Consider the following 72089-nt stretch of genomic DNA (forward strand, 5'->3'; position numbering starts at 1 on the left):
ACACTAAAATGAAAAGGCATCACAAGGACCTTAGTCAAGATAATCACAAAAACCGTATGATATGATGGGCTCCATAGACAGAGAATTAGCAAGATATTTGGTGCAAGTATGTTTTAACTGTTGCTCGTTGCTCAAGCTGGTAAGATAGCTCAGTGAGTTCAGCGCTCACTGCTGTGATATATGTGTGATGTGGAGGTTACAGGATCGATTCCCGGCAAGGCCAATTCAGCCATTCATCCTTCTGAGGTCAATAAATGAGTACCATCCTCGACTGGGATGATGTATGTAAAAAAGTCCTATGTACAGCGCTTAGGCGTACGTGCTGTATAAATGAACAAAACCATCAACACATCATTTGCATGTGCTTGTAGAGATGAAAGAGTGGATAATATGAACTCCCATTGTCCTATATAAGCAAAACCAAATACAATTGACACAGTGGTGATGGGCAGCTGCCAAGGAGCACTGCATGACCTGTAATGAAGATGGGAAGTGACCACTAAGCCCCAAGCAATGGGAGACAAGAGCACCTCCTCTATGTCTTTGGGATTCGGGGATTCGGTTATGAGTGCTGTAGCACTGCCAACTTGTAGCATGGCAGGGTGATTGTGCACCAGCAACTTTTCCATAGAGGGCCTAGAGTTGCAATGGTGATCCATGAGCACCTTGTGCTGGCCCCTTACAAGTCTATTTTGCCCCACTGGCGCCTATCAATACAGGAATCCCTGACGCAATGCCAACAGTTTGTGCTTTTGTGTAGTCACAGGAAAAGAACTTGCCAGGCACTGACATAGTGGTACTAACAAGTCGTTAATGGTTGCAGGTGAGAAAATTGTGTGAGTACCTGGGCATCTAATAGCAGTGCCCGGCAAATATACGTATACACAAGCCAACATTTCAGTGAAGGATACATATAGTGTTTATACAATGAGTGGCTGAAGGCAGACCTGCTTAAGACATTTTTATTATGCCAGTAGTGCGTTGAAAGCTCAAATTGAGTCATGAACTCTCAGAAGAAAGTTTTGAAAAAACACTGGCAGGCACTTTGAGTTCGAAGTTTGATGGTAAGGAGCTCAAAGAGTTCCCATGAGGCAGTATTTTGGGGCGTGGAGGGGAAGAAACTGGGTGGGAGTGGCCATAGGGATAAGTATGGCTATTGGTAGCCAATGGGTGGGAAAATAAGTAAACAACACCTACAAGCATTTTGTCCCTCCTCATATGCTATTTTTCTCTGTACTCTAATGCAATAGTTTTGACTTAACTAATAGCCCAACTAAAAATGTATAAGGCATGTCTCTGTGCTGTGTCGGCCATAGGTTTGTGGCTTCTGAATATACCCAACGCTCTGCAAAACAAGGGCAGCACTATTAAGCTGGGCTATGTTTACCTTGGAGCCGTCGACTATAGGCAATACGGGACATGTTACTGACAAGTAGGATACAGACCTAATCACTATAGATTCTGGGCTGCCAAAGAACAGTTTCTCCTTGAGATATGTAACTGTTTAGCTAATCAGAAGTTCATTTGAGGCTTGCTTCTAAACAGTATGCTTTACTTTGGCTTGCAGCCCGCATTTCATGAGGTAAATGTATTGGCAGAACTTCCTTTCCTTCCAGAAAAGTCGATTTCAAAGAACTTTGCAGTACAGGCATTCTTTGTTATTTTTTTTTTCTTTCCAGTGCCATACATAAGCAGAATTCAAATTTCATAGTTGAAATAAGGATACGTGTTACCTGCTATAGATCTATTTCTGACAGTCTGTCCATCATAGGATTCAAACACAGCCAGAAGCAAGAGGGGTGATTAGCAAAGGAAATGTTCTATTTGCGTATGCAATTGCACACATGCAAAATGGAAAAAATGAAGTATTCGGACATGCTGTATTTATACTGAACTGTCTGAATTAACAAAAATGGGTTCTTACAGGTAGGTTTAAATATTAAGAAATTAAGAGAGGAACAAAACAGATTCCCCTTTTCCCAATGCTGCATAATCTGACTATTGAAATAATGGCCCTCACTTTAACGTGGCTCTGCAGATCTATTGGACTACTACTCCCATAATCCTTCATCATTGGCTATGCTGGCTAGAGCTGATGGGGGCTGTTTTACAAAACAGATAGATGGACTCGTCACCAGTTGTTAAGCCGGCCTGACCTACGGAAAGAAGGATGCGACACCGGAGGTTTTCTGGAACGTCTTACTTTATTCAATTGCAACTGCGTACTGCCTTTCTCCCGCTCAACTCCTCCCCTTCCTTTCCTTTCTCTCCTACGTGGCTGTCTGTCTCTTAAAGAGGCAGAGGCCAGTAACAAGAAGTAAGAGTAAGTTTAAATTGGCACGTTAGACCTACTGCCAGTGTTCCACGGGCTTCCTGTTTTTCAGCTCAGAATTGGTCCTTTTTTTTAAAGCGACAGCTAGAAAGATTAAAATGTGCCACACCTGGAGGGTTTGAGAAACTGGTAGTGGTGAACAGGGGGGTTGCTAAATTTGTAAAAGATCTGAGGCTACACTAATGTGGGGAGTGACGGGACTCAGGGCTAGCTAGCCTTTTGGTTGTAGCCCCTGAGCTTCTATCCAGGGCTACAAACAAAAGACCCATGGCTATAGCCCCCCCAAACCACCCCTAGCAATGCCTCTGATGGTGAATCCCCCCAGGGGTGGCTACAGCAAGAGTAGGATAGCGAGAGAGTGAGAGACAGAAACAAAGAGGCAGAGATGATAAGAACTAGAGAAGAGAAGGAGTCCGGGTGAGCTAGAAAGAGACCGAATGAAGGCAGAGTTCCTGTTTCTGCAGTAAGGAAGACACCTCTGACTGGACAACTCCACCTTTCAGAATACCCTCCCAATGCTAGCTTCAGAGAGGGGTATACTTTAGCCTTCCTGTTGACTGGGGAGCATAGCCTGAGCAATGTGGACATCCACCTAAAAGTGTGAGGTGCATAGAGATCAGCTGTGCCTACGCCTCTGGGGGGATTGGGGTGCCAGAGAGACCCAGGCACAGATGAATGGACAGCAGACAGAAGTTAGAGAAAGAGAAAAGTAATTTCCTGTGTGTTTGCTTCCCCCAGCTGGTCTTCTACCATCCCCTGAGAGCGGAGTGTGTTTTCCTTGTTCAGGACCCATTCGTTGAGATCTTAAACAGAGCTTGTGTATGGGTAGGACACTCATTCTTAAGCTGTACTAAGAGCCAGTTCACCTGTACTTCAACTTTGCTTAATCCAAATGTACATATGCTTGTTTCCCTTTCTAGCAATTAGGGGTAACTCAGATTGTTAAAGGAAGTGGTCCACAACCATTCAACAGTAGAATAGATCTCCAACCAAGGTCCACTCACCATCCAATTTAAGACTAAACAAATGCCTGAGTCTAACATGATGCATTGTTAAATACAAGCTGTGTGTGAAATGCAGTTGGATAAACACTGCACTTATTAATTAAGAGAAATAAAAAAAACATGTTGTAGAGGAGTAGCTGCATGCCTCTGCAAGGAATCCTGCACACCTTCCTCCCATATGTTGGAGACCTGAGATCGTGCCGTGTTTGACACCAGCAGTTGTGCCAATACTGCAGCGTGTGTTCGAGAGAAGATACCCTTTGAGACAACCCTACCGAATGTATCCCTGAAGTGATGACAACCTAAGCGAGGAACTCCCTGAAGGAATATGAGAAAGGGCCAAGAAAAGAAGCTAACAACATCACAAAAAGTATGCACAACGTCCCACGATACTGACCGAAGCAGATGTATTGATCCTAAAGAAACTAACTATGAAGTAAAGAATCAAGCAAACCTTTAAAATACGAAAAAAGATTACACGTGCACAAAGTGCTGCAGAAAATCAGCTGTTAAATAAATGTACAGACGCTGAAATGCAAGGTAGACCAAGTCATCCTAGAAGCTGGCAATATGCAGTGAATAGAACGCAGGCAAAGCCGCCATTATATAGAAGCTGGAAATAGGTATCAGAAATTTAGTAAGTCAGGACCCATGAAGCAGGAAGGCAGCTATCTATTCTGGAAATGAGCGTACGTGTGGAGGATGAATCATCCCTTGTTAAGGTGCAAAGAAAGAACACCAAGAGTGCCAAGTTTAATTCATTTAAAGTATTTAAAAGCTGCAAAATTGACCAAATCGTGGCCTCCAGTCACTTGGAGTCCCAGAGCATGATAGTGAGTGCTCTTACTCCCATGTATTCTAAAAGACAAGGATACTTTGTAAGGCCAAGTTCAAAGACAATCTTCATGGCAGAAGGCATGGGCGATGGAAGATGCTGAGCTAATTGGGTGGTGGGATAGCGTCATGCCCCATCTCCTTGCACCTGGGTCTGGGTTTACGTGCTGCTAAGTGAACCAAATGTTCCAGATTTGGCACAAGTGTGCCAACCTATTATATTAGTCCATATTACAAAGGACCTTATAGTTTGAAGACCAATGAGAAACTGTGTATCTAATGTTTCTGAAGATGACATGTTTTATAGGTAGGCAGATGTTGTCTACCTGATAGCAGGCAGCCAATCACAATACTAGTCCCTATAGAAAGTATACTTAGATGTTCCCCTTAGCCAATCCCAACCCACGATAGGTTTTTCATTATTGCCACGTAGTATGATGTCAACTCTGTCATATTTATGGTATAAAGTCTCTGTTTCGTTGATGTTCATTGTAAACTCCCTGTTTTAGGTAATTGTTAATAAAACAGTGCTTTTCCATCTTCCTGAGTTGGTGTGATTATTTGGACTCAGAATTATTTTGTTTGATCCCATCCATTACATATGCACGTTCCTAAAAGGCCCTAAGCTTAATATAACATAGTTTGGATTTGAGGTAATTATACAGGCAGTAAATGTATGAAACAAGCTATAAAGGGGTGTGTGCATCATTTACATTGAGCTGTTGCACACTACCCTGATTCGCAATATTTGTCCCTGACCACTCCCCTGAGTCATGTGGAGGCACTTTGCTTTTCATAAAGTAGTGAAGGTGGCAAATCGGCATTGGAAATGATCCAGGTGGCAGGTGGGCTGGTGAGCTTGTATAGCAACTCAGGATGACATTAACCACACAGCCCATCATCTGCTGTAGCTCCTAGACACAATGGTACCAGGGATTCCCAGTGGTACATTTGGTCTGTTATGCACCACCCTGAATGCCGGCATTCACTGGTATGACATGAGAGTTTTGAACGTGGAGTCAGTATAAAATACATTGGGAAATGTTCAGGCCCATGACTCTCATCAAAAATGTCCAACAAGCTGACTATGACATTCCCAAGACAGGGGTCTAAAATGGTTTAATTAAACTTTACATTGAGAATATTAAGGAGTATGTTGACGGGTGGTATGTTCTGAATTTGGGTATGTGGGGATAGATTACCCCTCTAACCAAGATTCTACGAACAATATGTCATTGATCACGCCCATCAAATATTACAGAGGGAATGATGACATTTGAGAAGGTCTTTACAACCTTGCTCTGGGGGTCTCAGGACAGCACTGCTTCAAATACAAATCTCTAAAGTGTACTTTGTCTCCTAGATATAAAGAAGCCACCTGATTTCTGTACATTTCCATGGCAACCCGATTCCTTCAGCCTTCCTCTGAAGAGTCTGTCAATTGGACAGGATTGCGCAGGAGGCTCAGCCAAGGTCCCCTTGAAATGGGCTCTCAAGACTACTAACAGCAGGTCATCAGACGCCGATTCGGAGAGTGTTAGAACTACTAAGAGAATGATTTTGTCAATTCTTGCAAAACACAAGAAGGGTCGATGTTGTTCTGGAATGAAACCTTTGGATGCAGAAACGTATCTTGCATGTGGCACAGGTTTTTGCAAATGGAATCAATAACTTGCTTGGGCAAACTCGGGCAACAGTTTGATCTTCCAGTGTGTGAACTGTGGAATTATCTCCATCTGCACTCAATCATGAAAAGTCGATTGACCACTAAGTGTTCTAGGCAACTTTGGAGTATGATTGACTGCTTAACTGTACAAGCTTCCGCCATGTGACATTGTGGTCTTTGATAAATGTAGAACTGAAAGGGACAACAAACTGGGTGGGCATAGATTATTTTGAACCCTGTGCAGCCCAGGCTCTTAGCAGAAATCCTCAGGGTCTACTTCAATCAATGAAGTCTGTTAAGGTTACATAGTCTGAGCCTGCTAAACAACAAGGAAGTGTATGTTAAATGTGGAAAAATCTGGGTCTGGCTGGAAGAGTTGTTCAATAGGATTAACCTCCGTCTTGTAGTTGAAGTTAAGCGAGATCGAATCCCCCATATTCTTAAATGATGTTACTAACAGCAGTGTTGCACTCATAGCTTCTCTGCACAATGGCTGCGATACACACTGATTCCATGTGACAATGTCCCCAGGGAAAAATGTTGCCAGATAGGCGACTTTTTTCTGTGCACCCCTAAAAGCCTTCCCCCACATATTCTAGGACGTATGCAATTTTCTATCCTACCTTCAGTGCTAGAATATTTGGGGAAAGGGCTTGATATTCGTGGGATTGCAAATTTGGGGAATTGTCACCCCTTGGCACCTTTTTTCATAGGCAACATTAATACTGGATGCGTACACACTTGGAATGTGATGTGGAGGGTAATTGCGTTATAAAGTTGGAAATCTACTGTGATGTCCAAATGGAGGAATGGACGGATGGAGTAACTAGCGTTGCCAACATGGAATCATTCACATGCAGACTGGCTGAAGTGGCCAGCTTTTGAAAGAATTTGGAAAGCACACCTGGATATGTGATGTTTCTATCCCTCGGTTCACTATATTATGTTAATGTTACTGTTAAAGGTATATATACAGTGCACCGTCACCAACAGAGTTGGTCCCCAGGTGCTCTGGCAGATCTGTAAACAAAAAGGAGAGTAGGGTTAGTTGGGTGGAGGGGGGGTAAGAGAGTGGCAGAAATGGCGTGCTGTTGGTGGCTTCAGTTCGGTATACACGTGCGCTGAGCTTTTGGTGCGAGTATCGGACCAGACGAGACCTCGTGTGCTGTAGGTGCTGTTTATGTGTTGTTTGTTTGTTGTTGATGCAGTGTGGTAAAGTGCATGTGGTTTGCTGGCCGAGAGATGGTTGTGTGAGTTTTTAGGTGGGTTGGGTATGCAGAGATTTGAAAGTTGGGTTAGTGGGGTCTGTATCCTGGTTCTAATACATCTTCTGTTCCATTTGAGTTGTATTCCTGTGGATGGGGTTGTTGCTGATTTCCTTTAATGGCCGTCTGACTGTGGTGTGTGATGGCGCGGCGCACTCCCAGTTGTACCTTAATGAGCATTGTATAATGTGACTGGTTATGTCTAGTTCTCTCCCTCTGGTGAGGTTGGGTGCTCCCTGTTCTCTTGCTATCTATCGTGACATGGGTCTGTTGGAGCTTGGGGGTGGTTCAGGACCAGAGCGCTATTAGTGAATCTTCCTAGTACTTGCGTCTTGGTCTGTCTATGTATTCAGTCTTTAGTGTTTTCCTATCATGGCTATCTCTCAGTTTGTTGCTCTGTATGTCATGGAGTGTCTTCCTTAAATTCTTTTGTTTAGTTGGTTGCTTGTGTATGATGGTGCAGCGTGCTCCCAGCTGTATCCTAATGAGCTTTGTATAATGTGATTGGGTAGGCCTATTTCTCTCCTTCTGGTGTCGGAGCAGAGGGTTGGGTGTTCCCTATTGCCTTGCAATCTATCATGGCATGGGACTGTTGGAGCGAGGGTGTGGTTTAGGGCCAGGGCGCTATTGATGAATCGTCCTAGTACTTCCGTCTTGGTCTGGCTATGTGTTTGGTCTTTAGTGTCCTATCATGGACATCTCTCGGTCAGTCATTCGGTATGTCATGCACTGTCTTCCTTAGATGCTTTTTCATTATCCCTCTGAGAATGCTAATCTATTTGCTCAATAGCATTTGATTAGGTGGCACCGTGATTTTTATTTGATATACCACGAGCTTATAAAAGTTGTTTTGTCTGCTATAGTGCCTGCTATGTTATTCAAATCTTAATATGCTTTAACATTTTTAAAACTCTGTATTCACACAGGGGCATCAGCATGTGGGCGACTGCGACACGCGGGTTCAGCTGCCCATTTCAGACCTCCTGCTGGGCTTGTGTATTGCCATGGCATCACATTTGTTTGAGCTTCCAATATTGCCAAATGTTGGCAAAGTCTCTGTGTCTGTGTTCAGCAGAGATGCAATGTACCATGCCATCCACTGGCAGGTGGCATTCTTGATATTTCTGTTCATGGGGGCTATTATGGGACAGCAGTGACATGATCTGCTGTCTCACAAACTCATTGTTACCTTTTTGTTTGGGGGTAGAAATTTGTTTTAAAGTTTAGCATGATGGACCTGTCAAGGTGATCTCTGAGGTTTGCAAAAGCAGGGTCGATTGGAGCGAGCAAGAGCGTGAAGCAATGTTTGACCTGAAAAAGGGGGTGAAACATAGCAGTCTCTGAGATGAGCGCACAGACAGGAGCATAACATGTGGTTAGGTGAGCCCAAGTGCAATGAGCAAAAGGTCACATATGTGTTCAAATCCTCCGTCAGAATTGATGATGGTCATGTGTGGGGGGGTTGGAAAGAGTTTTCCTCTCTACGTAGTATTGTCAGCTGTCAAATCCTTTACATGGCACCCCAATGTGGCCCTTAATGTTTTGTCTATGTATAAGAAGGACTGATGTTTTTAGCTCATCCTTCTGCTCAACGTTTTGTTATGCTAAAGGAGGGAGATGTTTTGTACTATATTACTGGTTCCCTTTACAGGTGTAGAACGATAGCATGCCAAAGCGTTCCCTCGCTTGGCATCGTTGTTGGAGCTTCTACCCATCTAAAGAAATTGAAAGCTTCCTTTCGTGGAATAATAGGTTAAGGACATCATGGGAAAGCCGGATTCTGATTGACGATCAACAAACACTCTCTTGAGCTCCTTGTGCAAGGTGCTGAGTAACCTTGATCGTGAGTATGTTTCTTTTCCTTGGGGTTGCCAGATGAGTCCATGTCGGGATGGACGCCATGTCCCAGTCCTGGGCTTTCCACTTTTCCCTCAATTGTCTGCTGGGATGTGTGGCGTTGGGTCACTTCAAATTAATATGAGGGACTACAGATAAACTAAGGTAAAAACAAAGCACAGGAGTGGCGTAAGGTGTCCCCCGTGATATGGAATCACCTAACAAGACACTACATGGCTCCAATGGGAGAAAGGTCCACTTGACTGTGGATAAGTGTGCTATATTGCAAACACATGCTGCATGATTTTGTTTTAGTTTAGTTTATTTGCATTTATAGAGCGCGCAACTGCCATCAGGCATCGCAGCGCTATACAAGAAGGCTTATTTGGTTACATAAGTGCTTGAGAAGACATCCATGCATACATGATACAAAGTCCTATTGTAGTAGGGTGCAGCTTATTTAGTTACAAGGTGCTTGCAAAAACGTACAATTTGCGTAACCCATTTGCAGGTCAGCAACAGCATACAGATGCAAAGTCCGGTTATGTGGCATAGACATGTTGCACAGCCCCTTCTTATAGAGAGGGAGCAGCATACAAATGGAAAAGTCAAATCAGGAGCAAAAGACATGGTGCCAACCCCATGTTGCAGGGTGGCAGCACATATAGGTGTAAAAGTCAATTCAGGAGCAAAAGACATGGTGCCAACCCCATGTTGCAGGGCAGCAGCACACATAGGTGTAAGAGTCAATTCAGAAGCAAAAGACATGGTGCCTACCCCGTGTTGCCGGGCGGCAGCACCCACAGCAGTAAATGGAGTGAAGCAATAGGCAAGTGCAGTATATTAACATGGTACTCGCCCTGGCTCATCCTGGAAGTGGTCAGGGAGTAGACAGGGTCTTTGGTGTGGGCCTTAGGTGATTCGGGCCAGCTCCCGCCTCCCGATTGCTCTCATTGGCTAATAACAGCCAGGGCAACCAATGGGAGGTGGGAGCCAGGTAAGCTGAAGACAAGGCTAGGCAGAGCGGCCATTTTGGAGTGGCCGATGTGCTGAGAAATGCACCAGATCAAACACGAAGTTTCAGAATAAATAGACCCAGCAGTGGGTAATGAAGAGGCAGGATGGGTTTCCAATACCCCTATGTAAGCTGCAAATATCCCTGGATATTCGAGGCCAATGCGGTGAAACAGCGTTGTCTACGCTGAATACTGCACAAACATTACATGCTTACCCCAGGTTCATCGGTAGTCAGGGGAAGAAAAAGCAGGCTGGAGGACTGCAGGAGCGGATGTCATGCTCCGAAGGCAGCAGAAGAAGAATAAGCATGCACTGGGATAACTTCCACTCTACAGGCAGCCAAGAGAATTTCCCACTCTTAAGAGTAGGTGGCCGACATAGAAGCATCAGCAAGATGTGACTTTTGTAAAGTAGTGAAGACGGATGTGGCATAGTGGCTGCAGAACTGACAGCCTGGAATGGAATTGGGGGTAACCAAATAAAGCACACGTGTAATTTTTGCCTTAAACCTCAGGTGTCAATTCATGTCCCTTACTTTCCAAATGTCTTCTATGTTATGCATTTCATGACGAGTGTGAGTGAGAGCACTGTACGGTAGCTCACTGTCAGAAAACAGAGTCCCGCTGATGTGTATAAGAACACCTTTTATTATAGTGCTTAAAATGGGAGGACTCTTTATGTTTTCAAATGTTATTCTTCATGTGGCGCACACATTCTATCCCTACAGTGCATGCAATTCCTCTTGTGTATAACAGATGTGCCACAATTTGTCACGCTGCCAGGGGAAGATATCAGCCCAGTCATTGGAATTCCACATTGCCCAGGCTGACAGTTTGAGTAATGCAATGCCAGCAGTCACAGAAGGGCACATGTGAAGATTTCCTATACAACGATCCGTGGTATTGGTTGATCAATTGTTGTTTGTAGCAGCCATTTTGAGGAAGCCACCATCAAAGTGAGTGTCACTGAGGCACTAAGCATAGCCCAGCTGACAAACGAGCTGCTGTCCGACTTAATGTCTGCTTCTACACGAAACGTGTAATCTTTTCAAAACAAAGGGAGGGGGGGTGGTCTGAGAGTCAATCTACCAGCACGAACACAGCCCATTGATCTGTTCTTGGGTGGATGGCCACTGGGAGAGACTCTACCAAGTCTTTAGCTCACTGTCCCTTTCACAGAGAAGAAATGTCCCGCATATCAGTCTTTGTCCTGTCCAGAGGCAGTCCAGCCTACAGCCTGGGAGGAAGCAAGGCACGGCCCACATATGTTATGCAAGAATGCAGAATAATGGACACCTGATATACCTCGGCTCTGCTGTAGAAAAGTGTAATGACCTTGCCTGCCATTTGTGTTTACTGCGTGTGATTGTGCCTTTAAGACAGGGATGGCTGTGACGTCAATACATCTGTCCAATAAATGGGACATTATGTGGCGTGCTCAAGCAGAGCACAAGCGGACCCCCGAGAAGCAGCAATGGCTCTGTCTCCCTTATTGCTGCACAGCATCCCCACAACATTGGTGACTGTTAGGTAAACTTTCTCTTACTGCTGTTTTACCCCCCAACTTTTTGCTTTTGTTTCAGCCTCCTGACCTGACTTTCTACCAATGGAGCACGCCTTCAGCTGCGCTCCACTGGGCTTTCCCTCATAGTTCTGGAGAAACTGACTTGTCATTCTGACAGTACTGGGAAACATTGTTTTCCTTAGTCTTATAACTTTGTTGCCACTTTTGGCAACTGTAATTCAGTGTGCAATGTACATTACTGTACTGTGCACTGGGTTCCTTGCGTTTTCGTGCCCTAGACATCCCTTAAGGATTCGTTGGTACCTGTACAATGTGCCTAGGAGTAGACTGGTAGCAGCAGAAGCCTTTTGTGTATTTTTATTAACTTTTACTGAGCCAAACCGTGCTTACTGTGTTAGGCTCATGACTGTGGCTAGTGTCCGTCATGGCCGTTCAACTAGATATTTTGTCTTCTCCTTTGGAGCATTACTACATTAAGTTTTGCGACGAGATTTAGGAGAACCTTAGCTCGCACGGTAAGGTAACTTCTTGCCAAATCTCATCCTGCCTACTGCTTTGTGCCGCGAGAGAGAAGGGTATGTCAGTCCGTGAGACTTGAATGGTCCTGCGTCACTATGTAACAGTGGCAGTCGCTGCTGGGGATTTTCCTACCTTTCTTCAAGTAATCCCTTGTGGTCCTTGTCTTGACTTGAGTGGCTCTTGCTTCCTATAGTCGTCCGAAGGTTGGGGACAGCTTTGTTCTTCATAGCAGACCCACCTCTGTCTCTAGAAACTAAATTATTCACACTCTAGTGTCCTCTTCAAACTTTTCCTTCATTGAAGTGTGTCCCTTGTGAGCTTTATGCATTGATGAGCGTTTTTACGGATGAACATAACATTGTGCACACAGCTCCAATCTGCGTAGGGTGGACTTCTTAAATAAGGGATACCCATTTCAGGAGTTGGCCATTGTGTTAATGTTTGTGTGCCTTCCCTCCTTACGGGTTTTGGCGGGAATCTGAACTTTACCGCATTGACCAATTTGACCGAAAAGCGATTGTACATATGTTTTATATAGTGTGTGTTAATTAGTAGTATTACTGTGGTCATCATTATTCACCTGTGTTTCGTAAAGGTCTAATAAATTGTATATTTTCTGATATACTACTGTCTAAGGGTCATTCTTGTGTCCTACTGTGTGTGCTCATCCAAGACCTCAGATCATCCCCACTACTCCTAAGACTTAGCCTTGACTGCTCTCCACGCTACCTTGAATTGTCCTGGCTAACGTTGCAGATGTGTAACCTGTTTCACAAAACAAGGGTGGCCTCCTCAACATCTGTTCACCAGAGCAGTGTTCAGAAATCCATTCTAACAGCGACAAGGACAGCGTCTGTGACTACCTAGCAGCACTGGAGACTAAAGAACCACAGCGCAACATCCACGCTAGGCTCAGCAGATCTAGAGGAAAAAATATATCATAATCGATACAGCGTGGTGCGGCGCAAGGGAGGAGAGTGTTTCTAATCCTGGAGGAACAGAACGGGCGTCGCACAGGTGCGTGCACTTCCCCTTGGGAATTGAAAACATTGAAAGGAGGTTCTGGCTCCATTTGGAGTGCTTGTCGCCCTCGGAGGAAGAAAAGATGCTAATGACACCTATTTGGCACCACACATGAGGCAAGTGGTGGGCCTTACACAGTCTCACTACCAAAGGGGAGGAGAGCACATAAGCCCAAAACCCTCCTGTTAAGATGTTTGCAATAGCAAAAGCTCACACAGAGAGGTCTCCCAAGTGTGTACCACTGACTACCCAAAATATTAATGGCTAACATAGTGGAAGAAGCACAGGAAGGTGGGAGTCCCCCAAGGCAACAAGGATCACTGGCTTCACTGGTGGAATTTGATATTTCAGGAACACCATCCAGTCTGGGCCCAATGTGGGCATTATGGTAGAACGCCTTGAGATGTACTTTGAAGCCAATGGGGAGTTAAATTACATGCAAAATAGCAACACTGCTATATGCAGCTTGGCTCAGAGATGGCAAACAAAAAGAGAGTGAAACGCTTAACGCATTTCATGGCAGGCTCAGCCAATTGACGTTCACGTGCGTGCTGGACAATGAGACAAATAAGGTTTGAGCCCAAATCATACAAGGCTGTTTCTCACTGAAGCTTTGCAAACAAATTTTGCATGAACCAGGCACGTATCCTGGAGTTGGGAAGATTCCATGAATTAAGTGGATGTGAAAGCATCAAGAATTGATGTCACACCGAAAATGATGAAGATTGAGGATGCGTTTGCTGTCGGGAAACAGCCAGAATGCCTAAGAAAGGCGGTACAGAGAAGAGGGTGAGAACTCCTGAAAAGGCGCTGGTTTGTCTAAGTTGCGGGTGCAACCTGCCACACACAGGACAATGTCCAGTGAAAGGGCACACGTGTGGCCGGAGTGGACAAGGGGATCACTTTGCCGAAGTATGCCATGCACAGATGCCGGATCTATAAATCTATAAGAGCGAGGCCATCAAAAGCAAAGACAGCAGTTTAAAAAATGGAAACACAAGGTGGCACAGATTGATCCCACGGAACAAAGTGAAGAGCAAAAAGTTGAAGTTGATGATGGGGGTATTCTTCATTTCAAGTGTCCTAAACATTGAAGGAAAGTGGAAATGGCAACAAAGATGCAATGTTTGCATCAGTGACAAGGACACCCCGGTACTCATGGACACTGGAGCTTCAGTGAATGTGATGGCAGCGTCCCACTATAAGAAGTTACGCAGCTCCCCGCTGTTGACTCCCACGCAAGTGCGCATTTTCACATTTTGGTGCATAAACCTGTTCCCTTAGATGGAGTATTTGTGACAAAAGTACAACATGAAGATAAGTTCATCTAGGCACGGCTCTATGTCACAGCTGTCAGTGAGGACACTCTGTTGGGATGTGCGATGGCAAAGGCACTAAAGAATGCAAACTTTGCGATTGGGGTGTATGTCGAGGACATACAGTTGCTGGTAGAGAGGTTTAGTGCAGTGTTTACAAAAATAGGACGAATGAAAGGGGAACCCATTCAGCTGCACATAGATGAGACGGTTCAACCTGTAGCCCTACAACACAGAAGGGTTCCTTTCATCTCATGAGCAAGACTGAAGAGGAAATTGAGAAGTTGGTGAAGTTGAATATCATGGAACATGTGGAGGGTCCCACTCCTTGGGTTTCGCCACTTGTCGCACGCAAGCCAAATCAACCAAATTCTGTGAGGATCCGTGTAAACATGGTCTACCCAATGAGGCCATCAGGCGGGAAAGGGACATCACCATGATGAATGATTGTCTCTGATCATCAAGGGCGTTCATTCTTTTTCGAAACTGGACTTGCGGGCAGGGTATCATCAACTGGTCTTACACCCAGATTCTAGATACATATCAATGTTTTTGACACACACAGGACTGTACAGGTATACACGTGTCATCCGCGGTGGAGATGTTCAAGAACCCAAGTAGAGGTGCCCTGGCTGACATGCAAGATTCCATTAACATGAGTGATGTCATACTGGTGTACGCCAGAACAGAGGCTGAACATCTGTAATGTTTGGAAAAAGTACTGGAGAGGATCCAAACACTGAGGCTGTCATTACATAGGGAGATGTGTTTTTACAGAAAATAATGGAATTCTTTGGCTACATTTTTCAGGAGAACAACATTTCCCCATATCCCAAAGAGGTGGCTGACATTCACTCTGCCCCGGCCCGGGTGAATGTGTTGGAATTAAGGAGCTTCTTGGCCATGGTCACATATTGTGGGTGTTTTATCAAGAATCTGCTGACACTGTGTGCACCCTTAAGAAACATGACCAAGAAAGGATTACCGTGGCAGTGGACCCCGCTGAAAGAGAACACATTCCTCAATATTAAGGAGGCCCTGACAGCTGTGCACACCATGGCGTTCTTCAACCCCGGTCGCAGTTCTGACCTGGTGGTGGATGCCAACCCTTTTGGATTGGTTGCCGTGCTTTTGCAAGCCAGGGATGGAGGAAGCATATGGCCTGTGTCATATGCAAGCAGGGTGCTTTCTACCACAGAGCAGAGATATTCACAGACAGAGGGTGAGGCTCTGGCGGTGCTATGGCATTGCTGCCACTACCACCTCTTCACTTATGGAAAACCTATTTTGGTAATAATGGACCACATGCCTCTTCCACCCATTATGTTGGGGTCGTCCATGTGGTCCCAAAGGAGAATTGAAAAGTGTCTCTTGGTGCTGCAAGAGTATGATGTGACGCTAATATATCGACTAGGAGGCGATAATACTGTGGAGTATCTGTCCAAACATCCCTCCTCGCCTGGTCAGGAATCGGTGAGGAAAGAGAGCATGACCGAAGATTATATGTGCATGGTTACAGAAGTGGCTATTCGAAGGGCGATGATGGTGAAAGAGATCACGGTTAAGTCAGGTGATGATGAGTGATTCAGGATAATGAGAGAAGCTATTTCAAATGGAGACAAGGAGCAAGTCTGCGCCAACCTAGACAAGGCACTCAGCAGGCAAAAGTTACCCTTGAGAAACTGTGTAGGGTCAAGCATGAGTTGACATTTGCGTCCGATCGTCTTTTGCTGAGGAAGTGGCGAATGGTGATGCTGAGTAAATTGTTGCCTAACGGGAACAGCCTGGCTCATCGTGGACATCAAGGCAATGCAAAAACAAAAGGGCAAGTTTGTCAGAAAGTATGGTTCCCAACCCTCGAAAAACAGGTGGATGAGTATGTGAAGAGCTGTGTGTGGTGTCAGGCTGCATCTCCGGAAGGTAAAGCGCCACCAGTTCAGTCAATGGAAAGGAGCTGTAAGCTGTAGGACAGAGTTCATATTGATTTTGGGTCGACCAGTAGAGATGATAATTTTCTAGTGCTAATAGATCAGTGGTCACGTTACCCGGAGGTGGAGTTCATATAGTCTACGTCATTGGTGGATGTGATACCCATGATGGAGAAGAAGTTTGCCACATCTGGATACCCGACAGACATTTGGTTCGAATAACGGTCCACGATTCCAGGGTAAGGGTTTTCACTCATGTATGCAGAAATGTGGATTAGCCAAAGGAAGATCACTGCATTGTGGCTGAGAGCAAGTAGTGAAGCGGAACACTTCATGCAGACCTTGAATAAAACATTTTGAATTGCTCAGGGTCAAGGGTTTATTTATTTTTTTGTTTATTTGTATATTTGTAAAGCGCCCAGACCCTGAGGTACCAGGGCGCTGTTGCAACCAGTTACATGAAACAAGCTAAGATGAAGAGGTGTTCCAACAAGTTAACAGGTGTTACATGAAACAAAGCTTAGATGAAGGGATGTACATATTGACAAAGGTGTTAAGAAGAATGCTGTTGCACTCAGTTACGTAGCAGACACGCTTAGCTGTTACTCACCGGCAGGAGATCATTTTGTGGAGACTATGACAGGGATTACTGGACTTCTGACTTGTCCTAATTGATTGAAGAGCCTGGGTTAATCCCTAACCCAAGCCTCCTCACTTGAAGGAACTATTTCCCTTGATGCACCCCTCTTCTATATGATGACAAGGGACAGGACAGAAGATCAAAAGAAAGAGCGGGGAGAGCACACCACCGCGCTACCAGGCTGCAGAGACAAAAGCACACAGGTTAATGGTAGTTGGTGAGGAAAATATCTAAACACCCTACTGAACAAATAAATAACCTGTTTGGTTTATCTTGGGCATTCAGAGAATTGCAAGGAGGTTGTTTTCTTCCAGGACCCTGGTACCTGGTAATAGGTTTTACACTGGTGGTCAAGGATACTATGATGTAATGTAGGGTTACTGATAGGAAGACTACTATCTCACCGGTGCTCAGGGAGGGTGGTGGGGGTTGTTCAAGGAAGTAAAGTCCACTTGTTCCAAAAAAACGAGGTAAGAGCAAAATAATAAAAGGGGAAGGTTAGTAGGTACCTGAGCCAGATCGGCACGGGAGACGCACTAGTTCCGAGGTGGTGCACGGGTGATGACTGCAGAGCGTCCTGAATAGTGCACAAAGATCCTGAAAATGGAATATAAATGTTCTCAACAGGAAGTGGTCGGAGTTCAGAAGCGCAATAGCACACTGCGGGGAATGGGTCCTTACCCATTCCGAAAGCGGACCGTGGAGGAGTTGCCAAACAAGAGTCCAATGAGAGCGATAACAGAATGGTTGCGGTACGCAGGTTCCCAAGCGGAAGGCAGAATAAGGTCCGTACTGCAGGCACGAGTCTGCCACGGCGTGGCATGCAAACTACAAATTCAGCAGGCGATAAGAGTCCTTGAGGCAGGCAGGAGTCAGCAATGGCGTGGCTAGTGAAGTACAAATTCAGCAGGTGATAGGAGTCCATGAGGCAGGCAGGAGTCAGGAGGCTGTAAGCAGTAATTCCGGATAGCGAAGAGTCACAAATGAGGTAAGCTAGCTGCAATCAGAAGCAGTGAGTGCCGTGCTTGAGAGGCTCTTAAGCAAACGCAGGAGGCTGAGCCTATTGCGCTGACCTGTGGATCCAATCACATGACCCACTGATGACGTGTGAGGTGCTGTGATGGAACTCTGCTTGCGGAAAGGAGCGCGGCCACTGTCCGTCTCCAGGGCAACTGCCACCAATGGTAGAATGGGGCAGCAGGCGTTGCACACGTCGAGAAGCAGGCATTCACACTCGGGAATGCAAGGCCCGAAAACAGGGAAGGGACCTTGGAATCATGACATTAGCAGATACAAAGCATATATTGGCATAGGTAACAACGAGATTGCTGATGATCTGTTTTAGGCAAAGAGCCAAGTTTTGAATGCCTTACGGAAGGTAGAGTAGGAGGTTTCTGCTCTCAGGGAGGTGGGTAGGGCATTCCACTGGTGAGCTGCTATTGAGGGAACGCTTACCCCATTGCCCTTGGCTCTCTTGATTTTAGGGCAGATGAGTCTATGCTGGTAGGTGGATCTGACTGGTCGAGCAGAGTTTGTTTTCTAAATTTTGTGGACTAAGTAGGGTGGGGTGTAGTTACCCAAGCATTTGTGTGTAATCCATAGTGTCTTGAAGGTGATCCATTCTTTGATTGGGAGCCAGTGGGCATGTGTGCCGTTGTGCCGGTTGTGCCGTTGCAGGGCCTTGTAACAGTTTCTTCTTGATTATCGGCTAAGACCGCACTGTTCTACCAAGGTCGCTCCAGCAGAAGCGTTGTTTCAGTGGTACCCGAGTGGTTTACTCCCCAATCATGACTCTCGAAACACGGTGGCAATTGACAATGTTGCGGTACAAATGGCCAGGCAGAAGGTGAATGAGAAAGAGAATGCAAGAAGAAAACTATTGGAAAGCAAGTTGCTAATAGGGGATTCCGCGCTGCTGCAGTCACGACACCTGACAGGGAATCTGTCCCTCCCGTATGAGCCTCACCCATTCCATGTGGTGGACAAAAAAGGGTAGATGGTAACAGTATTGGACGGCCGAGAGATTGTGACAAGTAACTCAAGTTATTTTCAAAAGTAAGAAAATGGTATGGGAGATTCAGCAGGTGGAGTGGAAGAGGAAGGTGAGGTTGACATGTCCAAGGGTGGTCCATGTCAGGACAACGTTGAGGAGCATCTTGTGGAGGTGTTGGACTACAGTACTGCAGGAGAAGCAGAATGTAAGAGTGAACCGCAGGATAGTCAAGGAATAGATGTGTCTGACGGTCAGGAGGGTGGCAGGAGGTACCCCATGAGAAGTTCCCGGTGTCGGCTGAGTCATCCAAGCGACTATATTGTGGATGTATAAGTGGACGCTCATGTAAAAGATTTACTAATGTCGTAATGTTGATTATGTTCCTTTGTTCATTGTTATGACAAAGGAGGAGTGTGATGGTGCCTTTAGGACAGGGAGTGCTGTGACGTCAGCACGCCTGTCCAATAAATGTGACGTTAGACAACGCCCTCACGCAGATCATGAGTGGACTCCTCAGAACCAGCAGCAAAGGCTATGTGTACCTTATTGCCATGCAGTGTCCCCACAAAATTATGTTACCCTGGCCCAGCTACTTTCAGCTCTGCCCACATCCAGCACTTCACCCACTCTTTCTTATGAATGCCAGAGCCTGCCATTATGGCAGTTTTGTGGCATACCACAAACCTGGAAAATAGTGTCATTCCATCATTACTTTAATGTGTGGAAGCAAACCGATATCAAAAGATGAGTTCTCAGGTTTCAGAGTTAGTTTATTTCTTTGCAGCTACAGAGAAACAGAGAGGGAAACTGGCAGAGTATCCCGGCCCTAAAAAAACAAAACACACACATTCAGACGGGGGACTTTTCATCGGGTTTTAGAGAATGAAAACAGACACTGATGTGATGCATTCAGTTTTTTACATTTGGGCATCATACCCCCTAACATCCTTGAGCCTTCAGCACTACAAGAGCCATATCTCCTGCTTAAACATCTCCACCTATCCTACCCATGTGACATATGCCTTTGGCCTCTGGTGGGTCGCACCGTGAGCATTAGCTGCCTGGTAACCATCAACCCAAATGACATTCCTACCACTCTTTGAGCGAGGCTGAGCCTCCTTTTGATGCCTGACCTTCCGTTATCCGTTATCCCTGTACGAGGCACAACCTTATTGTGAATAGGGTCTTTCTTTGTAGCCACACAGCCTTATGGTCTTTGTAATATCTGTGCCATAGGCACTAGCGAATCTGGACGTTTTATACAGTCATAATCATGGCTGTGGGGCGGTGTTGTTGTGGGGACTCATCACGTGAGATCTCGGGTCAGCGAGATCTCACGAGACTTCGTGGGAATTTGTGCGCGAAGTGCGCAACAGGAGGAAAAGGCAGAGAGTCGGAGCGAGGCACCAGCAGATGACAGCCGGGCTTTGGCGCTCCTCCTGAGTGAGGGAAATCAGCCCTCTTACACAAGTCTGCCTGGCCAGCAGATCCCTGTTAAAGTTGAGCGCAATACCAAGGCTGAGGGCAGCCGCAGGGGAGCTCCAGCTGACAGGGCATATTAATACCCCCGTCACATGCTGTGCAATGGAACCAACTGCATGGGACAAGGAACTGAACAGTGAGTACTGCCCCCCAGCTCCGGATACTTACCCCTTACCCTGTTTGTGTTAGGTGTCAAATTAAACACCTCTTTCTACTATGTAAATGTCCTGTTTTCCTTCAGGGCCACTACAGCTGTTCAGGGTACACATCCAAAAATATTCACCCATTTCTCACTGTTCCTCCTTTTGTAATTCGAAGTACAACTCATGTTTTTGGTTACATAGATTAAAAGAGCTGTCCCTAAAAGGGCTCTTAAAATGTGGCCTTTATTAGTGTGACCCTGCATGGACAGAGTGTACTAATGCAGATGAAAACATAGCTCTGTCCTCATGGATAGATCCTTTCCATGATGATAAGGATCGCATTGATAACATTTTCTTTTTCATCCTCACTCTGATCCATTTAAAGATTGTCTGCTAAACTAGCCAGATGTTCTGTTCGTGTGAACTTGTGCACTTTCGGGGCTCCTTCCGCAGCAATAACAGCATCAGAAAAACATGGTCACCATAAGGATTACATAAACGGCGTGCAGCAGTTTTATGAAGATGAGCAAATATGAATTAATCTTGCACACATGTTCCATTAAAATAGTGCAGAACATGAAATGAACTCAGAAACCCCACTCCTCTACAAGCATATTGCTGAAGGACAATCAGAACCGGGGTCTTAGCCGGCAAGGACTTCCTGATCTTTGGGTCCCGTCTTCAGGTTCATGGTGATAGCCTGATGCACCTTCTGCTGGTAGGCAGGCAATCCTCTGGAACATGTGACTGGAGAATGCACTACCTGGTGCAGCTATGGCTATGAGCCAATCACAAGGCCGGTCTGCAACTGCATTGATGTGGCGACATATTTGCAATACGAAGAACAAAAGTCCACATCAGTATGCGTTGGCCTATCAGTCAATGTAGCCAGAAGCATTTTGTTCAAGTGGCCATTGCAGTCCTAAACTACCTCCTTAGCATAACACCAGAGATATTTGCACTATTGCCAGAGCAGCTCCGATGACACACATCAAAATGCTCCTTTTACCTAAAGTCGAAAATGTAAAGTTTATAAACATGAATTAACACCACTTCCCAGCATGCTACGGGAATAATGACTGTACACCAGCCACAATGGCAAACCAAGACTATGCATAGGAGCCTTGTCTCAGGCAATGCCTTGTGTTATCATTTCCTAGAGTATTTGAAGGTGTGGGTGGTGCTGGCAGGCAATGAGGGGGTTGACACTAAAATCAGTACTTCTGGTGATCCCAGACTTGTGATTATGGTTGCTTTTTATTTTGACATTCACACAAAACGTACACGAAACACTTGTGCATAGGCGCGTTATAAATGCCATATCATACCTCTTGGCACTTGAAGAGAGGTACAAAAAAAACCCAGAGAATTTGAAGAAAGCAAAAAGAACACAATAAATAAGGAACAAATGAACAAGTGAATACAGTCCAACACATAAGGATAGCATTACAAACAATACCATCCAGGGGTTGCTAAAAGAGTGGAATGTGGCAGGAACGCAACAGCAGCAGTCTTAATTATTTGCATAGTCCATGTGGATGCTGTCTTACCCATTAGTCTTGAATGATGGGTACTAACAAGCAAGTCTCCTCTCTATGGCTACTTAATCCACATGAACCACCTACCGACCAGGTTGATAATCAAAGTTGAATTTGGTTCCTGTACAAGGAGGCCCTGCATTCTGATGGGTGCAGCCAGAGCAAGTCAGGATCTCGACAAGTGGATGACATCCACCCACCTACTTCCCAAAAAGCTGGTGGCCATGCTTATATAGGGTTTGCGGGCAGAAGAAAAAAACTCTGTGGCTGCAAACTGTACAGTCAGATGGACGCAGGCAGCACGCCTCCAGTGAGTGTCGCACGTCTGACGCCGACATCAATCCCCTGCGTCCAACAAATGTCATGGTCAAAAAGGAGCAGATCATGTTGCTCCAGTGGCACCTTATGCGCGTGAACCCGTAGACCCTTTAAGCGAGGTAGCGCTATATGGGATGGATGGGGATGCAGATTTTACTCTTACACCAATAATAAGACCGACTCAGGAAGTTGGCAAATCTGTAGCTTTTTATTAACAATTATCTAAAACAGGGAGTACAACGGAACATCTAGGTATACTTTCTACAGGGGATAGGATTGTGATTGGGTCTCTAAGGTCAGGTGGACAGCTATGCCCACCCCTAGTGCAAGTCATCTTCACTATCATGAAATACACAGCATTTCATTGGCTTTCAAACTATATGGCTCTTTGCTATGTGGCCGTCTACAATTGGTTGGCACGCTTGTACCCTTCTGGAATATTCCACTAGCTAGCAGCACGCAAGCTGGTACCCCAGGTGCAGGAGGTTTTGGCATGGTCATACCTCCCCACCCAATTAGCCCATCATCCATCATCATTCCTGCTGTCTGCTATTATAATTGTCTTTGAACTCGGCCTTGCAAAGTATCACTGTACCTGAGAATAGTAGAGCATAGTTTTATCTTCAAGTCTCAGTGTAGCTTGCCCAAAGTCTATTTTCATCTCGACCATGTGATAGGAGACAGTGTTTGAGCTCTTTCTTTAGTATTTAACACTATTAAATGAATAAAACCTGGCGATTCTATTGTTTTTCCATTACACCTGAACAGGAGCTCGCCTCGCTTCTCTCTTTCATTGTATCTTCTTGAATAGATAACCAGTTTGTTGGCTGCTCCAACCCTTGACGCTGGGCCAGACAAGCTTTCTCGAATCTTCCCTCATCATCAGCTGTTTTCTTCTACTGCGCCACACATTCAGCCCTTCTGTTCATGGGGTCTTGGTTTGCTAAAACACGACGTGGAACATCCAGATTCTATACATATATATATATATTGGCGGCACCGCCTGTAGTCTATTCACTACATATAGTCAGCCTTTATGATTACTTAGTGTACTTGCATTTCAGCATCTGTACATTTATAAAACGGCTTGCATTTTCTTCAGTGCTCTCTGCACATGCAATCTTCATTCCGTACATAAAATGTTGCTAAATTCTTCACTTTGCCATCAATCCTCTGCGTCCAACAAATGTAATGGTCGAAAAGGAGCTGATCAGGTTGCTCCCGTGGCTCCTTATGCTTGTGAACCCGCAGGCCCTTTAAGCGAGGTTGCGCTATATGGGATGGATGGGGATGCATTTTTTACTCTTACACCAATGATAAGACCGACTCAGGAAGTTGGCCAATCTGTAGCTGTTTTATTAACAATTATCTAAAACGGGGAGTACAACAGACATCAACGGACATTCGTTCAAGTCTCTCAATGATTTACATGAAAAAACACAGTTATATAGTAAAAACACATCATCATTGACGTCATACTATGTGGCAAAATAAGAAAACCTCCTTGATGTTGTGATAGGCTTAAGGGGAACATCTGGGTATACTTTCTACGGGGGATAGGATTGTGATTAAGTCTCTAAGGTCAGGTGGACAGTTATGCCTACACCTAGTGCAAGTCATCTTCGCTGCCATGAAATACACATTTAATTGGCTTTCAAACTATAGGGTTCTTTGCTATGTGGCCCTCTATGACTGGTTGGCACGCTTGTACCCTTCTGCAATATTCCACTCGCTAGTAGCACGCAAGCTGGTACCCCAGGTGCTGGTGGTTTTGGTTTGGTCATACCTCCCCACCCTATTAGACCACTATTCATCATCACTCCTGCTGTCTGCCATTTGAATTGTCTTTGAACTCGGCCTTGCAAAGTATCACTGCGCCTGAGAATAGAAGGGAGTGTGAGCATGGTCTTATCTTCAAGTCTCCGTATAGCTTGCCCAAAGTCTATTTTCATCTCGACCCTGTGACAGGAGACAGATATTGAGCTCTTTCTTTCATATTTAACACTAATAAATGAATAAAACCCGGCGCTTCTAGTGTTTTTCCATTACACCTGAACAGGAGCTCGCCTCGCTTCTCTCTTTCATTGTATCTTCTTGAATAGATAATCAGTTTCTTGGCTGCCCCAACCCTTGACTCTGGGCCAGACAAGCTTTCTCGAATCTTCCCTCATCGCCAGTTGTTTTATTCCACTGCGCCACACTTTGAGCCCTTCTGTTCATGGGGTCCTGGTTTGCTAAAACATGATGTGCAACATCCAGATTCTATACATATATATATATGTATATATATGTGGCCGTGTAGTTATGGTTAAGTTGCTAATCCCATAGGAAGCATGCTTTTTGGGCAGCTTATAACTTCGCTCCCCCTGGACGAATCCTCACCAAACTTTGCAAAAACATTATATTGCCCATTCTGAATTGTATTCCACAGTTTGGTGAGGTTTGGTCCAGGGTGGGAAAAGTTATAGGGGGGCTCCCAAATATTTTTTTATTCCATAGACTGAATGGGGGAAACATTTTGGCGCACGGCTACAGATCAAACCGTTGGACAGATTTTCACCAAATTTGCGGCAGGAGCAGCGGTTTGGTTCCAAAAGCGTGCTTTTGTAAATTTGGTGAAACTCGCTCCAGTAGTTTTTTTTTAAACAATCAAAAAGTAGGTCTAAAAAAATTAGTGATATCTGTGTCCGCTCCACGGACACACTTGCCTATTCGCTCCGCGGACAAGATAACGTTTGGCTAATCGGTCGCGTCATTGGATGGTGAAGAGCGTGAAGTGCGTCAGATTGTTCCGATGCTCCTGCCATCTTTGATCCATGTTTTGGTGTCCGCGGACATCGCCGCAAAAACATATGTGTGGTTGTCTTTTTTTACGTGGTTATGGGGAGTGCAGAATCTAGGTGTATGTAGACTATCACTAGGTTCACCCAGGTTCAACGCTAATATTTTTTTAAAATGTCATGTATGACCATATCGAATTGTGTATCAGTTTCCACATTCTTGTTGTCTTTTTTTAGATTGTTTGATGTGTGTGATAATCGTTAGTTTAAATTCTATGCCGAATTAAGAAATCAATAGATATATTGTAATAAAGGTCAGGTATTGATACGTATTTTCTGTTATTTTTTCCAAATAGCAACATGCTGCCTTACTGCGATTGCCATGGATTCCAGATGTCAACTTATGGCTTCTTCATTCGCTAGGTGCGCGTACTCGTCAACGGCTGGATCACCGTGACTGTTTTGTGGGACGCTCGCCCAGGGCCCATGTGCCCGTACGCTGCACTAGCGATTAGGAGTAACATTACATCTTTTATGGTGGTCTAGGCACAAGTTGATGCAGACACCCTGGAATTCACTGTGCGACCCAAGCAGTTCCTTTATCGAAAACGAACACTTTGTGTATGGAAAAAGAACAACGTGTGCCTCACGATTAACATTTTCGATCACGAGCAAAAAAACAATTTTGCAATTTGATTGAGTATGGGAATAGTCGGATGTTCTCGGAGAGTTTATTGTGAAATAAAAGTACTTTACAAATTGTACAGTGTTAGTGTTTTCTTTTAAAGACCGGTTTAATATTTTGAATTGTGACGTGCTATGTTGTTAATCGATGTGTGTTGATTTTCGTGTTCTGCGTCACATCACGTAGGTGATTATGGGTGCATTTGGCTACGCTGAAGAGGAACGTCACCGAGAAAGGTGTTGAATATCACTAGGGTTGGTTATGTGAGGGTCAGGGGCGGGGCATTTGACTTAGTGACGTCAGGGCAGTTTACCTTAGGCAGATGCAGCAATGGATAAGAATCGCACAAGATGGACACGCCTTGCTGCCAGATTTCGTATGTTTCTAAAAGAGGAAAAATGAGGTAAGGTGCAGTGGAAATGTTTGCGATAGATCAATGTATGTACAAAAATACATGGTCAAACCCTCTGAAAGGGGCCCCTAGGGGTCCCTCGCGTTATGGAAACAAGGTAAGTCACCACACACGATAGATACGCCAGACACGAGGTTGTATTCCAAAAGCTAGGGTTTATTGCAAAGCAAATAGTCTCAGTTGGCCAACTCAGTCTCACGCCCCGCGACGTGTATCTCTAGACCTCGAGGGACGCAAGAGAGTGAATTACGTACATCAGTTACATATATACAAAATGCATATCATACAATCAGCTGTGACATGTTTAACACCCCCCTTTATTGGGTTTCTTTGAACTCGGTTTGATGATGGACACTTCTGACGAATATGACACCTTCAAATATCTATTCTAGTAACAATATGCAACCGTGCAAGTGCAGAGACATCTTTTCTTTGTTGAACAGAACACAGTGCTTCTGTTCTTGTAAGCGGGCTACATACGGGGGAAGAGTCACATTCCAGACCTTGCTATCTATGAGGTGCTATTCGTGTCCTGGGAGCCAACACGCTCTACATGGCTCGGAAAAGGGGGGCAGTAAGAAGAGCATAATTCAAGCCTTTAGCTGCTTTATTCTAACATATTCTACCATATAACGAGACTGGCTGGCAGCTGTGAAATGATTAAATGCCCTGCGGCTCTGCTTCAAGGCTTCATTCGGGAGGGCGCTGGGCATTCCTCTCCAGAGCTGCCTACGTTGTGTTTCAACAAACTCTTATTAGCTTCGCGGCCTTGCGGCCTTGTCCTTTCACATTCAGACAACAATGTTAACAGTCGAGCAGTGTACGCAGAAATTTGAACAGAAAGCAATGAGCAATCGTTAGAAAACAAAATGGCGATCCTTGCTACATCAAAATGGCCCTTCATTGGTCAAACTCGGAAACCTGTATTTCTATCGTTACGTACATGAGACGGTTGGCCTTCAGCCACCAAAAAGCGTTTGCCGTCCATCGTGAGAGGTGTCCATTTTTCCTAGACCGACACCTCGGGACAATAATATTTTCTGAGCATTGCACTTGTGAAACTTATGAAATAATGTTTGGGGAGGTGAAGGGTTATGATGATGGGTGGAATATTTCTTACGTGATTTCGAATGAGTTTACAAAGTTTGTTGGGATTTTGTGCACTGCTTATATGACAAATGATTTGTGCATTCTTTTGACCGTTTTGAAAAAATAAAACGTGGTTCAATTTCCAGCAAATTTGCGTAAGGCTTATTGGCAAGGATCGAAAAAGCAGGGTTTTGCTAATGTGGTTGTGTTTTCTAAAAGAAATAGCGGTATAGCTTTAGTGTCTGAGGGGTAGGCTCTAGCCATGGGCAGTAGCCAGAATGTCAGGGTCATGCTATAAGGTCATGATCCGGACAATGTGGCTACTGGCCATGACCAGAAGGGACAAAACATAGGATTAAAGTGGTCATGTCCACTTGGGACTGGCTTTGTGGTGAAGTTATTTGCAATTAGGATACATTTGAAAGGGAAGAAAGATGTGCATGTGGTAATATGGTCACAGGGATTTTTTTTGTTGCCTTTTGCAGGCTGTCATGGAAAGCAAAGAGGGGCCCTGTATGGAACCGCCGCTTTCCCTTTCCATGGTGGCCATCTTGGAAAAGGATTTTCCTTCCTAAACCGGGACGCTTAATGCATCCCGGTATAGGACGAAAAATCCTCTTTTTTAGTAGCACGGGTTGCCGCTTTGGAAACCTAGGCTGCTAATGACCTTCATCCCCCGTTTCAGGGGCTGTAATAGAGGGTAATGGTCCAGAGACCTCGTTATCCACCCTTGCTTCCCTTGGGCTGATAACTTGGGCTGCTGGACCGTTATCCACCGTTGCAGTCCCTGGAACGGCACATGAACGCCACTATATTCCCATTAGTATAACGCAAAGTGCAAATGGAAATGTTGGAAAATCTTATTGCGTCTATGTAGTTTACTGAGAAAGACAAAGTGGATGGAGTGTATGCATTTTTTTGTTTTACTTATATTTTTTAACTGTGAAAGGTGGTTCCTAAAGGAACATTTATTTTGTTTTTGGATGGATTTTTTTTGGCAGGAGAGCTAAGAACGAAAGGTGGGGAAGGAAATGAGGGAAGAGGCACCAAACACTAACATGGAGGGGCAGGTGGGCAGGGGAAAATGTTGCGCGTGTGTTATTTTCAAGGTAGGGGGAGTGTTTCTCATGCTCCTTGATTACAGCAGTGGTGGTGTCTCTTGGGGAGGAAGATGGCTTTAGCTGATGTCATTTTAAGATGAATAGCAGTTTTGCTAAAAGTCTGTACTGTGTACTAGATTGTTAATGGATGAGTACGAATACGTGTTGGAGCTGTGCAAGGGAAATGTTGAAGTTGCAAGTTCCTACATCATTAGAAAATGTAGTTCCAAACTGTCCACTAAGCACAGATCTTATTGTGAAGTGCGTACGGGTTCTCGGACACATCATCATGCTGTGCGCCAGCATATGGTCATGTGGCACTCTCTGGAAGGTCTGCAATGAAGTCAGATGTTTGTAGACATTATGGTTAAGTTGCACTAATAAAAACCTATGAAATTCAGTAGAAAAAGTGTGTTAAGGGGACGTTATGGTTAAATTGCGCTACTAAAAACGTATGAAATTCAGTGAAAAAACTTTGTTAAAGGGACGTTATGGTGCCAAGGTAAACCGAAAAACCCCTGAAATTAGCCAGTTATGTTAAGCTAAGCAACCGTAACTCGCGCCACCACCGTGCTCTGCTAAGACACCCAGGACATCAAAGATGACATCACAAATGTCATTGATGACATCACATATGCATTTACTTTTCATGAAAACTCTGTACAAGGGATTCTTTTAATGTTGACAGAAAAAGTGTCAAGGATCATTGGAATAGATATATTGAGCTATGTAGTGCATTAGGCAATGTATTAATATAAGTAGCATTCTATTATGAAGTTCTTTACAGTATACTAAGCTACTCATGTATAAATATAAGCATTGTGTGCAGCATACATGATGGAGGTGCAATATTCATAATCTTACCATGTTGAATAGTGAAATGATCAATGCTTTCTTATTAGAGTTTTGTGTACTGTGCAACATGTAATAAGTAGGTAATAAAACCAATTACTACATAATTTCACTTTGACATACAAAACACAGAGACAACAACATATACAAATATGAGTATATATAGAGAAAGTGAAGTATTCAAAAAAGCAGCAGTAAAAGCAGAAAGTGTTCACAACCTAACTGATTATCTTTATGCACAGAATGGCTTGCTCTGCTTCAAACCTACTACTTCCCTATGAAGAAATATCAAATGATGTGAATGCACCCTAAAGAACGTAATGCAAATACAAATATGAGCACATCCAGAGAAAGTATCGTAATACAAAAACAGCAGACCAATACGAAAGTGTTGATAACCTTACTGATTGTCTTCATACACAGAAAGCATTGCTATCTTTTAAGTGTGTATTTTTCCTATGTATATGTTTCATATGCTGTGAGTGAACCCTTAGTGAATTATTGAAAAAACATATTTGAAGTATAAGTCTACAAATATAGGACTGTTTGATTTCTCTGTCCCTAACTATTACTGTCTAAGATATATCACTAAAGGAGGAAACAGCGAGTCAGACATGTCATGTCATCAGTGATGTCATCAATGACATTTGTGATGTCATCTTTGATGACCTGGGTGTTAGTCTTAGCAGAGCACGGTGGTGGCGCGAGTTATGGTTACTTAGCTTACCATAACTGCAAATTTCAGGGGGTTTTCGGTTTTACTTGGCATCATAACATCCCTTTAACAAAGTTTTTTCACTGAATTTCATAGGTTTACAGCAGCTCAACTTAACCATAATGTCCCTTTAACAAAGTTTTTTTTACTGAACATATATATATATATATATATATGTATATATATATATATACATATATATATATATATATATATATATATATATATATAAATATATATATATTTGAAGCAAAAAACAAACAGCGAAGCAGCGGCTCACAGCGGCACTCCTCCATCCAGCGTTCCTCCAAACAAGTACGCCTCTCACGCATATTCCATTTGTAAAAAATGTCCTTTATTTTTGGTATGGACTACAAAGAGCACACCCGTGAAAAATTGCAATGATGCGTTCCACCCCAAACTGGGCTTCGTCAGATTATGACTAATACCATGTTTACATCAATTTATATTATGTTTCCTGTTTGGCTACGTTTCCATTTCCTGTGTTGTAACCACTAGACCGCTATTTTTGTCTTTGTTATTCGTCTGTTGGAAGCGGACATGTTGGATAGGTATATTTTGCCGCTGACTTTTAAAGTTGCAGAGAAGATAAATATTATAAAATACAAGTGCAAACAATCACATTGAAGACATGTAGCATTGTGTGATTAAATATGACAAGATATAGCAAAACTTCATATAAATGACGACATATTTATACTTTTAATTATGCAGGCGGAATGAGAGTGTGCATGTATATGTATATATACACATGTGTACATTCATTATCATTCTATGTTATCAAACCTTATGCTTGAGATCTTAAGGTGACTGGTACTTAACTTGGATTTAATCTCAATTAGTCTCTTGGGAGAAATCGCATGATTTTATATCTTTGTCGAATATTATTACTCACTGAATAATTAGTTAAATCTTTATTAAAAAATGTTATTATTATTTGATTAAAAATTCAATACAAACTATGATAAAGTGCCTAGTGCATAGTGGAATATCAACTGATTGTAATATCCTGTGCAAATATGCTGCATATGCTTGAAGAGATTGAATGTCTCCTCAAATAAAGTGCCTAGTGCTTTATGCAATATTGGCTGATTATAATACCGGGCAGGGATATACTATATACATCAAAAAGTATTCCTTATTTTATCTTATAAAGTGCATAGTGCCTTACGATACAGCATTAGTACTATGTACAATATGTGTAAAATTGAGTATTTCATTAGATTGTAATTTGCCATTCAAATGTGTCCACACTTGTATATTAATTTGGTTCAACTGAGTAAATTCACCTGCTTTGTATAGTCGCCACCTGTCAAGTGAGTATATCCATATTCCCATTTATAAAACCACATTCTAATGTCTCATCATGTCTAAAGTGACTTGATTTATCTTTTTCTCCTTTGGTCGCCTAACTTTGTTTAAATCTACGTCGCATGGTGTTAGTAAAAACATCTTAAGCAATTATGCTAAAAGCTAGGATGTCTAAAAGTGCTAATGTGAACTAAAATTAAAACCTTTATAAACCACAGTTGAACATACATTTAAGAAAAAAGGTCACACTTTAGAAAATCACACTTAAAAAAACACTTAATCAGTGAGAGGACTCAATTGCAATTCAGTTCCAACATCAACATCTTTTTGATTAATACTAACTATAGACTTCTTATTGTCATTTATGCTAAATGTAGCTTATCATTCAAATTGCTTTTTCCCATGTGTGTATCTTTCCATTTCAGGATATTGGACTTTTTTCTTAGTCATCTTACTCCCCTATAAACGTGTACATTTCTTCATCCTTATTATGTCCACCGGGGGATTTAATGTTATAGTTGATTATATATCGACTTTCCAATTGTCGCAATTTGCGCTCCCTATTGCCCCCTCTAATTAGAGGCTGTACATGATCAATGCCAAAATACTTAAGGGACTGGGTATCTCCTCCATGGACATCAGAGAAATGTTTGGCTAGGAGGTAAGTTGGGTCCAAGTTTTTAATCGCTCTGAGATGTTGTAGAATTCTAACCTTGACTTCCAGCTTCGTACTTCCTATGTACCAGAGATTGCAACTGCAGGTTATAACATATATTACAAATTTGGTACTACAATATATCGTTTTAGTAATCTTAACATCACGCCCTGTTCGAGGGTGGATGTATTGCTTTGTATTTTGTCCAAATTTGCACGCTTTGCATTTTGCACATCTTTGAAACCCTGCTGGTTTTTCTAGCCAATTTGTTTTCGATTTAGACTGGAACATACTGGGAGAGACTTTAGATTGTAGAGACTTAGCTTTTCTGAATGTGACACTTGGATTAACAGTTATTACTGGTCTGATGTCTTGATCTTTTCTCAGGATATACCAATTTTTGGCCAGCATTCTCTTGATTTATTATGCTCCATTGTCAAAGGTTGTAATAAACCTTATGTTTTTTCCTTCCTCTTTGCTGTTATAGTCCGCCTTTGTTTCTGCATTTTTTGCTGTTATTTTAGTCAGTAGTTCTAGCCTGGTCTGTTTGTTGCATTCATTATAGGCTTTCTTGATAAATTATGTTTTATAGCCTCGAGTTTGAAATCTCCTTGCTGTTATTTTGGCATTTTGAATAAAAGTAGAAGTTTCACTGCAATTTCTTTTCATTCGAAGACATTCTCCGTATGGGATGCTGTTCTTGAGATTCATTGGATGAGCACCTTTGGCATGTAACACTGTGTTGGTACTGGTTGGTTTTCTATACACCTCTGTTGTTATTTTATTATTTGCAATTTTCACTTTAATGTCTAGGAAGATCACTTCAATGTTACTGTGGTATTCTGTAAATTTTAGACTTCTGCTACGGGTGTTTATGATATGAAAGAAATCTTTCCTCTCTGGTTCTGATCCTTCCCATAAAATGAACAAATCGTCAATATATCGACGCCATAAAATCACTGTATTGGTGTATATGTCCATTGATTCTTGTGCAAATAACTTCTCTTCCCATGCTCCCATGAATACATTTGCAAATGTGGGGGCTACCGTTGTGCCCATCGCTGTGCCACATATTTGGGTATAACATTGGTTATCAAACATAAAAGAGTTATGTGTCAAACAGAATGCTAACATTTCAAGTAACATTAGAGAGTGTTCTCTGTAACTTAAAGATCTTGTGGATAGGAACCTCTTTATTGCCTCCATACCTTCCTCATGTCCAATATATGTATACAGCGAGACTACATCTAATGTGATCAGCAAATAGCTGTATTTCCACGGTATTTGATCTATTTGCATCAAAAGGCAGGTTGTGTCCCGTGTATAGGATAGTAAAGTTTCAAAAAAAGGAAACAGGAATCTGTCCAGATATTTGGAGGTATTTTCTAAAAGAGAGTCAATTGATGCAACAATTGGCCTGCCTGGTGGCCTGGTAGCAGATTTGTGTAATTTGGGAATTAAATGTATAATAGGAGTAGTTGGAAAATCCTTACTCAAATATTTTTTATCATTCCACGAGATTAGACCTGCTTCAAACCACTTGTGAAGTTTCATATCATATTCAATCTTGTAATCTTTGTATGGATCTTTTGCAAGTTTCTGATAGTTTTCATTATTTCTCAATTGGCGTAAAGCTTCTTTTGTGTAGTCTTCTGAATTTAAAACGACCACATTGCCTCCTTTATCCGCCGTTCTTATTACTATCGAATTGTCCATTTGTAAACTTTGTATAGCTTGTTGTTCTTCTTGTGTTACATTGTGGTTCATTCTATTTGGGTGGGAAGCAAGTTGTTTCATTTCTTCTATAATCAAATATTCAAATAGATCAATGTTCGGTGTATTCTGAGCTTGAGGATGAAACTTCGATTTCTTTTTGAGATCACAGAATGGTCTTACAGCTGTTGTTAAATTGGTTGCAATTCCGGTAGTCCATTGATCTTGTTCGGGAATACTATCATTAGTCCAGTGTCATTTTCCATATACAGAGCGTCAAGGGTGTTTAACATTGGAATATCGTTGATTGTTAGTTCCGACGGTATTTCTTGGTTCTCTGATCTGACTTTTGTTTTATCACTGTTTGCAAAATATTTCACCAATCTTAATTTTCGAATAAAGCAGTGTAAATCAATTTGTGATTGTGTGTAGTCATAATTGGACATTAGACAAAAAGATAATCCCTTTCAAGTACCGTTTCTTCAGTACTACTTAGTTCTTTTTTTGACAAATTGACAACTTGAAGTTTCTGGTCTGTCGGTATTACTTCCTGTTTTTCCCTGAGCGCATCTGATGGCCTATCGATTGACTTCTCTTTTTGGTTTTTCCTTTGTCTTCTTCTCCCTCGTCTCCTTTTCCTCTTATTTGGATAGCGAGATTTGATTTGTTCTTGTTTTGTCCTCTTCCTTGTGTTGTTTTGCCCACTTGATGTAACAACCTCATTTCTTCAATTTAACCTTGGAGGTGTTTCATCATTGTTGCTTGATATGGAGGAATCTGTCGAGGAGCCTGCACTGTTTTCTATTTCTGAGTTACCCTCTGAAATTTCTGGTGTTTGCAACTGCTTCTGTGTTTGAATACCTTTCCTTATTGTGTCATATTTCTTCGCAAAAGTATATATACGTCCTGTTGCGTAATCTTCTTTATCTCTTTAGAATTTTCTTTGTTTTCTTTCTTTGATTTCTTCCTCATATTTAGAGATATTTTTGTCCATATATACTTTTAAATCTTTAGCAGTGCTTGCATCTCCTCCTATAAAGACAACTGTTTCCAATTCTTTTATGTCCTTTAGGGCTTTTGCTCACTTTTAGCGTATTTAACTAATGTGTCGAGCATTTTAAATGAGCACTCATTGGTAGCTTCTCTCCACTCTTGCAACATTTCGGGGTCTGGATCTTCATAGGTGGGAATGGTTAAAATTCTCAAACCTCTTGGAATCCTTTGATTGTCTATATAATTTTGAAGAGACTTAATTTCCCAGCATTTGTTAGTTTCTTTTTTATGTAGTTTCACTAATGTGAACATCGTTTGTTGAATAGTTTTAGATTGTCCATATTGTGTTGGTTTCTTAGTTTTGGGTCCTATAGCCTCACTGAATAAGGCAGAAGCTTCCGCATCCCGGCTACTTTCTTTGTCCACCATATTAAACCTGTATTCGTATTTTGGACAATATATGCACTAGTGGAGCACTTTAGGAGGGGGAACTTGCACACGTGTTTGTTGGATGGGCTGATTGGGCGTGCTTATCATTTGGAATTTCTTTTATTCTTGTGTCAGCATAGACAATGTATTATGCATTGTTTAGTAATACGTGTGTTATACTTTCAGCAGGAAAGTTTGGTTTAGAACTTACCGTATATCCTCCACTCATGGGTCCTCCGACTTAAAAGACGGAGAAAACAGCAGTTTTCGTCCGCCTCACTTCCCACGAAATGAACCGTCACGTTATTCCTTCATTTGCTGGCACTTATACAAACAGGTGGCTGCGTAGCCTTAGAACCTCTGGCGTCTGAAAAATTTGTTTCCCAAAGTTTTAGGCGTCGCGCTCTACCTCTGTGTCAACTTTTTAATAAAGTCTGCATGGGTGCCTGCTGTAAACGTGTTGGGCACACGTTAAATAATTGAGGCAAAAAACGAACCGCGAAGGAGCGGCTCACAGCGGCACTCCTCCATCCAGCGTTCCTCCAAACAAAGTACGCCTCTCACGCATATTCCATTTGTAAAAAATGTCCTTTCTTTTTGGTATGGACTACAAAGAGCACACCCGTGAAAAATTGTAATAATGTGTTTCACCCCAAACTGGGCTTCGTCAGATTATGACTAACACCATGTTTACATCAACTTATATTATGTTTCCTGTTTGGCTACGTTTCCATTTCCTGTGTTGTAACCACTAGACCGCTATTTTTGTCTTTGTTATTCGTCTGTTGGAAGCGGCCATGTTGGATAGGTATATTTTTCCGCTGACTATTAAAGTTGCAGAGAAGATAAATATTATAAAATACAAGTGCAAACAATCACATTGAAGACATGTAGCATTATGTGTGATTAAATATGACAAGATATAGCCAAACTTCATATAAATGACAACATATTTATACTTTTAATTATGCAGGCGGAATGAGAGTGCGCATGTATATGTATATATACACATGTGTACATTCATTATCATTCTACGTTATTAAACCTTATGCTTGAGATCTTAAGGTGACTGGTACTTAACTTGGATTTAATCTCAATTAGTCTCTTGGGAGAAATCTCATGATCTTATATCTTTGGCAAATATTATTACTCACTGAATAATTAGTTAAATCTTTATTAAAATATGTTATTATTATTTGATTAAAAATTCAATACAAACTATGATAAAGTGCCTAATGCATAGTGCAATATCAACTGATTGTAATATCCTGTGCAAATATGCTGCATATGCTTGAAGAGATTGAATGTCTCCTCAAATAAAGTGCCTAGTGCTTTATGCAATATTGGCTGATTATAATACCGGACAGGGATATACTATATACATCAAAAAGTATTCCTTATTTTATCTTATAAAGTGCATAGTGCCTTACGATACAGCATTAGTACTATGTACAATATGTGTAAAATTGAGTATTTCATTAGATTGTAATTTGCCATTCAAATGTGTCCACACCTGTATATTAATTTGGTTCAACTGAGTAAATTCACCTGCTTTGTATAGTCGCCACCTGTCAAGTGAGTATACACATATTCCCATTTATAAAACCACATTCTAATGTCTCATCATGTCTAAAGTGACTTGATTTATCTTTTTCTCTTTTGTTCGCCTAACTTTGTTTAAATCTAAGTCGCATGGTGTTAGTAAAAACATCTTAAGCAATTATGCTAAAAGCTAAGATGTCTAAAAGTGCTAATGTGAACTAAAATTAAAACCTTTATAAACCACAGTTGAATATACATTTAAGAAAAAAGGTCACACTTTAGAAAATCACACTTAAAAAACACTTAATCAGTGAGAGGACTCGATTGCAATTCAGTTCCAACATCAACATCTTTTTGATTAATACTAACTATAGACTTCTTATTGTCATTTAAGCTAAATGTAGCTTATCATTCAAATTGCTTTTTCCCATGTGTGTATCTTTCCATTTCAGGATATTTGACTTTTTTCTTAGTCATCTTACTCCCCTATAAACGTGTACATTTCTTCATCCTTATTATGTCCACCGGGGGATTTAATGTTATAGTTGATTATATATCGACTTTCCAATTGTCGCAATTTGCGCTCCCTATTGCCCCCTCTAATTAGAGGCTGTACATGATCAATGCCAAAATACTTAAGGGACTGGGTATCTCCTCCATGGACATCAGAGAAATGTTTGGCTAGGGGGTAAGTTGGGTCCAAGTTTTTAATCGCTCTGAGATGTTGTAGAATTCTAACCTTGACTTCCAGCTTCGTACTTCCTATGTACCAGAGATTGCAACTGCAGGTTATCACATATATTACAAATTTGGTACTACAATATATCGTTTTAGTTATCTTAACATCACGCCCTGTTCGAGGGTGGATGTATTGCTTTGTATTTTGTCCAAATTTGCACGCTTTGCATTTTGCACATCTTTGAAACCCTGCTGGTTTTTCTAGCCAATTTGTTTTCGATTTAGACTGGAACATACTGGGAGACACTTTAGATTGTAGAGACTTAGCTTTTCTGAATGTGACACTTGGATTAACAGTTATTACTGGTCTGATGTCATGATCTTTTCTCAGGATATACCAATGTTTGGCCAGCATTCTCTTGATTTATTATGCTCCATTGTCAAAGGTTGTTATAAACCTTATGTTTTTTCCTTCCTCTTTGCTGTTATGGTCCGACTTTGTTTCTGCATTTTTTGCTGTTATTTTAGTCAGTAGTCCTAGCCTGGTCTGTTTGTTGCATTCATTATAGGCTTTCTTGATACATTATTTTTTATAGCCTCGAGTTTGAAATCTCCTTGGTGGTATTTTGGCATTTTGAATAAAAGTAGAAGTTTCACTGCAATTTCTTTTCATTCGAAGAAATTCTCCGTATGGGATGCTGTTCTTGAGATTCATTGGATGAGCACTTTTGGCATGTAACACTGTGTTGGTACTGGTTGGTTTTCTATACACCTCTGTTGTTATTTTATTATTTGCAATTTTCACTTTAATATCTAGGAAGATCACTTCAATTTTACTGTGGTAGTCTGTAAATTTTAGACTTCTGCTTCGGGTGTTTATGATATGAAAGAAATCTTTCCACTCTTTTTCTGATCCTTCCCATAAAATGAACAAATCGTCAATATATCGACGCCATAAAATCACTTTATTGGTGTATATGTCCATTGATTCTTGTGCAAATAACTTCTCTTCCCATGCTCCCCATGAATAAATTTTCAAATGTGGGGGCTACCGTTGTGCCCATCGCTGTGCCACATATTTGGGTATAACATTGGTTATCAAACATAAAAGATTTATGTGTCAAACAGAATGCTAACATTTCAAGTAACATTAGAGAGTGTTCTCTGTAACTTAAAGATCTTGTGGATAGGAATCTCTTTATTGCCTCCATACCTTCCTCATGTCCAATACATGTATACAGCAAGACTACATCTAATGTGATCAGCAAATAGCTGGATTTCCACGGTATTTGATCTATTTGCATAAAAAAATCGGTTGTGTCCGGTGCAGAGGATGGTAAAGTTTCAACAAAAGGAAACAGTAATCTGTCCAGATATTTGGAGATATTTTCTAAAAGAGAGTAAATTGATGCAACATATTGTTTTTTTTTGTCGGCACCGCCTGCCGTGTATGTACTACACATAGTCAGCCTTCATGATTACTTAGTCTACTTGCGTTTCAGCATCTGTACAATTATAAAACTGCTTGCATTTTCTTCAGTGCTCTCCGCACGTGCAATCTTCATTCCGTACATGAAATGTTGCCTAATTCTTCACTTCGCCATCAGATTCCAAACGGTCTATTCACCTTCTTCATTGGCATCTGTTCTGGGTGTGTCATTTCTGCTTCATGTGACGTCACCAGTCATCTCTTTCATTCATCTTCACACTTCTTCCGGAACCTCCTTAAGGTCTCTGCGGTTACATCATTTTGGACTTTCTCAATCGATACCTTGTTTCGAGGATTCTTCACGGTATAGGGATCATTATTGGCATTCTGGCTTCCAACATATAGGAAGAATGGGGGCAGGACTTCCGGTAGAGGCATTTGGCTCCTACCCTACACTCCCAAAGACTGAAGGCACAGCCCACTATGCCACCGCCTCTACTCCAGGGTCAGCCACATCATGGTCCAACAGGAACCACCAGCAAATGGGAATTTGTTTGATGCTCCCAAGCAATGCATATTTTGTGCCAATGCTCAGCCCCATAGGTATGGTACACCATCATCATTACATTAGTCGACCACAGAGTAAGCCAAATGAACACATTTTAAAGAGGCGCAAGTGAGTCTGCCTCCCATGCTTAAAGGCTTTCCCACAGATATGAACCACACCTGCAATTTGTAGCAGGTCTTACACAAAGAGTGACATACATATTGTGCAATGTCCCAGACACAGACGCGAGACCTATATTGGTAAGTAGTTTCCCACAGAAGAGACACATCTACTATTTGTGAAATATGTCAACTACAGGTTTTGATAACTGTCAGGATACACAAACCAGAGTAGAGAACGTAGTTGTGCATTGCACTAACTCTCAAGTCTGAGACGAGTTCCTTAATCAGATGGCATTTACCTTTAGTGTTGAAAATGTTATCTAATTGCATCAAAACATTTAGAAACGTCTACAACTCATACAGTATCTAAATATGCACAATAAAACATTTGAGACGTGTGATTTTGTATGGGACGTCACTGATCTGAAGTATTTATATATTGCAAACCGTCTTATAAGGAGGGGCAGAACTTCATATGTGAACACCTCTTTGGCAAAAGTGTTGACTTTGAGAAAAAATACAAACAAGCCAACAGAACTCCTTATTAATCAGGGCGAAGCCGCAAGCGTTAACAGTTCTTTTATTAAAGGAGCAAATATGGAGATTTTTTGGAAAAGCAATAACGGGTGCTGTGGTGGAGTGGGGCGTTAGACAACCCATTTCATGACTTGTCTCCTAAAAGTATAGGCATTTGAATATTGTGTACAATATAACTTCATTATAAAGGACAATATGATCATTATCATAAACAAATTTGCACAAAAAGATGTCATTTTTTTCAAATGTGTTTTCTCTGTTCTGTATATTTGTAATCAATGTTTGGTTTTGTGGGTTTATTTACATAATATATATGTTTTCATTTTCTTTTTTCCCAAAAACAGGAAGCAGAAGATTCTGCAATGTAACCCCATTCGATTGCCAAAATCCGACATTAATCTCCAAGATGGGCAAAGTCAATTATCTGGTTGAAATTGGAGTTTCTGGGGTAGCCCCTCAAGTATTCCACGTCAACAGGCTCAAGCCTTTCCATAGGCGTGTGGAAGTCTCATGTCTCTTGCTAGCTTCAGAGTAAGAAGAGGATCAGAGTGAGCCCCCTCCTGATTTGCTGCATAGCAACCCTCAGGGTGGCTCAGTGGAGGGAGTAAATCTCTCTCCCGATCTGACGGCACAGCAGCAGAGGGCTTGCAGGGCTTTGCTCCGGCAGTTTGCCTCTCTGTTCTCACTGACAACAGGCCTTACACCATGGTGTAGGCACAAAATTGACACTGGTGACAGTGTGCCTGTCAAAAGCAGGTGCTACCGTATGTCAGATAAAGTTACGAACAACATGCAGGTTGAGGTCACCAAGATGTTGGATCTGGGTGTTATTGAACCCTCAATCAGTCCTTGGTCCAGTCCCATGGTCCTTGTCCCCAAGGCAAGTTCCCAGGCAGATACCAAGGATTGGAGGTTCTTTGTGGACTGCCGAGGAGTCAATGCTGTCATCAAAACTGATGCGCACCCATTGCCCAGGGCTGATGAGCTCGTGGACACTATAGGTGCTGCCAAATTCGTGAGTACCTTTGACCTTACCTCAGGCTATTGGCAAATAGCTCTGATGGACCATGCCAAGGAAAAGACGGCGTTCTCAACACCTGAGGGGCTCTACCAGTTTAGGGTTATGCCTTTTGGGTTGAAGAATGCCTCTGCCACCTTCCAGAGATTGGTCAATCATGTGCTCAGCTGGCTGGAGGCCTTTTGTGTGGCCTAGTTAGACAACACAGTTCCACCTGGGAAGGGCATTTGACACATCTGGATAAGGTGTTACAGGACTTGAAAAGGCCTAACCTCACTATCAAGGCCACAAAGTGCCAGATAGCTCAGGGGAAAGTCACGTATCTTGGTCATGAGGTAGGAGGGGGTGAAATCCAACCTCTCCCCAGGATGTACATGACTGGGAGACTCCCACTACTCAAACCCAGGTGGGAGCGTTTTTGGGCCTCACTTGGTATTATCGCAATTTCATGGCGGACTATGGAACCATAGCTGCCGCACTGACAGCACTGATTTCACCCTAACAGCCTAGCTAGGTTAATTGGATGGAAGACTGTCAGAGGGTCTTTGATGGCTTGAAAGAAAGTCTGTGTAGGGCACCTGTGTTGTGTGCGCCTGTCTACAGCAAACCCTTTATCGTCCAGTCGGATGCCTGCGACACCGGAATTGGAGCTGTTGTGTCCCAGTTAGACGACAAAGGAAGGGAACATCCGATCATATTCATCTGTAGACAACTCAAGGGAAGAGAATTTAGGTGGGCTACTGTTGAAAAGGAATGTTTTAGCATAGTTTGGAGCCTTAGGTGTTTTATGCCCTACCTTACCGGGTCTACCTTCAAGGTTCAAACAGATCATAAGCCCCTGAAGTGACTTATGCAGATGAAGGGTGAGAACCCGAAACTGCTCAGGTGGTCCATTAGCCTGCAAGGGCTAGACTTCACCATAGAGCAAAGACCAGGGAAGAGTCACGATAATGCAGATGGCCTTTCCAGAAGGTATGTTGACCGTCTGGATGAGGGTGTCTATCTCGTGGGAGATTAGGCACCCTAACCTCACTCTGGGGCGGGAGACTGTGATGCTGGAAATACATTGGAGGGACAGGGCCTCCCTGTCCTTGTCCTGTAGTCCTTTTTCATTTGTGTTCTGTATTGTTTTCTGCTCAGGAGTCCATGTGGGACTCCTAGCAATGCAGCTCTTCCTGTTTTTGGTTTGGTGTACAGACCCATGGGATACCATTATGGCACCCATAGGTGGGGGTACAACCCTGTGCCCCTAGTGTATGTTTTTGGGCACCTGTGTGTGGCACACAGAGCAGGGTATGGGCTGGTGGCAGCTCCATGCTGAATTTGACAAGTGCTCTGAGTATCCAACATTTTGGGATACCCAGGCCCTGCCATTAGAATCAGTTGATTTCTGATAGGAAACAAGGTGGCCCCTATGGCCTCTTGCTTTCTATTGCCTGTTACCTTGTTTTACCAAAGTCCTGGGAAGCCCTGACTCTGTCCCTTCCCCCTGACTGGCTGTTGGGTGGAAGTTACATAAATGGTGTTGTTGTGAAGTTCAGGCCAGACTGGCTGGAGCCTTCCCAGTGACTGTATGTTGTGGGTAAACCCTGTGGGTTGGACCTGGGTGAATAGCTTGTGTGACCAATATGCACTTCTTGTTGTGGATGTCTGGTATCTGGTGTTTGACACAATGACTGAGACAGCCCTGCCCGAAACTGGTATGAATGCAGTGTGTATTGTTGAATGGTTGGGTACTTGTCCCAATACACATTCCTTGTTGTGAGTGTCTGAGAGGGAGGAGAATTGCTTGAATGCACTGTATGCCTGATTGGCTGACTGACTGCTGAATGCCCTTCTGAGTGATTGGTTGCCTGAGTGTGACCCAGCAGAATGAATGGGAGATCAACTGGTATATCTGGGGGCCTCTCACTGCTAGAAATCGTTCAGAAGCTGAAGTTGAAACTGACGCTTGATCTCAACAACTGAGCCTGAAGAAGAAGGTTGACTGCTGTCCCCCTTTGCCGAAATCTGAAAGCCGCCATGACATCGAGACTGATCCAAGAGAGGACCTGGTTAGGCGCCCTCTTCCCATGCTCCGAGGGACCATCGAGCACCGCTAACCTTTGTCGAAGCTCCCTGGAAGTCAGACCCTCAACAGGCTGCCGACCGGGGACGGGGACCACCGAGGAGAACGAAGATAAGCACCGGACATTCCGCCCACCATCATCGACCTGGGTACGCAGGTTTGCTATAAACGCTGGAGGCCCGTCGAAGCCATGTTGCCCAGAACCGGGACCGCTTGGCGCCGTGCCATCGACGACCGGAGCCGCAACGCTCCTTTGCCTAAGACTTTTGATTCACGGACGTGCTCGTCTGCACCACTGCTCGTCTTATCCCCCCGGAGAAGGCTAGTCCGTTGACGCGCCGAGGAGCATCCGCCGGTGGGTTTCCCGCCACCCAACGACCGTAGAGATGCCAGACGACTCGACGCCCTTGCTGGGCCACAGTTCTTCACAAACTCTTTGCGGTCTTGAACTATTGACATCGAGGTGCCCCGCACGCCTCTTCCTTGCAGGACGTCTTTGCTCTGTCGTCCACGAGCACCGCTGTGACCGAAGCTGCCGACTCGACGCCAAGTTCACTTTCTTCGAGGGATCCCAACGATCCGTGGCTCCTGCTTTAAAGGGAGTCGCTCAAGAAGGATCCATTTACGACCTATCATTGAACTCTGCTATTCCAGGTACATTGGGGTGGTACAAACATTTCAGAAGGGAGTAAGACTAATTGAACAATATATGGACTGGACTTGTTATAGATCTTTATTTTACAAGTTGCCCAGGTGGGGAATCTCCACACAGAGTTGTGACTTAGTAGCTAAAGTACTATTCTGCCAATTGTTCTAACCAACTGCTTTCCCTCCTATGTCTATTATTGGTTACCCTTATTAAGTGATTTGTGTGACATTTAACCAGAGTACAGTTGATGCACTTTAATGAAATCTGATAATAAATGTGATACCAGTTAGAACTGTATATATTTGCCATTGTAGATTAACTAATCACAAAGTGAGTTATTGTGATTGTGTATATAACCTTGAACCTTAATTATTTAAAGACTGTGTTTTAACTAATACAGTGTGTGTACATTCCTTTGTGGGGGCTTGGGGCCCACACTGTAATTAAGAACCAGCCTGCATCACTTCCTGAGAAGCTAGGCCTTGATTGCCGTGGCGCCCCCAGACATTTATTATAGGGGTGGCCTGATGAGGCCACAGGAAATCTTGGGGGGGCACACCAAAACAAAAACATAACTGAATTTCTGGGGAATGGGTCCAAAATACCTTCCACTTTCCCTCCATAAATACCTTCCCACTCAAGCTCTTCGCTCCTCCGCCTCCAACTCCCTCAGGGTCTGTCACTTCTCCAAGCAACGTTTTGGTGGCAGATCTCTTTCCTCAGCAGGGGCCTCCCTCTGGAACAGCCTCCCTGCCACTCTGAAACTTGAGGAGAACCATCTCCGGTTCCAGAAGCACCTCAAGACCTTCCTCTTTGCTTCTACCTTCGCTCCCCCTCTCCCCTGCTGATCTGTCTGCTTTGGCACAATGCACCTGGTTTTCCCACTGCTTTCGGGCCCATGTCCATGCCCACCCAGCCACTCACCCGCACTGCCCCTGGCAGCACCTGCACTTGGGTCCGTATCTGTTGCCTTACAGTCCCCTTACCTGCACTTACCAGAAACCCCTTGTCTGCGCTCACGACCTGCACTTGCCACCTTGCTGGCTGCACTACCTTTTGTTGTGTTGTACCCCTTGCTCAGCACTTTCCACTTTTCCCCTCTCCCTTGCACTTTCCAGCCTTCCCTCCCCCCTGCACTTGCACTTTCTCAATGTCACTGGGCCTAGTAAAATCGTTGTTTTGTCTTCCCTTATTCCCCTCCCTTGCCTCGTCGCGCTCTGAAATATTTGTGTTTGAGCACGATACAAATAAATATTACATCATATCATAGCGAGAGAATCCTCCAAATCCTCACTCAGTTTTTAATTGCCAACATGTCTATCGAATATGGTGCAATCAGCAGGGTTTGACTTATGTAGGACTAGAATACTAGATGTATCTTGCCATTGGACTGCATTTACAATGTAAATGCACCCAGTGGTACATTTTACGCATTGGTCTCCAGAAAAGAATCTTAGGGAAGTCAGGTTGATGGTAAGATGAGGGTCTACCAAAAGGCTTATTTTCAGTTTCTGAAATGGCAGCTCTTCTGCTATCCCCAATTTAGTTTCAGAATGTTACTTGTAAGTTTGAGCAACACATCTTTCCTTTACTATTTTCTGTTTTGCTGAGAACACAACCCAGGTAAAGTCACCACCTGCCAGTGTGTATAAAAAAACCCAGGCAGTTCAAAAGTTAGACTTTCTTAGGAATATTCTTACTCTTCACGTAGGGTGTGGGATTGGCCATATGAATTAGCATGGCCATGGGCAGTCTGTGGGCTGGTAAATAAAACACCCTCAAGAGTCCCTCCTCACAAGTCCTGTCCTTCCTAATTTTACTCCAGTTCAATAGTTTCATCTTACAGCAAAAACTTAAACTAGACTGAAGTAAAACTGAGGTAAAAGTGAACCTCTCTGGTCAGTTGGCCATCTGGTCCTTGGCTGCTCTGTTGAACTCTCCTCTGATCCTTGGCTCCCTTGCAGGTGAACCTTTGGTCCATCCCCCCTTTGGTCTTTGGCTCCCTGGTGAGTTGGTGGCAAAAACAAGAAGCAAAACGCTTCTATTTTCTGTCAATCATACAAACAACTACCTTAGCTACCTGAAGCACTCATAACCACTGCTCCACACAGCTGACAAAATATCTAAAACGTTCACCGTACAGAGCCATATCTTTTAAGATCTGCAAACATCAATGTTGTAACAAAGCAATTTTGGCCTGATCCCTCTGCTACTGCATTCGTCCACCAACCCTATTACTTGCAGATTCTGAAGCTCCTAGAAAGTGTGAAAATGGCAGAATGTGTGCAATGAAAGACTCAATATCATAGCTTAACAGGACATTGCAGAGTGTGAGGCAGTACTCTGGACAGCACTAGCAACTTCAGTGGTTGGGAGCAACAGGGGAGAAAATGTAATGTTGGTTTATCCAAAGTTAGTCTGCTATACTAGAAACTCTGGTGCACTGACTGGCTGGTGAGACTGATCCTCGTTACGACTTTGGGGGTACGGTATGGGGACGGTGCCAGTAAGTCACCGGCACCGTCCATACCGTACCACCAAATTACGAGTTTTACTCGCGGGTGCCTGACAGCCCACCAGGTTTGACCTGGCTGGCTGTGCGGCACCCGTGACTGAAACGTGCGGATGCACCGGCACCGTTGTAAACAGTGCCGGTGCATCCATGCTCCTCATCCCCACTCTGCCCTATGGGGCAGAATGGGATTGAGGAGCCCGGTAATACCACCACCCGCGAATGGGCAATTACCAGCCCATTCAACTCGTAATGGGCCGGTTAGCGCCCATTCGCGGGTGGCGGTGCCGGTAGCGAGGTAGGCGGTAGCCGTGCCTGCCATACAGGCACGGCTACCGCCAACCTCGTAATGAGGCCCACTATCTGCCTGTCAAATCAAGTGATTGGAGATTGGGGGGAGGACAGTGCAGCAATCATGCAATGATACGTGACAGTATTGGAACCACTAGCAGAGGAGCACCAGGGTACACCCATGTGTCCCTACACTTATTAAAACTGTTCTATTGTAAGGGCGAAACATAATCACTGATAAGCACTCCAATTTTTGCAGTTGAAGTCAGGGTAAGATTGCATTATTTGCCCAGGATCACACGCTTATGCTAAACAGCAAAGCAGGGATGTTAACCCACTCTCCAATTTAGGCACAGCCACCTTCTTCCATGCTTTACTTGGAAGAAATAATAAAGTTTTGGGAGTTGAGGCCTACAATAATACTGTCTTAGAGTTTACTTGCAACATACACAAATTGCATAATAAAGCATCATGACAACATGTATATCTTCTATAGCCGGTGAAGTGGCACAGCAAGTAGAGCGCTCGCTTTGACATCCATGCAGAGCCTGCTAACAGAGATTCGAATCCCGGCAGGGCCAAACTCAGCCTTTCATCCTTCCGAGGTCATTCGTAGCTATATAAATGGCATATTATTATTATTATCCTTATAGCAGCATGTTGAGATAAAATAATATCAGAGTACCTTTATTTTCCACATCCTGAATGTTAAACTATAAGATGCAAAAGGCAAACTATCTATTTATTACGTATTTTATTTTCAGCGCTTTAAGACGCACAATAAAATACATTATGTAGTAAACTCACTTAGGTTTGGAGATTCGTCACAAACCTCCAGCGTGTTATGTATGGTTTTAAGAACATTCAACTAAGGACATTAACGCAAACTTTACTTTAATTTTATGCTTTCAATTAAATGAAACGTGGGGCTTGCCTTCCTTGCAGCAGAGCTCCTCTTAAGCCCTGTGACTGTCATCCCCTCGTGATGATGAGCCAGCGGCTTTGCAAGCAATTGCATGGGTACATCTGATCGGCATTTTGCAAATCGGAAAACGAGCTGTGTATTGATCTGATCTGTAGAGATAAGATCAGATCAGTTCGTTTTCCAATAGCACTTGCTTAAGGCCTCCAGGCAGTCACTGGACTGGAGAGGATTGCTGCAAGGCAAGCCCACGTTTTGTTCTACTGAAAGAATACTGAACACCAGCATTTTTTTCAGTAGGATAAAACATTAGGAGAGGCACCCAGGCACTTATGCAGGCTGCCCATGGGAAGCTATGTAAATAAATTAGCTTCTAACTTGGTCGGGTAAAAAAAACAAAAAATAAACACATACCTTTCTTTCTGTGCTGTGCTGCATCACAACAGCACCAGACATGGCCAGTGTGACAACACTACACATGTAATTATCCCGATCCTCTGAGCCAACAAAACCCTCCTGTCTTCAGATTTCTGTTCTTCCTCACAGAAAGATCTTCAGTAATAATCTTCTGCACTCAGGAGTCCGCACTGGGCCGTGATGGCTCAGGCTGGCTGGGACGCTTTAATTAAATTAGAGGTTTTATTATGTGTGTAGCAGTAGCCCTACATGGAGGACTGCGCTGCCGACACCTGTAACTCTCTCTTTCTGACTTTCTATGCGTTGGGCACATCTAAGCAGCCCCGGGCAAACTATGCCTCCAGTCCCAGGCACAGTGGAGAATGCAAAACAGAAGCAACTCCTACAGCCCTGCAAGCATTGTTTGTGCACTGCACACGTGCACAACTTCAATCGATATACCATTGCAAACGAGATAACGGTTATTTCATGAGAATGACCTTTATAACGGTATGCTGTTACAACCCTACACTGAGCTGTGCATGTTATTGTCTGTGCACAGTTCAGTGCGAGAAAAAAAAAAATGTGTTGCTTGCTTTTTCGCAGAGTGGCCGATGGGGGGGGGGGCAGCATTTCTATAAGGATGGCCGTGGCCACCCTGCCCACCCCTTGGCGGCGCCCCTGCTTGATTGCTCGTCCATTGCTACCGTAATACAGAATCTTGGCTGGGATTCTCTGTGCCTCTCCTCTACCATATAGAGAGCAGAAGTACTGACACCCCCCTCCAGTCTTTACACTGCTTGAGCCAGGAAACATCAAAATTCCAGTTGTCGCTGCAGTAGTTAATTAAAGCCTTTACAGGTTTTTTAAATTCCTTGCTTGTTTAATTGTTTTCTGTGACACGTTACAGCGATTAATTGCCAAGGAATTGTTTATGGTAGGATGTTTAGTGTGTGCACTGCAGAAGTGTAACACAAGTGGTCAAGAAGCTGCATGTTAGTACTTATCTTAAAGTACAGAATACAAACGTTTTTTCAATGCATCTTATTAAAAGGTAGAAAGTATTTTTCTAAAACACATTCAAAGCTGCATTTTTGCTTTTTTAAGTCCAAACAGATTGTATATTGATTATATGAATCAGCAACTGGAAGATCTCTTACATTAGATTAAGCAAGAGGCCATGTATCAAAGGGGATGACATGTGTGGCCATGTATTATAATAATAAAATACCCTGCTAACGTATGTAAAAAGGATATTTCAAGACACCTCAGAGTTCTGTGGCCTTCGGCCTCGTTCCTCTATTTGGTCATGGATCTCCTTAGTGATTTGCAATATCCGTATAATGTGCGGTAGGGAGTACTTAATGCCATATAATATAGGCTAAAAGGAGGGTACCTTGCGAAGAAGTAGGATGTGAATCCATGGAAACACCACATTGCATGCTGGGCGACAGAAGCTGCATGGGAGATCATAAGGATTTTGAAATGTGAGATCAAGTGAGTGCCACACATGCTAACATGCCACATTCCATTCAGGAGGTGTGTGCCTGTCCTGTTTTGTCTTGTCCTATGCCTTTGCAGTCCTGGATATCACTTGACAAATTACAGTATGCAACAGCAAAAAATAGGAGTGGACAAGCACATCCTGAATTTAATGGGTCCTTTTGGTATCTATGGTTCGAGCAACCCCAACAATGGGGTCATTAGATGCTAGTTACAACCGCTTTGAGTACATGGTTTAATTGACGGTAACATGTACACAAGGGTTCTGCAATCTTCGTCTCTTCAGATATTTTGGACTACAACTCCCTTTGACCTTTACCAGCAGTGTGAATGGTGATGGATCATGGGAGTCGCAGCCTGCAACCTCTGGAGAGCCATTGAGAGAGGTGATCCTTGACATCAACGCCTTTTACCAGTCACAACAGAACAGCAGTAACAAAGAATTTGCACAGATTCACCCAACATGAGCCATAATGAACTAAAGTGTTTCAGGATTTTAGCCTGCAAGGGCTCTTTGATGCGTTCCTGGCGGATTTCCAAGACAAGGGGCCTCATTACGACCTCGGCGGTAGCCATGCCGCTATTAGCGGCATGGCTGCCGCCAAAATCGTGTCCGGGTCCGGGTTCCCAGAATGAGGAATTACCGGGCCATTCCGAGTTCGGAGGGCCCGGTAATTCCTCCCTCCAAGGACCCGGACCTTCCCCATTCCCATTTCAGCCCCCATAGGGCTGAATGGGAATGGGAGAGGGAGAAAACAACGGGCCGATTATGAGTGGCCCGTTGTTTGCTCCCTCTTCCCCTCGCGGGACTGGGTAAGCACGCCTGGTTTTACCAGGCGTGCTTACCGGGTCCCGCTAGGGGATCTCGTAATGTGGCGGAACGGGTTTAACGGGTCCGCATCCTTTGGCGGCACCTGTTAACCCGTTCCGCCAGGGTCGTAATGAGGCCCAAGCAGTCTGCAAATCCCAGTGTGAACTGGGTTTCCGGCAAGATCTTATTGCAATTACAAAAAGAGCTCAATATTCATATTTGAAAACGCAAAGGAAAGTAGGTAATGTGTTAACCAGCATAATGCAAGACTTGCTTCTCATTTAGAGTAACAAAGATGGCACATTTATATTAAGAACGAAGCTGGATGTTTCAATTAAAATGCATTGATTTTAATTACACGGAAAGAGATTATATAGCGAGGAACTGCTGTGCAGGAAAGGAAGCCTTTAAGCATGCTTGGCCATCACGCAGTATATACTGCATATTAATATGCACTGCATTGGAAGAGTGTATGCAAAATGCCTGCAGTGGACACCATGTCCTGAATCCTGGTCATCTGAGGTGGCCTCCGTCTCATCAGGCACGCTATGTGCCAGTTCTTGGCTTTCCTTCTCTGCCCAATTATAATCTGATACTTTAGTCCCATTTGTTTAATTCACGCGACACAAGACTGTAACTCCCAGAATGCAATAGATTGCAGAACAAAAATCTGGGTATGGAACATGGTTGCCCGGTGACCTGGAGTCATCTGGTAACTAACTCTACTTGCACTGTTTTGGGGGAAAGAACTGAAAATCGTACCTCATCCGTGCCCCCCGTTCTATGGGAACAGGGACATACAATTTACCAGTGCCTGACTTCCCATACCACCAGGGTTGGAATCCCCCTGTGTTAACGGGAAGTCGGGCGCCGGTCAATCATTCCGAATCTGGCAGCAACCTGCAGGTAGCACCGGCAGAGTTACCGCTGGACGCCGAATGAGGCCCTATGTTTGGTTGGTTGTTTTGGGGAGGGGCTGTTTCTGTTGTGTATTGGTTTGCTTAAATTGTAGATCTCAATGCGCCTTTGGTTATGGAATTTATAAAACAGAATAACGCAACCGAGCCGGACACACAAGAGTTGGAAAAAGATGGACATTTACACATATGTTTAATTGCTCAACAATGACAATACACATTTTGGTGAACGACAAGTGCATGCAAACATATTGATTCTGTCCTATGGTATGGAACACAAAACAGGCCCCCAAGTGTTGCAAATGTCTTCCAGGTCACTTGTGCCACGTTTTGTGGTGGAATGCAGGGATGTTCATGGAATGCTTGCTGTGCATCACAAGACATTTTCATATTTTATTGATTCTTATTAGGCACACCTTTCTTTACATACAAATTAGGAAACCATTAGGTTCAGGTGTCAGTACCCAGACACTTGAAATGAAATGTAACATTGTAAATGCTGAATATGTGAAGGATTCTTACCGGGCGTCACACAACGGATCAGGACTCTTGCCCTTAGCCTAGGATGTAGCGCTCAATTAGAATGCTTTTTCTTTATTTTCAATGAATCTGAATTGAGCCGATACCCAACCCGTCTCACACCCCCTTTCACAAATACCACAGGTCACAACGGACCATGAACCAGGCCCATGGGTGGTAACACAATATTTATGTATTTTAATTTCAAAGAAAATCACACAATTCTTATTTGGGGCAGCAATCACCAATGGGGTGATAATTACAGTGAAAACTACTGAAATACACTTTGGTAACCTTTTACAGGAACATATCCAAAGCACAAATGAATAGGAGCACTTTTTCAATTAGGATAGATAGCACCTGATTTAAGGTTTCCCCCGGCAATGTTCCCTCAACCCAAATTTAGAAGCAGCAGGTATTCAGGGATATGTCAGGGATATGAGGCAGCAAACAGTATCAAAATATGAACTTCCCTCACAAACTAAGAGGCATAAACGGATTTCAAACCCTTTGCAATGGCCTAAAATGACACTCGGATTTTAACAAATAATGAATTATATGTGTAATTAAATAATGATGTACATATGTTTGATCACGGTATCAGGGATGTTATATTACTAGAAACTATAAGGGAAGGTATCACAAAAGGCATACAGTTCACAGAGCAGGTTGAAATTGAAAACACAGTGCAGTCAAATCACACATGGAAAAGTTGAATTTTTCTCTTTTTCCGCTTTAAATGTCAAAAACGTTTTTTTTTTTAAATGGGTGAAAATCACAGAATCGGAATGCAGTCTTTAGGTTCAGTGATAGATGCACATCACAGGGACAATATAGAAGTGAAAGAGTGACTACAGCTGAAGAATTGAATGAGATTTTCGAGGTGGAATGAGGTTCAATTTTAGGAAAATAGAACAGTTAAAAAGAGCAAATTGGTTTTGAAAGAAAGGAAAAGTTTTACTTAAGCTAGATTATCAATAAGATAACGCTGCCCATTAAACAGGTTAAGTGGCCACATTAACTCCCTCATGCCGCGTGTCTTTTTGTGTGAAAATTAATTAAATTATGCAAAATATGACTAAGGATCTATGCAAGACAGAAAGAAATTGAAGAATTGCGCTAACACTAGAAAATCAAGGACAGGGTGCACAGAGAATTCTAACAGTCTTAAACAAGTTATCAAGGCAAGACTAGGATTACTTAGAGAGTAAAACAAAGACAAAGTATCAAGATGGGGTAGACTATGTGTGTCTATGGGATGGGGAAATACTCACAATCTGCACTTAAGTTTGGTGATTTGGGCAACCAACTAGATTCTGGACTGAAAAGATTTGGTCACAGGAAGGCAGCCCTCCTCACAGCAAACAGCTGGGCAAGTCTGGTCACTGGATGATGGCAAACTTACAGCAGGCATGCAGGGAGTGGGCAAAAAGCAGCCGGTCTGGTCACAGGATGCTTCACAAAGGGTACCACAGCATTTCCCCTTTGTTATTGGGATTTTAGTGGAATTTTTGGATCAATGGCCTTGCTGGGATAGGATCAGCTATACTTTGGCCTTGCTGGGATAGGATCAGCTATGCTTTGGCCTTGCAGTAGGGTCTGGAATATTGCATAGGTGGATCTTTGTATGTCAGGATAACCAGGCGCTGGAAATTCAGGAGAGAGTCTCTTGTCCCTGTGAGCTCCCACCCTTTATATAAAAGCGGGTGACATCACCAGGTTATTGTTGGTCAGAACTGAGCTAGACGTACACCCAAGAACTGGATAGATCAGTTGGTTGCCTCATCTAGGGGAGGAGTTGATGGGGTTGTGTTTTTTATGAGGTGCTAAAGCCTTCCCACAGTCCTTTTTGCCCAAAATCATTCTTAAAATAAATTACAATTTTTTACAGTTGTGGGACTTTAACAAATGACATAGGCAGATTACATATTGTATACAGAGCATAGTGTTCCCACCCCCAGGTCTGTATGCCATTGTTCCGCCCTTCTAATAGTTTTTTGTGATTTTAGCGAGAACAGCTTCATCCAAAATCCCACAATTTTAGATGTGTGTGCATGTTATCATAGGGTATATTTCTATTAATTCTTAACGTTCCACCATATGTACTTTCCTCAGGATTTACATCCTCCTGGCGTTTGTGTCCCATACATGCTATGGATCGCTGCAATATCTTGTTTAGAAGCCATGAAAATCATATTTAAACTGTACAACTTTTACATTTCTGTGCTGTCCGGTTACAGAATTAACAGTCTTAAAAGTGTATTCATCAAATAGCATTTTGAGACAGATGGTCAGCCTTTGTCCTTCAACTGGGACCATTTTTTTCTTCAGCTACCACCAACCGTCATTTCAGCCCAGTGTGGCCATGGGGTTTTCCTAGTTTGATTGAATGTTGATTGTCACTACCCCCACTTCACACGTAAGTGTCCCAGATCTATGGTCTCAAGCTGAAGCCCAGACAAATGTCTGAAGAGCGTGTGACATTTCTTTCTCTTGGTCCATTCAAAGTTACCAAAGGTAGCAATTAACATGCATATCTCCCAGAAGGTTTATGGTGACTCCTTTTGGGGGAGGGCCTCAGTTTAGCCAGCAGAAAACAGTTCTAGAGCTTCCTCAGTCAAACCAATGCATTTAATTCTTTATTTTATTTTATTTTGTTCTGAATCAGAAGCAAGCCTTTTGAAATAAAACATCCCATACATGTTTCCCAGAAAAAAAACCTTTACATTGCTAGGCCAGGACAGGTACCTATTAAAACAGGTATTTTTCTTATTTTGCAAAAACACATTTAAACATGGGGTGAAGCCTGCTGGTATGGCCCTTTCAAAAGGTTTTCTCCTCCATCTGAATTTCCCACATGGTTTTGCAGCCGTAGTCAGTTTCTCTCATACAGCTCCACTGAAATTGATATAGGCCCAGAGAGCCAGGGTTTCTTTTGAAACAGTGATTTTTGACATTTTGTAGCCAAAAAGTCAAGTGTTTTTCCATGCAGCTTTAAGTAAAGCTTCTGTTGATTTCCCAGAATTGGTCTGACACAACATGCCATTCAGGAATAATGATCTATTTTTCTGGAGCACAATCTGAATAAGGATGGGCATGGCAGGGCCTCACCAATAAAAGCAGAGTAATGTATAACAGATTAAAAGAACATCAGAGTGGCATCATTTTAAATGTAAAATATTTCCCTTTTTCAATGGTAAACTTTGGGCTAGCAGCAAAGCAGCGCAACTTTTCACTTCGCTTCTTCAGTACCCACAAGAACACACCTTGGCAGCCTTTCTCGGGGTGTTTTCTGTTCCAACTTGCCCAATGGTGCTTGGCAAAACAGTGCAGTCATCCTTTTGTAGCTGCAAAACATGGTTTTGATGCGAGGCAGTGGTGCTCAAATGAGCCAGCGCAGCCATTTTGCTTTTAACTGCTGAAGTGCAGCTTGGTAATGTGGGGAAGTACTGCTGAGTGTGTAAATATATCCCACAAATAGGTATGTGAGCAAGGAAATGATAAAACAGACCACTACAGTCACAGCATTGCATTGCATAGTTGTTCTACACATGACTTATAATTAAAATAGTAATACAATTTTTGTTTATTTAGAACCTATTATTGAGCTTTTACCATTTTGTAGGTCCAAAAACAGCAGGTGGTACTATTACCCAATACAACCTTCTAAGTTTATTTATCTTGGATGAAATAAGAGCAAGCTAGTTGCTGTCAAGATCCAAACATACGGCCTGCGGTTTGAGCACAGATCACAGCAGCAGCCCATAATGACTTGCATGCCAAGGCAAAACATTGTGCAGTGAAATGGCTGCTTTTAAAAATAGTACTGCTAGGATATGGAGGTCCAGGCCCATGGCATCACAATAAGCTAGCACTAATCATGGGGTCTGCGATACATTGGGCATTGAATGGATCAACTCAATTAATGGTCAGCCTGAATCAGTCACAAGTGATGGGCATTGTCTGTTCTGTGCTAGAGTCATTGGCTGCAAATACCACCAACCTCAGGAGAGCTGTGGGATTCAGAGAGGCACAACTGTTAGTATACCTGCTGAACAGGAACATGTCCAAAGGGGAGATGAAAGATGATGACTTCCTATTCAACACAGACATAAAAGGGCTGGCTACAGGATTTCTTACTATCTTTCCTGCAGCTTTTTGTTTTGCATATTTACTAGGAATATAATTATTCAATATCCCTTGGAGTCCTTCTTGGCAAGCACTTTAAGTCTAAGTTGCCACATTCCAGGTTGCAGGGATGTGTCAGATGAATGCACACTTCCACTGTAGGTGGGAGGTTCTTGTGTGAGCAGGTGTCTTAAGAGCACAGGTGGAAACGGAAATGCAACACCTAATCATCAATATACTCACATTGTAAAGCTTTATCACACGTTGGTCCCCTCTTCTCTCCTCAATCTCTGTGTCAGGGTGAGGTACCTAGACCCTTGTTGCACATACTCCTGCCAGCAGGATAAACTTCTCGGGCATGCAATTAGAGTACGGACTGCACCGTGTAGCCATAGGCGTCCCTAGAGGGAGGGAAAAGGGGGCAATTTCCCCCGCACAATTTGCTGCTTTGCCCCCTAATTTTTGGCCTACCCCCAGCCCCCAAACCTCCTCTGGCAAATAACTCTTTGCAGGGGTCTCAAACGTGGCTCCTTCACCCAGGCCTCATATGCGCATTTGCAGGCTCTGAATGCTCAGCCTGAATACTTTCTTCGGGCCTGAAAGGGACACCATGGGAATCAATGGGCCTTGAATATCACTGGGGTGGGGGCCAATGCTGTTAAAAGCAGGCTTCCTGCATGCTGGGCACACTATTGTTTTCCAAATGTGCATCTTACACTTGCATAGAAAAAATAAAAAAGACATTTCCAAACTGAAAAATGATTCTTAAACCTGCATTCACTAGTTTTCTTTAAAGTGTTTCTTTTTTGCCCGACTACCAAATACCCTGTGATTATATGCCCCTTTCCTTGTGTTTCATCACAGGATATATTTATAAAGATGTTATATGTTTGTCAAACTGCCTAATCAAAGATAAATGTGTCTATTGAGCTGACAGCAGTAACTAGGAAAATAAACCATGGGCTCATGGATGCCAAATTTAGATTTTCACTAAAGGGGCAGACATCCCTGCCCTGAATATAAGCAAGCGACCAGACCAGCCCTTGGTTTTTATAAAGAACTGCAAAAGTCATAATATTAATAACCAGTTTTAAATATATAATATCTCACCAACTGTCCCTTAACCTGTCACTCAACCTGCTTAGCTACCCTGATAGCCTTCTACTGTAGAGGGTGGCTATGGGTCCCTTTTTGTACTAAAAATCACTGCAGTACCAACAGTATAACTCATGTGCATGACTTCAAAATCAACATTATTTCATTTCCAGCCACACTGACCCATGTGCATAGATTAATTGAGGGTGTACTAGTGGCGGCTCATCCTTAACGGGCGAGGGAGCCTGACCCACCAAGCACCCTCTCACATTATAGACATCCCGAGCAGCTAGCTGAGTTAGTGTTCATAGGCTGACTTGAACTTTCAAAGGGAAACATAGTTTCCATTTGACAGCTCTAATCCCCAGCCGCACATGTCCTATGGGCCAGGAAAAGCCAGGGGCCTTTTGCTTACCCAAACTTGCATGGCTCATTGGGGATTGTGGCTGTGGAACTGCTTGTTTATAGAGGCGAGGGGGCACTCTTGAGCCTCCTCGCACAAACAAATGGAACAGGCGCTTTGTCATCAGCGCTTTGACTCTTGAACACATGTGCAGGAACCAGGAAGTGCTCATTGCTTCGTGGTTCCTGTTCGTGTTATGCGGGAGCTGGAGCACTTGGAGGAAACGTATGGATCTGGGCAGAAGGTACATTAATTATAAATAGGTGTATGTATGTTGGTGTTGTATTTAATGAGTTAGTGCATGGTGATGGGTGTGTGTGTGAATGAGAGAAAGCATGCTATGAATGTGTGTGCCTGTGTGTTTGTGCTGGGCTTTGGAGCTGAATTTGGCACAAAGGGGTTTGTTGCACATGGTGGCTCAAACAAACATAAAAGTTCCCAGTCTCTTGGGCAAAAAAGTGGTGAAAATAATAATGTTCATAAATGTAAGAATTCAAAGCTAGGGTTAGGGGTAGTGGCCTATCCCCTAGATTTCTCCTTATCTCACTTTCCTTGGCTTGTGAGTCTCTTTATCCTTTTAGGTAAATGCCACAGGGCAATTCATAGAGATATGTATATTGGATTCACAGTTCTTTATCCTACCAACTTGATACAGTCTGTTATCAAGTGGAGGATTTTTTTTATTTAGTTCCAGGTTTAGTTCTTCTTATTTTAGGCACACTTACCTTTCACATGCATACAGGTCCCAGACCCGCCACATAGCTTGGTTCACTCTCCTGTCAAACTAATATCCTCTCAGGGCTCATGTGGGTGCGAGTCCCAGACTCGAAATATAGCTTGGTTCACTCTCCTGATAAACTAATATCCTCTTAAGGCTCACGCGTTCTTCCTTATTCTTGTAATACCATATGTGTTTGGCTCACTCTCCTGTCAAACATATTCTTTTCACATGGGTGTGGGTCCCAGTCTTGCAATATAGTTTGGTTCACTCTCCTGGCAAACTAATATCCTCTTATGGCTCATATGTTCTTCCTTATTCTTGTCGTATCACATGTGTTTGCTTCACTCTCCTGGCAAACACATTGTTTTCACATGGGTTCGGGCACCGGACCCTTCTTTTATTTGACTCACCCCTTCTCTTCCCTGGACCTCCAGAGCTTCCTGGGTAACCCACGCACCCGGTTCCTTTGTCTAGGTAGGTACTGGTGTTTCCCCAGTAGCTGCGTTGTTTCTCGAGGCTCTGGTCACATTTGGCTCAATGACAGGGTCTGCAGAGGTTCTTCAGGTGTTTGTTTCTGTCCGACTGTGCGTCCTTCCTCTCAAGCGGTTTGACAGAGCCTGGGATCCCCAGAGGTACCTCTCAGCAGCAGCCCTAGCAGTCCTTCCAGTATGGACCACGCTGGAGCTCTTCTTCCACTCGGTTTGTGGCTCTCATTATGGCTTCTCTCTGACCACCCGGTCCATGGCTCCCGCTGTTCCTCCATGGAGGATCGTTCTCTCTGTCTCCCAGCTGAGCTCCTTTGGTACTCCTGCGCTGGTCTGTTGTATTTGTTTGGGAAAATGACATCTCGTGAGAAGCTAGGCTGCTCACTCTGCTTCTCACAAATGATTCTCAGACTCTCCATCATTGTCTTCTTCACAATACTCACTTTAACTTCAGAGGCAAGATTCTTATTATTCTCTTGCATGTTAGGTTTGTCAAGTATATTAAAGTGACTGATCTGGCAACACAGCAAATGTGCACTACTTAGAGAGGGGAGGAGGATTTGGTATTTGGGAAGGGGTTGGATGTACTAAGGTGGGGGTATACCCCATTCCCTGAGAATAGTCGTCCTCAATCCCATAGTGGGCTTCCCTTCCCATGTGATCCTCCCTCGTTGCACCACCCACAGGTGGCATATTGTACTTTGGATGCACCGCCCTGGCCCCTTGGGAAAGGTACCCCTTAGGGGAGAAGGGACGACATCCTCTGATGTATCACCGGATACTGCCATATATTGGTAGAACAAGCGTGGGCATACTTTCTTATAGTATCATTACTGGCATTATGCTCAAGTAAACATGAGTGTGTTTTTCTATATGGGAATACTGGCAGATATCGTTGCAGCTAGTATGGAACTGTATGGGCACAGCCAGCATGACATTTTTTTTTATACTGGCATATAATGTGGGCAAAGGTATCAGGAAAATGTGCTGGGGAAATACTCCTGTGTACTGTTGGTGAGTTGTATCTATTGGATTTATTTTGTGAGTTACCCTAGAAAATCAATTGCAAACGGTCTGGCTTTTTTACCCACAGACTGTCCTTGACTATCATTTGAAACTGAGTTATGAGTGACATCTCTTCTGTTCAACTCACTCTTTTGATTGGCTATTATTTAATATTTAAAGCTGAGCTAGAAGCAATGTCTTTTCTGCTAAATACCACCTTTAACCACACATGTTTTAATTGTTTGAGGCTCTGATGGGAGTGATGACTGCTTAAGTTAAAAGAATGCAGTCTCTTGCTGAGTGCATCGGGCATTTTTGCAACTGTTGAACATTAGTTATCTTTTTAAGATGCATATCAACTTGATGCAAAACTTGTATTGTCTTAAACCTACTCTGAACATGCTTTATGTCACATATGTTTAACTAGTTTGGTAAAATATAGGTATGCATAAGCCAATTTGGCCTTTTGACCCTTATTTGATGTACCACCACCCCGGCCCTTGCTGTATTTGTGCCCTCTGCTTTGCCAACCCCCCACCCCAATACTAATTTAAGTACATTATAAGCAAGGCTCCTGGTATAATGACATTTTTTCCTAATTTCCGTTCGGGTTTATCCATATTTATTTTTCAGTATTTTCATCAGTATTTATCGAAATGTATTTTTTTGAGTCAGTGAAAAACTGAAGTTTTTGTAATATTTTTGCAGAATGTTTTCAAATAAAATGCTGCATTAAAACGTGGATGCCGTAATGGTACCTGCCATGCCTACGCACGTGCAAGTTAAGGCAAGTTCTATTTTCACTTTTAATACAAATTGGGGTGCTATTTGGGGTAGCATTTGCTAATAAAAACACATGGGGCACTGATGCCAGGCTCTACTTAGACCTTTACTGAAAGAGATAGCATTTAGAATTAAATACTTTGTAAAATTATCATTGGTGTTTTATAAAGCGCTTCATGCCAGACTACTCCAGCTTCTACATGATCAACTGGGGATCAAACCCATTTTGCACAGCTTCCTCCCGTGCTGACTTAAGTCGAGCACAGGAGGAAGCTGTGCAAAATGGGTTTGATCCCCAGTTGAGCGTGCAGAAGCTGGAGTAGTCTGGCATGAAGCGCTATATAAAACACCAATGATGATAACAAAGGAAACTCATATGGGTCTTCATAGAGATGGCAGCCAGAAGAGCATGGAAACCCTCCATTGTTTCCTCTCTAGTGCAAATAGTGATCTCTTTGGTAAACCCAACTGCCACCCACCCATACAAAGCAATACAGACCACAGTCTTGCCCGCTCCCAATCTCGGCAGCCTTCGGAACAGTTTAAAAGATAATCCCCCTCCCTTAGCATTCCTTATTCTGGCAGTCTGAGCAGTCATTGGTCCGCTGGGCATGACGTACAGCGTCTGACCAGCTTTCTGGAGATTGACAGCTTTTTCTTTTTTTTAACAAATAATCATAAGTAACAGATTTCCATCTGTATTTATGACAAAAAATCAATAGACATGGAAGCAGGGAGCATGCCTTTAGCTGCACTGGCGGATTTATTAGGTCTCCACCATTTTTTTATGTTGAATGGCACTTAGCCAAAATTTCTACCACTTTTCTCCACAAAAAGCAGGGGGACGGGGGAGTCCTCCTGCTCTGGCCCTTGCCCCGCCAACCTCCACCCCTTTATATACCATACTCAAACTTCCGACATATAGATTTGGGGTAAAAAAGGTTGCTACAAAAACGGTGGGAAAAAAATCAGCAAATTGCCACTCAGTAAAAGTGAAGTATATGGCATGGACTGTTGCTGGAACTTTGCACGAGACATGCCAGCTTGGAAAAGACAATGATGCCCGTGAAGTCGTTAACATGCGATTGGGTCGAAGTTCACCTCTTACCAATACCCATCCCTCGTCACCCCTATATTGCTCTCTTTACCACTCAAACTGCCATTCCATATCTAACAGGCCACTTCCTTCTTTGCTTCAATATGACGTATTGCAAGCCCAGCGGCAGCCCAGCAGCCGGTCCCATTCGTTTCTCTGTCTCGGTGACATCACAGCAGTAAAGACAACACTGGCATATCTTGGGTATGATTAAGTTACATTTTCCTCTTGAGAAAACTTGGCCGGCAACATTTGTTTAATTAAAATAAATGACATTACGTGTAAACTAGAGGTCTCAGAGGAATACAAAGCAGTAAAGTGTGTACATTAAAGCCACCTTGGGATTCTTAGTATATCCCCCTGGACTCTTGCTCTTGTGAATGCATGGCTTGCGTTGAGAACACATCTTGTAGTCTCAGGCAGTGCACTATGCTGATCAGGGTGCCCCCAAACATGCATAATATGGCTTCAAGAAACAGTTGGGTCCATGGATGTAAATGGGTTTCTACGGTTTTAAATTTGTATTTCCAAGTCATTAATACTAGGGTGACCAGATTTTCCAAAACGAAAAACCGGGATGACCAACAACATAAAAGAAGGACTAACCCATCGCAGCCCACCAATTACACCCCTCCCCAACACGCCCCCACAACCACCACCCAATCATATTTCCAGCACTTCTCCTTTCTATAAACTGTATGTGATCTCATTTGTGCAGTTTTGTCTGTGAATCTTGACATGTTAATTCAAAACAAGCGTTAGCTCTGATTGATATTACATGGCTTGCTGTACAACAATTCCTAAGCTAGTCTCTGTGGCACAGTAAGTGTTGTGACTTGTACTTGAAAGGTTTGGGGTTCGAGCCAAACCTCCAACTTAAAAATTCTGTAGAGTTGCGGAAAAATAATTACGTAGCCACTCAACCATGCAAACCCCAGGCAGGGTTTTCCTGGACTGTCCCAGGAAAACCGGGACGTCTGGTCACCCTATATTATACATGACAAATATCAGTAATAGTCATAAAAATACAAACCTAAATGATCTTGGCATATAATTAACATCGTACGCAATAATTTCATCAGTAACTGAAAGAATTCAAGAAGAAAGTAAATGGTTTTCTAATTGTCAACATCTTAGCAAGTGTTTGCATCTCTGGGAAAATACAGTGTGCGTCCACGGTGCACTTATGTTATTGTTCTTATTTTAAAATGTTATATAATGATCGTCGTGTTCCACTGTGTGTTAATATGCAATTTCTACATGTACCAAATGTAAATTGTGAGCTACGCGGACTTGACTTTGACGTAAAAACAATGTGGTTTCTTTCTAAGTATTTGTAGGCCGTAAATTTGTTTGTGTGTTGTGTTCTTCAGTGCCTTCCAGGCACTGTGTGAATATATCTTTTTTGTACAAAGTGTAATGTCAAATACTGTAATTGTAAATGGTATCCTTATGTTCTTCTTTTTAGGTCTGGCTATAGAAATCCTCAACTCTATGCCAGAGCTCTTGAAGAACCTATTAGAGAGCTTCTGTAGAGTGTCTGTGATGAAGAATAAGAGCATCCTGGTGAAAGCACTGTATTAATGGCAGCCATTTTGTAGAATCAAGTTGAACAATTAGTGCTTTAAATGGGATGAGAAATTGAGGGGAGGTTCTAACAAGTCTCAAAATAATATTTGGGGCTGAGATTTAAGAAGCCTCTGCTATGCCCTAAAAAGAACCATGGAACATTTAAATAAGTTGTAGCCTTTATGACTAAAGGATTGCCTAAATAGATAGATTCCACTTTTTTTTAATCATTTATAAAGTGTGTCTGTCATGAAAGGGAGAAAAATCTATTATGGAGAAAGGATGTTATGTTCTTAGGATTTGTTCCATGCAATGCTGTCATTTGTGTTGCCTCCAAGTGCTCTGGCAGGTCTAAAAGAGAGTGGGTGAGTGTGGCTAGTTGTGTGGAAAAGGACAAGGCAAGATTTAGCTGCTTTGTGTTGATGGTGCAAATCAGCAATACCCCGAGCTCTGCATGCGTGATAGCTTTCTAGGTGTAATGTGGTAGAAGCATAGGGGACTTTGTGTGGGCATGCACTGTCCTGGGGCTGGTGAGTTAGGTTTGTAGAGTAGAGGTGTAGAGTTGGTTATTTGTATTCCTGAGAGAAGGGACTTTAAATGCCTTGTGCAGGTGGCTAGTTTGAGCTTGCGTGTGGTGAGTAAGGTGGAGAAATTGAGGGTTAGTCCGTAGGAGCAATGGTTGGTCTTGCAGGTTTACATATCGAATGCAAGCTCATGACCCCACCGTTGGTTGCGTTGTTGTGAAAGATGTTGGGATTTTCTGTGCTTGTAGCAGGCTGGTCTCTTGTATTGAGTTTTTGATATTACCGTAACGGGAAGGTGTTTTCTTCAAATTTTAGCAGTGCTGTTATACTCTAATCATTGGTATCATTCTGCGAGTTGGTTTGAAACTGGGTGGTCGGGAGCCGGTATGTGGCTCCCTTAAGTTCAGCCTTTGTGAGGGAGTTGGTGGATTAAGAGGTGTTGTTTTGCTGCTTGTTGATTGCTGGGTAATTTCCATTGATTCTGCATAGAAAAGGCCAGTTTTTAGACTTTTCCTGATTTTCTTAACTGGCAGCTAGTGCAGTGCTCTAAGAGCTGGTATTTGGTTAGAGTGAACTCTCCATTGTATGAGGCCTTGACCTCAGCATCTTGCACAACTCTCAGCTCAAGTTCTAGTGGGGATCTTGTTCACCATAAAATGGTTTCTTCAGCTTATTATAATGCCCGTGGGTACCTGGGCATAAAGTACATCTGCAATGTAAACTTGAAACAAACAATGTCCAGCTTACCTGATCGTCTTCCGGTACATCCCAATGAACTGTAATGACCTGAAAAAGCTTTTCAGTTTCCTCTACACGATCTTACCTGTGATGACAGGCCTCCTCAATGGTCAGTAGCTCCCTATCAGAAATTATTTAATTACATGTTCTAATAGTTAACTCTTTAGAGAAAAGGTCAGTGGGTGCATTTTTCAATCCACATACATCTGCCATATTTCAACTTCAATTGCAAAATGCAAGCAATACACCTCTAAAAAGAAGTCTGCAGTATAATCTTCTTGTAGCAAGTCTTGGTTAGTATCGAAAGCTTATAATAACAATGCCAGCCAGTGGCTGAAGTAAGGGTATACAACCAGTTAATGATAGATTGGGAAGACACCAAGAGCAGCAACCAGTTAATCCAGCATGTGACAGTTAAACACAAACGGTAGTTGGCAGATGGCTTCATAATGTAAGATCTGGTAAGTGGTCTTGGATAGTGCCCGTCAGCCACTATTGGTGGCCTCTCTGGATATGGATGTACGAAATAAATCGAAAGAGTCATGAGTGGGACAATAAGCGTGGTTTATGTGAATACTGTGGTCTTGATAGGTGCATGTCAAAAGTACCTGGCTCCTGAGTGCCAGTCGGCTCTCTATGGGTTTGGCGCAAGAGCCCAAGATCTGATAAACAACTACACTTGTTAGTCTGGTTAGCTGCTGATGTCAGAGAGTGTGATAGGGCTAAGAAGGAGAGTTTTGTCATAGTTCAGAGAATGTTGATATGGTGATGGCTCGACATGGATTAGCTGTCTGTGGGGGGTTTTGTGTGTAGTGTACCGTGGTAGGATATGTCAGAGGGGAGTCAGTTAATTGCAGGAAGGGAAGATTAGGCCTTACAGGGCAGAACAACGTGCAACCCTACATTCGTACTGCTGGCCTCTTGTAAGCAGGTCCAATTTCATGACCTCACTCTCTCTACTGTCTCTCTTTCTCTCTGGCTCATTTTCTACCTATAAAGTGTACATTGCATCCCATGTACAACAAAAGAAGCATCCGTGAATTACCAGATGAGGGAAAAGGGCAGTCTGGAAACTCCCCTCATTACCATAACCTACATGCTAAGGATCACAGAAGACAAGAGGTTTTGGTTCAGAGAAAGGGCTGTTTGAAATCTGAGGACAGCCGTTGCTCATTCCACCTTCCATAGCATGTTGGTTTGGCGACTGAGAGATGCCTCAAGCCTCACTTTAACATGCTCAGGTGCTGTGCTCGATGGCCTGCTGTGACTTTTGTGTGTCGGCGGAATGGCAAGCCCTTAGTCGGGCATTCATCGGGCTGTTGGTGCATGGGCCAGAATCCCTGCTGCTTTTATCTAGAGGTCTACCCTGCTGTCTTCTACAAGCCCCAAAGTCTTCTCACACCGTAATACACAAGGACTTCATGACTTATTTACATTTATGAAGCAAACATGCAGCCTAACAGTTTCTAGCCTAATCTGAGCCACATAAAGTAGCTAAATGTATCCCTACAGATGTAACATCATGGCCCTGTGTTCACAAGCTGACCCAATGCCACTGGGAACCCTGCTGCATTCGGAGCACTTGAGCACCACAATCACCGCAGCGCTTCTGTGTGCCAAGCTTATAGCAATGATCCGAGCACCATGCCATTCCTGACGCCGTTGGAATCCCTGCTGATCATTTCACCCCAGGGGCCCGCTGACCTCAGCGTCCCAGCCATGTATCTGATCCTGACATAGCTGAATAGCACCACCCTACAGAGCCCTGAGTTTATCAGGGAACTGATGAGAGAAATAAGAGATCAATTGGGGGAGTGAAGAAAATATTCAAGTTCACAAGACCTAGCTGTTAAACGTAGGTCACCTTCAAACTCTACAGTCCTTCAGGACATGAGCATATGGGTGCTCATTCCAAGATACTACTGCTATGCCCTTTTATTGTAGTCAGAGGTATGTTGAGCAGACCTAGGAGCGAATCCAGTCTGGGGGAAACATTTCCAGTGTCCAGGCACATAAGATACACCCAGAAGGTGTTGCCTTCAGGATCTAACTGCAGAGACCAGATGAACAAAGACCAAGTATCACTCATTCTGATAACACACATAGAGCACCGAGCAAGCAAGAGAATGGGAGAGTTGGGAAATGCTTTCCTCATTCACTGGTTATCTTTTTGATGCTGCTCTTGGACCATGTAATGTGAAGGACGTTTGTGGCCTCCATGCTAGTTTGGAAAGATTCCAACATTGGTGCTTTCAGAGGAAGCAAAGTCATACCTACTGGCAGACATCTTAGAATGTTCTAAGGGACGCCGACCACACTGCTTCCATGAAACGAACACTCAATTCACTCCGATCTGTAAGTGTTCCCCATGGAACAACTGACGTGCACATACATGTCTGCCTCTTCCTCTGATCTTATATGAAAAGCAGAGATCAAATGAAAGAGCGCTCTCTTTGCGACTCTGCCAAATAGATTATGGCTGTGTTGCCTTTCTCCCTTACAGATTTTAGGTTTTCTCACACCAAACCCTCCATGGCTTCATTTTGAAAACAGATACTCATTTGCTGAATTTCACTATAGACCTTTTTTTGGCAGCCACCCTATTTTGAAATGAATCTGGTCACTATCATTTAGTATTGGCAGGGTGTTTGAAGGGGCATTTTCCAGCAAGGAGACTGTCAGTAAAACATTCCCATTCAATGAACTTAAGAGGGGCACAATAAAGTGCAAGACTTTAATGTACCCTACCCAACCTAAATCCTGGCAATACAGTTTGGAAAGCAATAGCAAGAATAGCCCCATAGCTGCCGAAATTCTGCCAACATTTGTGGCAAGAAATACTAAAGCGTGACATAAGTATTCACCTTTGGCAGCACAGGTCTTGGCAGCCCATTCCTTCTGCTTTCACCATCCCTACGAATGATATGATATGATAGGTTATTCATAACGCGCTTAATACTCAGATGTATCTAAGCACAGTTCCAGGGATCGAACCTGTGTTGCTCTGTGTTGTCTTGCTTGCAAGGCGAGCGAGCACGTTGCCTCTGAGCTATCCTCCCGAGACAATGATATATAGAGACCAGAGAATAAGTAAATAAACATTGTCCTGCTATGTAAGGGACATGTCATTAAGTCCACCATCTGCAGCGTAGCTCGTGGATGCTGCGCGCCAAACTCCTTTTTTGCCTCGTCCAAACAGTTGAATATGAAGAGTTCACCTAAACAGGAAACGTTTACCCTCTGTCAGTCATGTATTGTTCCTCCCCCACCACCCCCGGGTCTCCCTCTTCATAGATATGTCAACGACTACTCACCCGTGTTACTTGGAATAGAAGAAACTGAGGTCCAGATCTGTCAAGATCACAATTTGCTGAAGAGCACAGGATTTGCACTCCCCTCTGGCAGTAGTTGTGCATCTCCAAGCGTTCCTTTACTATAGACAGGAGGTAGCATAATTGCTCACGACCAAATAGATTGTCAAGGATGTGCAGTGCTCCTCAGAATGGTTGTAGAGGAGCATATGAGAGAATATGGGATGTGCTGAGGTACATGGTGAATTCTGTCTCTACTCAGGGTACATTTGGTTTGATCGTAGGCAAACCTTTTTGTCCTTGAGACCTTGCCCATGATCTGGAAGGCATGTTACTAAATGAGGTAATGGCAATGTCTTTAGTCTCTCAATGTATTTCTCTTATTTTTAACTCCAATCACAGCCATATAAACGCATTTAGAATGCTTCTCTACCTGTGTTGGTAAGACTTTCTCACTGTTATGAAGTCCTATTTGACAAGCCATCTGCAGAGGTGAGCGCTGGGGGCTGTGGAGAGCCATAGGTACTCTGAAGAGTTCCCCAGAGCAGATGATCCCAGATGCATGAGAGAATCAATACTCCAAGAAGCAGAAAAAGAACCAGACTGCTGATGTCTATTCCTCTAACCTTGACAAAGGTCAAAGAGAACAGAGGATTATTATAAGGTGAGCCCTCTCCGATAGGACCCGGGCTGTAACACATAATGGCCCTCATTACGACCCTGGCGGAAAGTGACTGACCGGACCGCCACAGCGTAAATAGCGTTTCCGCCATTGCACGAAGGAGCAAAGTGCGGCCCATTCCGACCCATCGGGCACGAGCACCACGGCATGGCGGAAGTGCAAACTCCGCGATGGCGGAAATGACCCCAAAACGGCCCACACCGCCGCCGTACGGCGCCCTAGGTGCAATACCGCCACCCATCACAGCGGACACCGCAGTGTGCGCCTACCGGAAAGTACGGTGACCGTAAATATACGGAAACGGAAGTAAAAACATGGGCCCGGAACGGGAAACATCCCGCCGTACACCTATAAAACCACAAAAACCACACAACCACTAAAAACACTACCCTGAGACACACCCCAACCCGTCATCCACCCTAGCGAAACCAAGAAAAATGGGAAAAGTAGCGAAGAAAGCGTGCGACCGCAAGCGGCAGGTCCACTTCTCCCGTGAGGAACTCACCGTGCTAACAGAGACCCTCCAGGAGAATGCTGCCGTCGTCTTCTCCACGCAAATGACCAGGACGGCACTTACGAACAAGAAGGCCATATGGGCTCTGGTGGCACAGCGGGTAAGTGCGGTGGGGACCGCACCCCGCAACCCACAGCAATGCAGAAAGCGATGGGACGACCTGCGGATACGCGTCCGCAGCATACTCTCTGCCAACCGCAACATTGCCACAGCCACCGGGGGAGGTCCTGAATCACCCATCAAGTTGACCCCCTGGGAAGAAATCTGTGCCTCCACCATCGGAATGGAGAGCATAGAGGGAGTCGGAGGGATGGAGAAAGGAGTGCAGACATCCGAAGATTCAGGTAGGTGGGCCAGATAAAACAATGCTAAATCCACAATGTCCAATCATGTGAAGTACCATGTGTCCACATAGTGCAACAGAAACACATGTCCAGGAGAACGTCCACACACATCGGCCTGATAGCGCACTTTAAAACTCACAATAAATACATAAATAATTAAAAACCCCTAAAACACCCACTACACGTGCAGCAGGCACACCCTAACTGCAGGCTGCCAAACAACTGCACCCTCACTCCACACACAAATGAAAGCACCTCCAAGGCGCCGACCCAAATCACCCTCAGGTACCACCCCAATGCATGTGATACAATGCCATTCCAATACCCACAGACCCATTAATAACCCTCGCCCTCCTTTACTCCACCACAGGGTCCGATCCAAACGACGAGCATCAGGACACCCCTACCAGCACACCTGCAAAGAGGGCCAAGACCAACGGCCAAAGACCCTCCACCTCAGCTGCACGCATCAAGACACGGCAGCAGCACAAATCAGGTGGCAGCACAGAGGAGGGAACATCAACAGGCACCCCAGCAGCCAGCATGCCCACAACACCACCACCACAGGTCCCCCCAACGGATGCCACAGAAGGCACTGCCTCTGGTGGCAGCAGCACCATAGGTGACACCCCATTGATGGCAGCATGCTCCGACACAGAAGACGGGGATATCGAAGTCAGATCCATCCATGACCTGTCCCAATCCCCCTGTCTGTCCCATCCCGTACAACATGAGGATACCACGCAGGGGCACCCACAAGACGACGACTGGCCATCCCCCACAAGCCCTGTGGCAAGGCAACATGAGGTCAACAGCCCCTCTGTGACACCCCCGCAAATGGCCATGGCCCAGCAGAGGCAACAGTCCCTCGACCAGTTAATCGTGCAACAGCAGCAACTGGCCACGCTCCTCAAGGACCATGCCGATGAATGTGGGGGCACTAAGGCAGACATAGAAACATCAACTGAGACACTTAGGGCAGAAATGGAGAGAAGTACAGAGACACTAAGGGCACAAATGGAGAGTAGCACCGAGAGCCTGAGAGTACAAATGGAGAGTAGCACCGAGAGCCTGAGAGTCCAAATGGAGAGTAGCACCGAGAGCCTGAGAGTCCAAATGGAGAGAAGCACCGAGAGCCTGAGGGGGGAACTGCATGCGACGTCCAAAGACGTATGTGCCGAACTTGCCGCAGTGCGCCGTGTGCTCACTGAGCTCTCACAAACCCTTAGGGACATGCATGGACGTGAGCAGGCAGAGACATCATCCGTTGCAAGTTCCGTCCAGGGCAGCCCCCAACGTAGATCTGGGAGGAACCTGCGCTCCACAGGCAGGGGTGCCCCTGATACCCGCAGAGGGGGCTTGCAATAGCGACAGCCCACTGACAATGAGCATCTTTGGACACTGGTGTTCGGGGGGGAGGTAGGAGGGTGGAGGGGGTGTGTTGGGCTCACTTGGGTGGCGGGTCGATAGGGTGTTCAACATGATATCACATATGCCATAAACAGTGCACAATCAACCAATGAGATGTGTGGACAATGATCTTTGTGTACTTGGCCATCATAGGCGTACAGTCCATATTGTGCATGTACCAGACACACACAGTGCCACGAGTCCCGTGTCCATGTATCAGCCACCAGGCGTGAGTGCTAGAAGCATGCATCAATGAGATGCTGACGAATGTCACGGCCCTCCGGTGCCTCGCAGACTCCTTGAGGTGCTGCCACATCCCCACCCTCATCATGACCATCATCAGGTGCTTGCAGTTCTGCGTCAGGGGGCATGGGCACATTTCTACGTACGCACATGTTGTGGAGCATGACACATGCCATGACCATCTTTGCAACCTTCTCATGGCGGTACAGGAGTGCCCCGCCAGACCTGCTGAGGCAGCGGAAACGAGTCTTCAGTAGGCGGAATGCCTGTTCAATGACTACACAGGTACGTGAGTGGGCATGGTTGTAGTCCTCCTCATGCTGGTCCCGTGGGTTCCGGACTGGTGTGAGGAGCCATCTCTTCAGTGGATACCCAGCATCACCTGTATGTGGACGATAAACGTATGATGTGGAATGCCATTGCTACGTACGCACACACCCCCCCCCTTCCTGCCAGGTCATTGCCGCATCACATACCCCACATCATCATGCATGAAATGAGACTCACCGAGTAGCCAGGATCTGTTCCCTGCGTGTCGCTCCATGTAGCGTGGTATAGTAGAGTTCCTCAAGACCATAGAATCATGGGTTGATCCAGGGAATCTGGCACAACAATGTGTAATGATCCTGTTGGAGTCACACACCATTTGTACATTCAGGGAATGAAATTGTTTTCGGTTGCGGTACTGGGCCTCCATGGCATGTGGGACGACCAATTCCACATGGGTGCAGTCGATGGCACCAATGCAAACCGGTATGCCGGCAAGTGCATGGAATCCCACTTTTGTGTTGGTAATTTCCTGCTCCGAGCGTGGTAGAGAGATGTAGTCGTCTGCGTGCTGCAGGAGGGCATCGAGCACTTGCAATAGTGTCCGTGAGAACAGTGGCTGAGAAATGCCATGCAACTGTCCGACTGTGTGCTGGTAGGTGCCTGTGGCCAGGAAGTGGAGTACAGACACCACCTTCAGTAGGGGTGGGATGGCGGTTGGGCTATCTATCATGCTGACAAGGTCAGCCTGTGTCATGTCCACAATGGCGGCTATGGTGTCCCGGTCCAAACGGTAGAGGGTGTGGATCTGCTCATCAGTGAGGTTGAACGGATGTGCTCGGAGGCGTGGGATTGCGGGCTGCCTGCGTGGTGGTAGTGGCTGTGCTGGCGGCCCTTGCTGGCCCTGCCTTGGCCTCCTCCTCCTCCTGCGTCTCCTCCGTGTGGCCGGTTGTAGTTGGTGTTCGTCTTCTTCTTGGAGTTGGAGTACTTGCAGTGCTATCAGGTCCCTCAGGGCCAACATCGCGAGTCCTGCCGGTAGCATTTCAGAGTGGGTGTGGTTGTGGGAGGAGACTGGGTGTGCAATTTATGTGTTTTCAGGCTGTATGGCCTCCACCTGTGGTGATTCATTCCACCTGTGCAAGCTGCTCTCCCCTTTGGCCGAGCACGTCCCGCACAC

Source organism: Ambystoma mexicanum, chromosome 5p (assembly GCF_040938575.1).
Source record: "Ambystoma mexicanum isolate Mex_15411 chromosome 5p, UKY_AmexF1_1, whole genome shotgun sequence".
NCBI lineage: Eukaryota > Metazoa > Chordata > Amphibia > Caudata > Ambystomatidae > Ambystoma > Ambystoma mexicanum.